The 71,139-nt window shown below is 49.2% G+C and overlaps 3 protein-coding genes and 1 long non-coding RNA gene across 4 annotated transcripts; 2 read left to right on the top strand and 2 right to left on the bottom strand.

Annotated features, from left to right (window-relative positions):
- Positions 1 to 1,557: 1,557 nt before the first annotated feature.
- Positions 1,558 to 9,269, top strand: LOC122374130. Its single transcript, XM_043352709.1, has 2 exons — positions 1,558 to 2,583; positions 9,231 to 9,269. Exons 1-2 carry the CDS (start codon positions 1,558 to 1,560, stop codon positions 9,267 to 9,269), a joined length of 1,065 nt encoding a protein of 354 aa, XP_043208644.1.
- Positions 9,270 to 32,077: 22,808 nt separating this feature from the next.
- On the bottom strand, positions 32,078 to 58,767 carry LOC122374129. The gene is made up of 3 exons (XM_043352708.1): positions 57,967 to 58,767; positions 32,787 to 33,201; positions 32,078 to 32,094 (listed from the first exon to the last, which is right to left on the bottom strand). The coding sequence occupies exons 1-3, from the start codon at positions 58,699 to 58,701 to the stop codon at positions 32,078 to 32,080; spliced, it is 1,167 nt and encodes a 388-aa protein (XP_043208643.1). The 5' UTR covers positions 58,702 to 58,767.
- On the bottom strand, positions 42,598 to 53,704 carry LOC122374131. Its single transcript, XM_043352711.1, has 3 exons — positions 53,377 to 53,704; positions 43,824 to 43,949; positions 42,598 to 42,974 (listed from the first exon to the last, which is right to left on the bottom strand). Exons 1-3 carry the CDS (start codon positions 53,596 to 53,598, stop codon positions 42,822 to 42,824), a joined length of 501 nt encoding a protein of 166 aa, XP_043208646.1. The 5' UTR covers positions 53,599 to 53,704; the 3' UTR covers positions 42,598 to 42,821.
- A 5,293-nt stretch (positions 58,768 to 64,060) lies between the features above and the next one.
- Positions 64,061 to 64,847, top strand: LOC122374132. The gene is made up of 3 exons (XR_006255162.1): positions 64,061 to 64,137; positions 64,422 to 64,515; positions 64,807 to 64,847. It is a non-coding gene; the product is annotated as an uncharacterized LOC122374132 (long non-coding RNA).
- Positions 64,848 to 71,139: the final 6,292 nt, after the last annotated feature.

Genomic DNA, 71,139 nt, shown 5'->3' with positions numbered 1-71,139 from the left:
TCGGTTCATTGGCATCCCTCGACTCCGATACCGGCTCGGAGTCAGAGTCTGTTAAAATTATCTCTACCTACCTCCCTTTTTATTTAAAGGTAAACAACCAAAGTTTGGATACAAAACAAGTTTCACCGAAGTTTCCAGGCCTATCTCTCGACTCTCGTCGATGACGATTTTAGGAACCACTCTTTCCCATGATCCATCGGTGGATGGTAGCCAGAGAAACGTGGACGAGCGGCGACTGAAAACGTATTGGGTAGTTTGTGACAGAGATCCCAACCGCAGCAGATATTTTTTTACATGCCCTGTGACACGAAATCCAGCCATGAATAAGCACGAGTTCAGAAGAGTATGTTATTATGTACCAAGTGGGAGGTAAATGTTAGACGGAATCCCTAGGTGTATTGCAAAATAATTGCATAACTTAATGAATATTATATTTTGCCGCATTTCGGTCGCAGTTTTCAGAGATTTTTTGCATGACCGGATGTAACTTTTATTGAGCCTGCTATTCTAAGTACACATCCCAACTCCACGTATCGGCCTCAGCGACAGCATCCCAGCCGCCGGTCATAATACCAGCTGGATTTCAGTGGTCAGTGCATGTCACGTCACGGGCCGAAGCCCTGCGGCTGCACCAGGCTGATACCTAGCTGTCCGTCCACTTCACACTTCAAAGGACAAAGTTCTTCTTGCGCTGTGTCTTGCTGAACACTTCTAGCACGGCGTCACTCGTGACTGCGGGGCACTGCCGGTACACCTGCAGCATACAGATCGCCTCCAGCCTGTCCTCCGTCATAGTTGCCCTGATGGAGCTGGCCGCCAGAGACACGCGGCTGAAGAAGCGTTCTGGTTCAGCTGTGGTCACTGGCAGCGCAGCCAGGATCTCGAGCAGCTTGCAGATGTTCGGCATCAGCTCATGAGAGCAGGCGTCCAGCGCCTCCACGGCAGATCTTGGTCGATCCAGGGCGGGCTTGTTGGTCCACATTGTGCGCCACAGCTCGTGTTCAGCCTTGACTACCTGTGGCGGGTCGAGAAAGTCGCTGTAGCGCAGCAGAGCGGACTCTACTTCCTCCCACGGCTTCATGTATGCCGGAAGAAGGTCTCGGAGTTTAAACGATGTCTGCTGTCGCTCTTCGAAGCGCTGCTCCAGCTGCTGCAGGGTGCTGCTAAGTAGCGGCAGGAAGCAGTATACCCGTGAAGAGGCGCCCAACATCAGGTCAGTGACACCGTACATGATCTGAAATATGGGCGCCCAGGATCCGTTCATTGGCGCTACGTGATCTGAAATATTGGCGCCCAGTGGCCCTGACAAGAGGCACCCAGGATCAGTATGTACAGTGACACCACACGATTGGAAATATCGGTGCGGAGCGTACTGAAACGACGTTATTCGACTGATTTTTGCATCCTAGTCCTAGTATGCGGCACTCCGATGAGTTGCGAATTGAAAATTGGCGCCACTGCGCCTTCGGCGCAGTGGCGCCAGTTTTCCTTGGGTGGGGGCTGCCAGCCCCCGCAGCCCCCCCCCCCTGGATCCGCCACTGACTGCAAGTCCTGGAGATGCTACAGAACATGACGCATGCTGTCAACAGCTGCCGTCTCGTCTCCCTGGATGTGGAGGCGATGTTCCCGTCAATACCTACTCAGACAGCCATCTCACTGATTCGTACTCAGCTGCGAGACAACAGAGACGCCCTCTCCGACGTAACTTGTCTCAAGCCCGACGCAGTCGCTGACCTGCTGAACATCTCTATCCAGAACTGCCATGCGGTCATTCAAGACGGTGACAAGGAGCGATGGTTCAGGCAGACTACCGGCCTAGCCATGGGCAAAAGCTACTCTCCGGTGGTCGCTGACCTGTACATGGGTCACTGGGAGGCTGATCTGGAGCTCCTGGCGGCCAACTGTGGTGGCAGGGTCCATGCTTTCTGCCGATACGCGGACGACTACCTGGTCTTGTTCGAGGGCAGTGACGACATCCTCAGCACGTGGGTCAACCAGCTGAACAGCAAGGACTCCAGCATCAATGTCACCACTGACTTGGAAGTAAACCGACAGCTACCGTATCTTGACATCTGCATCACTAGAAGAGACGACAAGTTCTGCACCAAGGTCTACAGGAAGTCCTGCAACACCAACCAAGTGCCTGCCTTCAGCTCCTACACCGAGACCCGCTACCTGAGAGCGGCCATTCGATCTGACTGCACTCGAGCGATCCGATACTGTTCGTCCATGAGAGACCGCCAGCAGGAGCTTGACTTCATCCGCCAGAAGTTTCATCATCATGGCTACCCACGATCATTCATCGACTCGGCCATTCAGAAGACTCGGACCGATCTCAGACTGAAGGCAAGGGCCCTACCAGCGCCACCTAGCGCGAACTCACACCCGGCGCCTGTCCGAGTCTCTGTTCCGTTTGCCGGCCCCCTGTTCTACCAACTCAAACGGGAGGCCAGCAAGATCGGGATCCAGCTCGTCTCCAAGCCTTCAGTCACCATCGGCTCGCTGCTCTGCAGCAAGGCTAAGCACCATCTGCCTAAGCTACAACAGAGCAACGTCATCTATCGGATCGAGTGCTCCTGCCAAGTGGACGGTGACCCAATGGTCTATATCGGCGAGACAGATCGTGAGCTGGGCACGAGACTCCGAGAACACCGGGAGAGCTGGACTGGAGCAGTCCGCTCGAGAGCCAATACATCGGCCTTCAGTACCCATAGAGACTGCTCACCTGCTTTCGATGCCATCAAGATCTTGAATCGAGCCAGTCATCACCAGATGCGACTTCTCCTGGAATCGGCCTATATTCGGACTGTTGGTCGGCGTGAAGCCGTCCTGGTGTCGCCGAATGACGCAAACGTGAACAGGAACTCGGGTGCCCTGCTGCATGACCGCTGGCTGCCGATAATCCGCCGTTTTTGTCAGTAGTGTTTACGTCTAGTTCGGCCTTTGTATGTATTTATATTTGTACTCGTCCTTTTACAGTTTTTGCACTCAGTTTTGTATAGTCTTTGTTCCCTTTTCTACTCAGTCTTTATCACCATAGGTATCCTGTTTCCCCCCCCCCCCTTATTGTACTTTTATACGTGCCATTTATGCATTTTAGCACCCCATTTTAATTCATTTTAGCAGCTAGTGTATCATGATTGTTCTCACGTGTTTTTTATTCTCTTTAATGCATAATTCGAATAGTATGTGATCGCTCTGCCGCGCAGCTCCCGAACCTCTTCGATACCCGACTCGATTCGACCCGTTATTGATTCGCTGACGACGATATGTATAATACATATTGAAAGCGCTCCGACCCATTCGATCTCCTTGTGGAGTAAGTCCTAGTATTTCATCAATTTACATTCAAGTTGTGAGGCCTCCAGGAGATAGTACTATGCAGATCATATAAGCTTCATCCCCCAGTGAAAGGTCCCCTGGTACGAAAGGTGGTGCGACGTTGCGACATTTTGGGACCTTACAGAGGTTCACTTTTGACGTCATTGGTCAACGGTCTGACCTTAACCTTCGCACTTGTAGGAGGGTGTCGAACAGAACCCCCTCTCAGTTTTTCGAAAATAACTCGCGCAAAAAGCGGCTGTTCGCGACGAAACTTTCAGTACCCTCGAGTTAATCAATATTACGCCTACCCTTAACATTTTTATGACCCTGACCCTTTGACTTGTGACCTGTTTTCTGAGACCATGTTGGGCCGGAATCGCGATTTAGCGTATTTCGTCTCACAATATGAGTGTTTATTGTCTTTTTTGTGGCTTTAAGCGATCAAACATGTGAAAGGATGTTGATCCCATGGATTCTAGTGGGTGTTAAGGTCACGTGAAGGTCAGTCAGGTCACTGACCTTTGATGACCTTAGTTCACTGCTTCGAGTTCTACATGTTTCTAGGGTAGATTTTGGAGTTGATTTCGCATTTAGAAACCGTTTGAACATTTACGAAGTAGTTTTGGTTCCCTCGTAACATGTGACCTGACCTGACCTGACCCGACCTGGACTAAATGCACGAAAACATCATCTGTGATAAAAAATAGTTTGAAATTCATGATCAGCACCCCGCAAAGCCTTATAACAGCCTCACTGTAAAAAGCTCTAACAGGTCCCGATTTTCCCGACTTTTGAGTACATATTGACCTATCAACAAATGACCTAGGACCTTAAAATTGGGTATCAACGGCCTCCTCTCGTCACGGGCAACACGCTCTTTTTCCGCGAACCTCTAGCTCGATCAGGGGCCGAACGGCAAAGGGGTCCAACGGACCCCCTCCCCTTTACGCTAGACGCTGGCAAAACACCTAACCAAAGGTTAGGTGTTTTGCCAAAGGCCGCCTAACCAAGGGTAACTCACCATCCAATGCTCAGATGCCTTCTCACGATATCATAACCCAGATGTTTCAACACATCAAGGGAATATGTAGCACAGTTAGGGAACTTGTTGAACAGGTCAAAGTTCTGGCATCCACAACTCCTCCACAAACCCTCCTGACTCCAATGATCTCAGTCACTCAGCCTTCTAAGTTCTAACAACCAACAACCGCAACAGCCCGCAGCTGACTACCGCACAATCGTTCATGAGGAACTTAAGGAGATGAAGGAACGGGACAAGCGTAAGGAATCAGTGATCATCAAAGGCCTTTCTGCTTCATCTTCAAGTGAGCTGACTGCCAAATTTGAACAGCTTTCAGATCAGGTCATGGGTGCCAAAGTGATTCTATCAGATGTGTCTCCCATCTCAGGTCATCCCAATCTTTATCGAGCTAAGATAAAAGATGCAAATCTCAGAAAGCTGGTACTTGAGAAAGCAAAAATGCTGAGAAGCTCTGATTTTAGCTCAGTCTATATTTCTAGAGATCTCACCTACGCACAGAGGACTGAACTATTTGCACGCAGGAAGGCTAAGCAGACGGAGGCTCAAAATGCTCAAAAGGTTCCTGTGAGAAACTCTGGCGGAGGAAACCTTCCCCAAGCACACTCCACGGAGAGTGCTCCGCAACCTACCCCCCAGGGAAACTAGTTAGCGCCACTGACTACGTGACTACCCTTAATAGTACCAAAATCCTAAGGATCATGTCCACCAATGTCAATGGCCTTGCTCCCAAGTTGAATATTCTGAAAGACAATGTTGGAATCCATCTGTGGGACATCATATGCGTCACCGAAACCCATCTCCTCGCTCACCTTCCTAGCTCCATTGTAGATATTCCCAATTATTCCCTGATCAGGCATGATGCCAGTGGCCATGTGTACAAACATGGTGTATGCAGTTACATTCACAACAGCTTGATGGTTGATTCTGTGACTCAACCTCTTCCAAATGTACTCTCTTTTCGTCTTACATCCTTTGATGTTTTTATACTGATCGTTTACAGAGCCCCCTCTAATTCCTCTGATGCTAATGAATCATTGAACTCATTCATACTATAGACTTCTGCAGTGGCAAAGAGGTTATCGTTGCCGGAGACTTCAACCTGCCTAACATTGACTGGAGTCGTTCAAACCCTTCCTGTACTCCCCTTGAAAGAATGTTCCTCGACACATTCACAGCTGTTGGTCTTCACCAATGGATTATAGAGCCCACCTTTCCCAGGTCTGGGAATGTCCTTGATTTGCTTCTCACTTCAGAGTCTGACAGAGTAGGCTCTCTCAACGTATCTGCTCCACTGCCTGGTTGCGATCACTGTTTGATATCATTTGATTACATCTTCGATATATCTCCAGATGGGACTCTTTTTTCTGGTCCGTCAACCTTGTCAAGGGATTGGAACAAGGGACACTACCACTCCGCAGCCCGCAATCTAAACGATGTTGACTGGGATGTTGAGCTTGCTTATTTAAATGCTAATCAATCTTTTGAACGATTTTCAGCCATCTTACACAGTGTTACAGTGGAATGCATCCCTCTCAAACCCCATAGAAAAGGAAGGCCTCCTTGGTCAACTAGGCCTCCTGCTAGCCTTCTCAACCAAAGACACGAGGCATGGTCCCATTACAAGACAGTGAGGGGGCGTCTGGGTCGAAAGTCCACAGAGGCCCGTTCCTGCTACTCCACCTTTGCCAGTATTAACCAGCGATGCCGTGCCCATGCTGTTAATGCCCAAGCCAAATATGAAGAAGACCTTCTCCGTAAATCCCATGAACAGCCTAAACTATTCCACTCTTACCTTAGGCATGAGAAGGTTGGCCGTCCTTCGGTTGGACCGCTGCAGCTGTCATCGGGCCAACTGAGTGATGATCCCTCCTGCATGGCTGAGATTTTTGCTGAGTCTTTCTCATCCGTGTATAGCCGCTCTATCCCATCCGAACCAAGCCCACACCAACAATTTCACGAATCCTCACTTGAACACATTGCTATTTCCCGTGAAGATGTGTTAAAGAGTCTTCTCGAGCTTGATGGAAACTCAGCCATGGGACCTGATGACATTCACCCTCTCTTATTGAAGAAGTGTGCTGATCAGTTGGCTCAACCTTTGATGACCATTTTCAACAGATCCCTCCGAGAAGGTACCTTACCAGATAGCTGGAAGAGGTCTCTTGTTGTTCCCTTGTTTAAGAAAGGTGTACGGTCTGACCCTCTCAACTACCGACCGATAAGTCTTACCTCTGTGCCGTGCAAACTGATGGAGCGCTTAATTTGTAAATCACTTGTTCCCTATCTGGAGTCAAATGAGATTATCAGTCCTCACCAGTTCGGGTTCAGGTCTGGAAGGTCTACAATGGACCAACTGCTACTGGTCTATGATGACGTGTCAAGACGGACAGATGAGGGTGCGGTAACGGATGTTGTTCTCTTCAATTTTAGTAAAGCGTTTGATGTAGTTGTTCATGAATTGCTTATAGATAAACTGATAAGCCTAAATATCAATGGAAATCTTTTGAAATGGATAATTTCATTCCTCACAAGCAGGTTCATGAGGGTATGTGTCAAGGGCAAATCAAGCAGTTCCAGACCTGTACTCAGTGGTGTGCCCCAGGGGTCTGTGCTGGGCCCGATCCTTTTCCTTATTTATTGAATAGCATTGCATCCGATCTTAAATGCGACTACAAAATCTTTGCAGATGATCTGAAAATATACAGCAGCTTTGAGCACAAACGTGACTCGGCACCGGGCTCCCCTATGTACCACTCCGTTCAACATGATATCGACGTTTTGCTGAGGACTGCCACATCGTGGGGTTTGCACATGAACGCCAAAAAATGTGTGGTCCTACGCTTTGCTAGACCTTGTCCTAACATTAGCCAGCCATCCTACATCCTGAATGGTGCTCCGATAACTCCAGCAAGCAAGGCCTCTGACTTGGGCGTCCTTGTTGATGTCACCATGAAGTTTCATGACCACATCCGAAATGTAGCCCATAAGGCGGGTGGCCTAGCTGAAAGCCTACTTAAGTCCACAGTGTGTCGCTCTCCTCAATTTATGCTGTCCCTTCTCACAACCCACATCCGACCAATCATGGAGTACTGTTCTTGCATTTGGAATACTGGGTATGTACAAGACCTTCGACTTCTTGAACGGGTTCAGCGGAGATGGACGAGACACATTGATGGAATGACTGGACTTAACTATGGTGAAAGGTTAGCTGCATTGGACCTCTATTCGGTACAGGGTAGACTGCTGCGGGCCGACCTGATCCAGTACTGGAAAATCCTAAATAACCACTCCTGTATCAATCCTAATGACCTTTTCCAGAGGCCCTATCGCAGCGGCACCAGGGGTCACGGATGTAAGATATTTCCCCCAGCCACCAGAACTGACACTCGCAAGCGCTTTTTTTCTGTTCGCTGTATTCGCATATGGAATGAGCTGCCTGCAGAGGCAGCATGCGCGACTAATATTAATAGCCTAAAACGCATTCTCGATACATGTATTCGTAGCAAACTGTTCGATTATGTAGATTAACTTATATGAAAATGCGAACTGTGTTGTGGTAATGATAACTGTATAGGTAGGTATCGTCTTACAACTTGTTTTTCTTATATGATGTAGGTCTATCTTGTACGACTATGTTTCGCGAGGCGCAATTTCCGGTCCATTATTAAATGTTATTATTTCTTGTCTGTCACCATTTGGACTGGCGCGTCTCTTTCATTTAGGGTTCCTTACATCCACCTAGCTTGACCCCTTCCTATCCGGACAAGCGAGGCAAAGAGGAACCCAACGAGGTAAAAATAAGAAAAAACACCAATATAAGCGATGGTTAGCCCTCGCCGGCACAGGCCATTTTGCGTCCTTCGACGGCACAAGGGGGGGGGGGGGTTGGTACGACCCCCCCTCGCGTTTGGCCCCTGATAGAGCTAGAGCTTCGCGGAAAAACGAGCATGTTGCCCGTCACGAGAGGAAGCCGATGATACCCAATTTTAAGGTCCTAGGTCATCAAGTGACCTTCCAGGTCAGGTCAATGACCCGAAAACCGGGAAAATCGGGACCTGTTAGAAAGTCGTAAAGTGTGACTGCTTTGTGGTTTTCCGGGGTGCTGATCACGAATATCGTGTCAGTTTTGATCAGAGATGATGTCTTTAAGCATTTAGACCAGGTCGGGTCAGGTCAGGTCAGGTCAACCGGTAGGGGTTGTGACGGGTATTCGTAATACTTGTCAACCGCCTCTGGCAGCTTCGTAACATGTTGAAGGCACCAAAATTACTTCGTAAATGTTCAAATGGTTGCTAAATTCGAATTCAGCTCCAAAAACTAGCCTAAAAACATGTAAAACTCGAAAAAGTGAACCGACGCCACCCGAGGTCACCAAAGGTCAATGACATGATCTGACCTTCAGGTGACCTTGAAACCCACCCTAATGTATGAGAGCAACATCAAATCACATGTTTGAACGCTTGAAACCACGAAAAGCTTGCAAACGCGCGGCTAATGCCAGCCGACATACGCCGAATCGCGATTCCGGCCAAACATGGTCTCGGAAAAAAGGTTGGTCACAGGTCACAGGTCATTTGGGTCAGGGTCATGAAATTTTAACCCGCGCCGGGCCGGGGGGTGTTTGAACACCCCCCCCCCCCCTGCGGTTTTTCGCAGATATCTCAAAAACGGCGGCGCAGAGCGCCGCCGTTTTTGGCATACCTGTTCGTGCATCTTTTCTGCACATGTTGTGAAAATTTCAGACCCAGGTCACCTTAGGTCAGGTCACCAGGTCACGCCAAGTGACCTCACCTCAGAAAAAATAAGAATGCTCGTCATAGCTACACCGAAGAATGATGCTTAATCCCCATTTCCACTCCAACAGGGCTTGAGAGTCCAGGCATTCCTGTGGGGCACGGGCTAACAATGACTAGCTCATAATCATTGTGGCCATGAACATCTACTGCCATTGATTAACACCGGTTTCGCTGCGCTGAGCGGTGGCCGTCCCGTTTGTTGGATTCTACAGCTGGCTGGCGGAAAGCGTTACCGGTCGCCCGTCCACCGCCCGCGGGCCGGACCGAGCGGTCCCTTCTTCTTCTTCTTCTTTGTGGGTTAGGGCGCGCAGCCGTTAGGCCCTAGCGTCCAACTTCTTCGTTTCTTGCATTCAACTGTCCGATCTTCCACGATGTAGTGTCGGGGTTGGTAGGTACTAAGCGGTAACTAAGCAGGGTTGTGGGTAGCCGGAAAAGGAAAAAACCTAGGGAAGGACAAATGCCAGGGGAGGAAATTGCCGGGGAAGGATTAAGCCAGAAGGAACAGACCTGAGTAGCAGTGTTAGTGTCAGTTTGATTGGGCAGCAATCTACAAAATGATGAAAGAAAGATCAATACTCTTCTAGTACGTAACTGGGCGGAGCAAGGGGTCACGCGATACAGGGGCGGAACTGGTTGCCCTCCCGCTCGCCGAGCGACCAACGACTAATACCCTGGAGAACCGTACATCAATTTTGGACAATTTGTGAAATTTTTGACCCCAGGTCATGTCAGGTCAGGTCACCAGGTCAAGTTTACTGACCAAACCTAAAAAAGTTTGCAATCATGTCCAGCCTGCAGTGTTGGTCAGAAAGGTTTTAAACTTGGTGGATTGCATGATGTTATAGGCGCCTATAATTTGTATATCTCGGATTTTTCATATCCGTGACCTAAGGTCAGGCCAGTGGCGTGACCTTACCATTATAAGTCAATGGAGAAAAATGAAAATGCCTCTAAATCCGTGTGTACGCATAGGAACAGTCCAAATATTTCAGAATTACAATGATTTGGACCACCCGTGACGACCAAGGTGTCTTTTTTGCTGATAGCCTCTAGAAAGGTCATCCGAGGTCATTTGAGGCTACAAACAGCTTTTTGCCAGTACCTAACTCTCGAATGGAAAGACATAGAACGCTGGGGATGGTCTCATTGTGTTTGTCTTGCCGAGACGCATCGACTGATATGCAACATGACCTTTTCCGGTCAGGTCATGACCTTGACCTGAGGTCAAATTTTCAAGTTGACCTTTCAAGGTCAAATTATAATTCATTTGATGCGTCTTGGCAAGAGGAACATGATTCTGGTAATAGAAATGTCTTGGCTTTTTTTTTAGTCAAAAGTTATTGTCGAAAAACACTTTTCGTAAAAACAGCTATTTTGGAGTATTTGCCCTCTGGAGGCTAAACCGTTGACCTGAGGTCAATTTTGATGATAACCTTATCGAAAGAAGAGTTTAAAAGCTATCAATTGCTATTCCATGCGTTTTTCTAGCTATCATAGTTCCTGAGATAAATTCATGTTTTCTGAAAAATATAATGACATTTGACAAATTTTAACCTTTGATGGCCTTCAGTGACCCCAATATTGCTCTAAGATGAAAAATGACCGAAATACTTTCAAACGTACGCATTAAGAGCTATCGACTGCTTTTTACCGCGTCTTTCTAGCCCTCTATAGTTTTTGAGTTAGAGGTGGGTGGTAGCATATGCCACCCCCCCCCCCCACTAGGGCGAAGTTGACTGAGATCGCCACTGGGGCGCGGGTTAAGGGGGTTCCTAATTAGGCACCTCACCCTACGGACGAGGGTTAAATAGGTGCAGTGCATGACGCTGAGCCATGCAGCGTTAACTCCGACTCCGGAGTCGGAGTCGGTAAGATTTTGGCGACTCCGACTCCGGGCAGAACTGTCGACTCTGACCGACTCCAACTCCGACTCCGACTCCGCAGCCCTGTTTCGACCCAATAAAAGGTTTTAGTTTAGCGGGAAGAGCTGTCACGCTTACAGTTTTGAAGATAACGAAAGATATTTAAGATAAAAAAGATGTAAAATAAACAGCGCTACAAAACTGCTAACTCTAATTTCTAAACAAAAATTGATTTTAACCATCAAAACTATAGAAGTATAACTAGGGCGTATTTTAACATGTTAACTAGGTCGGCAATGGCTGACCCAGTCACGAAGAATGCCGACCCATTGACAGCCGTTTGCCGACCCAGTTGCCACCCCTTCTAGGATGCAGCCAGGGACGTAGCCAAGGGGGGGCGGAGGGGGCGCCCGCCCCTCCCTTGGGGTTTTCAGGAGGCCCCCCGAAAGGATTCAGGCCAACGTGGGCCGAAGGCCCACGTTGGCCTGAATCCTTTCGGCCTGAATCCAACGTGGGCCGAAGGCCCACGTTGGCCAAAATCACGTCGGAGGCGAACGAAATTCACGCGGGAATCTAAAAAATGACGTCAGAACAATCAGGGCCCTCTGACCAGCCTGACAAGTGACAGCTAGGGCCCTTCTCATCTCCTGTGAATAACCACTAGTGTCTGTGTCTGACCGCTAGGGCCCCTCTGACTCCTCAGTAGACAGGAGGCCCTCTGTGGGTAGGAGGCCCTCTGTAGAGAGGAGGCCCCCTTAGAGAGGAGACCCCCTGTAGAGAGGAGGTCCTCTGCAAAAAGGAGGCCCTCTGTAAAAAAGAGGCCCTCTGTAAAAAAGGAGGCCCTCTGTAGAGAGCAGGCCCTCTGTAAAGAAGAAACCGTCTGAAATCAGAAGGCCCTTTGAAGAGAGGAGGCCCTCTGTAGAGAGGAGATCGTCTGAAGAGAGGAGGCCCTCTGTAGAGGAGGATTCCCTCAGTAGAAAGGAGGTCCTCTGTGGGAAGGAGGCCCTCTGTAGAGTGAAGGCCCTCTGAAGAGAGGAGGCCCTTTGCAGAGATGAGGTCCTCTGTATAGAGGAGGTCCTGTGTAGAGACGAGACTCTGAAGAGAGGAGGCCCTACATAGATAGGAAGCCCTCTGTAGAGAGGAGGTCCCTGTGGGCAGGAGGCCCCCGGTAGTCAAAGACAGCGTCGTATATTAAGTACATAGAGTGGAGGCCCACTGTGAGCAAATTACCTTCTGGCTTCTGGTCTCTGCTACTCTCTATAGAGAGTTATCAGTTCTCACTATAGTGAAAACTGAGAACTCAGGAAACTGTACAGAATAGACTCCCAACCGCGTCGCCGCCCACTGTAGGAAGGGACAGGGGAGGAGGTCCTCTGTAAACAGAAGGCCCTATTCTATGTAGACAAATTATTTGTATAAATGCGCTCAGAGAAATCATGCCGCGTGCCGTCAGCGGTTTTCCCGTCAACGGTTTTACCTGCAGTGGCCGCAAAAACTGCCTAAATGGCCGATATTTTCGGAAACCAGTTTTCGGCGATAACTTTCGTCTCAAAATTTGCACGAACTTCCCTTTACCAGCATCGTGTTCCTCTCGTCCAGACGTGTGGAATGAACTATGAATTGACCTTGAAAGGTCAACTTGAAAATTTGGCCTCAGGTCAAGGTCATGACCTGACCAATAAGGGCTAAGATCCATATCAGTCCATCCGTATCGTCGAGCCAAACACAACTAAGGTGTATTCATCGCTCTAGCATACCTCTATCAAAAGTTATTCGCGAAAAACAGTCAGATACCATTCGTGACCTGAGATGACCTCAGGGTTATAGAAAGGGTCACGGGTGCCATTTTCATGTTCAATGTGTCAAAGATACTAGTAATTCAGTGTTTTAGAGTGTTTATAATGACTTCCGTCTAAAAAGGCGACTTTCAATTTAAGGTCGCAAAATTGACCTGACCTTATGTCATCGATATCAAAATTCCAAGACATACATTTTTTTGCATTTTGTCGCTCTTGTGCATTTGCATCTCTGAAAGTTTCAAAGCGTTTGGTCACTCCGTGTACCTTTGGCAGACATTAAAACTTTTTATGTAGTGAGGTCATTTGACCTGACCTGGTGACCTGACCTTAAGTGACCAGGGTCTGAAATTTTCACAATATGTGTAGAAATGATGTAGAATAAAGTGTGCCGCGTCGCCGTTTTTTAGATATTCACGGAAAACTGCAGGGGGGTGTTTAACACCCCCCGGCAGGGCGCGGGTTAATGCATGAACACAGCAGCCCATTTCTGTAATATATACCTGTGGCTGTGTTGGTATTTTTACGATGGATGCAATTACCCAAACCATTTAATAGACCGTGGTGATATTCCCATAGCCATGCTTCGCACAACTCATAATAATTTATTTGACCGGGAACTTAATATACCTATACCTATCCATCGATTGTTTGTTTCATCTACGGCGTAAATGAAGCAAACCACCTGGACCTAGGAAAATTTACTAACGAAACCATGTGTTACTTACAGCAAGTAAACGTGGCATAATTCACACAGAAAGAATTGATAACCGTATAGTTTCAATCTTGCAGACGTCAGTAAGGTCAGAATCGTGACAAGCCTATTGGAAAATATAGGTAATGAACTGTGTCCTGCTTCGAGAAAACGAGTCAAAACCACCCAATTCTTTCTGAATTACGTCAGATTATCTGATCTGTAAGCACCCAGGTGGCATTTACTGACAGGAGCACCGGGAAGGATCATCTGAGGTGAGGTGAGGTCATCAACAGTTTTTAGCCAATAAATCGCGACATGATGGGGCTAAATAGTTGTTAGTGTACCAAACCGTTCGCCTGGTCATGACGCGTCGATTGGTACCCAGCGTGACTTTCCTAGGTTAGATTTTGAAGTTGACCTATCTATGTAGGTCGTTATAAACTATGTTATTTGTTATGACCTCTGGCGACCTCAATATTGACCTGACCCAAAAAAAAGTTGTTTACAAAAGTTGTAAGTCGTTCAACGAACTATCAAACGCCCTTGCCGTTTGTCGCTACGATTCGTGCTTTTCGAGTTCTGACGGGGGCCAGAAAAGGCCCCCGCCCGATTCAGAGTCTTTCAGAGCCCGCCCGGAATACGGTTAAGCGCTTGAACGATATATGATAATACACCAAGTGTTACTCTGACCGTCATCCAGTATCCTCCCATTCCTCGCAGATCCTCCCCCTCCTGCTGCGGTCCGGCCGCCGCCGGCGCCCGAGTTTTTTTTTTTGCCCGTTATCATGCCACTCGGAGACTTGTGATATGCGTATGTTTCTTACCGCTGCAGCCTGCAGCGGTAAGAATAAAGAAACATACCAGTGCGCTTGCCATATGAAAGCTGAACAAAAGTAAATGCATTATGTTGTATATGTAATTGTGTAGGCATGAGACCCTCTGTAGAAAGGAGGCCCCTTTAGGGAGGAGGCCCCCTGTAGAAAGGAGGCCCCCGGGATTCCTCCGCCCCTCCCTTGGCCAAATCCTAGCTACGTGCCTGGATGCAGCACGCACATGCAGGCTACTGTTAACGCCAGACTCCTTGAGACCCTAATTTTTCGCGATTATTCTTTAATGCGTGGAAGAATTTCAACCAAACTCAGGACATGGCTGCTTCAAGACCTGCCGAAACTTTTACAATTTAGATATTTTGTCGCTATTTCTTTATTTCAGGCACTTCTCATTGACTCGTAATGTTATATTTCGAGCAAGATTTTCAGCCGGTGTGTAGGGGCTATCACCAGTCAGTCTGTGATACGTTATGACGTCACAGCTAAGCCCCGCCTCTGTGGTCTTGGCCAGGGGCTTAACTTTTTTTTTTTTTTGTTGGGGGGCACTGCTGTTAGGGGCGCCTTTTTAAGAGCATTAGGGCGCCTCCCCGTGTCTTTCTACGAATTAGTCCTAATTCAGTTTACGGCAACATTTTTACGTTTACCAAACACATTGTATTTTGTGCCGTTGTCTTTTGGCACGTTGTGTTGCAGCATTTTGCTTCCGCAGTGGCGCGCCGAAGGTGCGGAAATTTTTTGAAACCAAGCACATTTTGAAAGCAATTTGGGGGTCAGCAACCGCGGGCGAGTTGTGGAATTACCATAGTAGTCATAGGCGGCGGAACAGGGAGGGCACCGGGGCACCGTGCCCCTCTTTGATTTAGGCATTTTAACATTAGCCCTATGGCGTTGCATGGAAAGAATGGGACCAAAAGTCGGCAGTCCCCCCCCCCTTAACCCGCGCCGGGCCGGGGGGGGGGTGTTTGAACACCCCCTTGCGGTATTTCGCAGATATCTCAAAAACGGCGGCGCACACCTGTTCGTGCATCTTTTCCGCACATGTTATGAAAATTACAGACTCAGGTCGCCTTAGGTCAGGTCACCAGGTCACGCCAAGTGACCTCACCTCACAAAAAAATGCTGGTCATAGCTACACCGACTGAACGATTGCCTTGAAACTTTCAGCGATTGATTAGAGCAACATTATCTATAAGATGTATATCTCGGAATTTTGATATCAGTGACCTAAAGTCAGGTCAATTTTGCGGCCTCTCCATTATAAGTCAATGGGAGCAAATTGAAAAGCGTCTGTTTTGCACGAACGCTATTCTAGACACTCTCAAACATCGAGATGTAGGTAAAATTGGCACACTGAACCGGAAAATGGCAACTGTGAACCCTCGTTATGTCCCCGAGGTCATCTCAGGTCACGAACAGAATCTGACAGTTTTTTCGCTAATAACTTCTGATAGAGGCGTGCTAGAGCGCTGAAAACGCCTTAGATGTGTTCGACTCGACGTTGCGGATCGACTGATATGCAACATGACCTTTTCCGGTCAGGTCATGACATTGCCCTGAGGTCAAATTTTCAAGTTGACCTTCAAGGTCAAATTATAGTTCATTCGACGCGTCTCGACGAGAGGAACACGATGCTGGCAAAAGTAATGTCATGGCTCTTTTTGGTCAAAAGTTATTGCCGAAAAGCGTTTTTAATAAAAACGGCTATTTTTGGAGTTTTTGCCCTCTGGAGGCTAAACTGTTGACCTGAGGTAAAATCTGAGAACACCTCTCAGAAAGGTCTGTAAAAGGGCTATCGAATGCGCTCTTCTGCGGCGCTGTAGCTCTATCGGTTCCCGAGATAACCGTTGGCAGTTTCCAAAATGTTGAAATAATCAACATTTTACCTTTGGTGACCTCTGGTGACCTGACCTTTGACCTGACCCAAAACATGACCGAAGTGTTTTCGTCTTTATTTTGGACGTTCTTTCGATTACCGCTTACCACGTGTCGCTACCTGGCCCAGGAGCCGAGTTAGAAGGGAGGGTGTTCAGACACCCCCCTGCCCGGCGCGGAATCTCGGAGCACCGGCCCGGCGCGGGTTAATTGAAGGTGTTCCGCCGCTACTGATAGTAGTGACGCCCTATTACACTCTAACGAACATGGTAGTCCGTAGTGCTTCTAAAAAGGATGAACAGATGGAATGAAATGACCCGAAAAATGAGAAAGCAGCCGATTAAAAAAAAACGAGATAAAAAACGATTATGCAGGACGTAAACGCGACAAGGTGCACGTTTATGAAACGTTGATAGCTCATATTTCATGTTTCCCATGATTTCCTGTAGATATGAACTATGACAAACGGTTGGTGAATGGTGACGAAAGTGTAGCGGGGTTTCGCCGTTGCGGGGCTAACCGGGCATTCGCTTCTCAGCAGGTGGGCTGGCTCGAGTGGGGGTGTTAAAATCGGCCTAGTCGGTGCGCTTCTACTCGTAAAAGCCCTTCTCGGTTCAGCCCCTCGCGAACTCGTCCCGACTCTGTCTTTACATTCTCCGGGGCGATCAATCATCGGAAACACATAGGCCAGGGTTAGGGAATGGGAGATAATGATAAATGATAATCAATTACCCTCGATCATATTGGTATAGAAAATCAACTCTATTTAACAAAAAGTCCCACTCTCAAACAACAGCGCCCTTCCTAGCTGAGGGCTATCTCCCACCGGATATACACAACAATCATACTTCCACTCGTGCATCCCTTCTCACTTCTGTCATACGTCCAGTTATACCTCATAATTATCAGAGTTAGCCGTCTCCGATCCCTCCCTCTTTGCCTAACTTCCCCGGTGGTGCTAAGGCGTGCGCAAGTCGTTATTGAGTCATTGGCCTTAAATTTCATTAACCGTTATCCCTTCATAACCACAATGCTCCGTACATCAGACAAACGCTTCATAATGCTCACGCTACACGAATAGATTATACGAACCACCACAGATTTCGGCACTCCGCCCTTGAATTTCGCGACTTATAGCGGGTCCAAGACCATGCCGAACTACCTACACACAAATAATAAACACACACGCACGCAGGTTGTTGAGCGAACAATGGACTTACAGCATGGGCCGGTAAACCTTTGCAACAACGTATGCAGCCCTTGTCTTACTGCCACTCACGTGTGGACCTACCTTCTGCTGCCAGTGGTCAGTCAGCATCTCTAACACACTCCAGCCCACGGTTCCGGAGCTAGAGCTCGCAGGGCACTCAGTAGCCCGGGCTTTCCGCGGCGGACGTATCTAAAATTTGAAAGCCGGGTTGGGTAACTAAAGTCCGTCCGTGATACTAATGACCGCATCTCGCACCAGCCATAGTTCAGGGTTTCCGGGCCAACCCGGCGACCTAAAAAGGGTTAGCTCTCGTCGGCTAACTACTAGGGTTGACTATTAAGTAATGGAAGTGCCTTCAGCAATTTAACGTTATTGCACGTGCACATATTTTTTTGGTGTCATTTCATGCCCTGATGTTTTTTCTATCCAATGGTGAAGACCAGATGTCCTTTGTTACTTCTCGCTCCAAGCTATCGTCGTTTTCCCAAGAGACCACCCGAACCTGCGGCGCACCATGAAAAAGGAGTCTGGCAATGGCCAAAATCGCGCGCCAAGCGCCAGCGCGAGGTCATCAGAGCTTATTGGCTTATTGTTATGGCTACACAATGGACAATTGCTTTATTTTCATCAAAAAGATACACATAGGCACGATAAATGACAGCAAACACTACTCCACATATTCGCCTTCAAGCATCACACACCGTTCCAGCCTCGGCTTGACCCACTCCTGGAACGGCGCCGCCAGAAGACAGATTGGCGCTTTCTTTCTCAAACCGATGAAACCACCGGCATACCGTCTGTGGGGAGGCTGCGTCGCTCCATACACTTAAAAAAGAAGTTTTCTGAATTCTGATCTTGGTACACCTTTTCCCTACGACAAACTGAGCTCTAATGACCTTGCACTCTGCGCTGGCGCGCGGTTTTGGCCATTGCTTGCCAGGTGGTGCGCCACAGGTTCGGGTGGTCTCTTGGGAAAACGACGATAGCTTATAGCAAAAAGTAGCTAAGGACATGTGGTTTTCACCATTGGATAGAAAAAACATCGGCGCATGAAATGACACCCAAAAAATGTGTGCACGTGCAAAAACGTTTAATTGCTTAAGGCACTTCCATTACTTAATAGTCAACCCTAGTACAAAGACGACACGCGTCTTCCACGCACGCAGGTCCACTCGGGGACATCCTGCACTCAACACACATCGTCGACTACCAGCACATAGGTGTCCAAAGCCCTATCTATCCGTGGCTGGTAGTTAACCCTCGCACGACCGGGCCATTTCTCATAACACGAACGACCGGGGGGGTTGTTACGACCCCCCCCCCTGGCGTTTCGAAACGGAAGGTCGTAGAGCTTAGCGGAAAAAACCAACGGATTGCTCTCAACGAGATCTCGCGATTGGTGGTATATTTTTTGGTCCTAGGTCAACATTTGACCTACTTTTGACCGGTCAAAGGTCAAATTTTCGGAAAAATAGACTTTTTTCAACTTTCCGCGGCGATTGCGGCAAAACGGTTGGAGATATCGACTTGAAACCTTCACTATCGCGTTCCTTGATCAATTCTCTATCGTTTGGTATGTATTTCGTTTCCCTAGCTCTAAAAATGGCGCGTTGGGAGCCAGGCGCGTAACCACCACTGGGGACACTGGGGACCGGTCCCCAGTAATTTTTGGGTTACTGGGGACCGTCCCCAGTAAAACCGAGTACCGACGACTTCCTCAATTTGCTGAAATAGACAAATATTGTCTCTAGATCGACGTGAAGAGAGATATGTAGTCAATGGAATACAAAAGTATGGATATTTTGTCCAGCCCGCGCCGGGGTGGGTCTCTCAGCCAACTTCGCCATGGTGGGGGAGGACCTTTTTGGCCATACCAGATTATCTCATAAAGTAAGCAAGCTAGAAAGACGCAGTAAAAAGTAATGGATAGCTCGCTACAAGATCTTTTAGAGTCATAAAGATCATTTTTGATAAGGTCATCGCTGAGGTCACTGGAGGTCACCAAAGGTAAAATTTTCACCAGCTTTTGTTCCCGATTTTGACAACTTTTCACAAATCGGCGCATAAATCGGGAACCAATAGAGCTACAGCGCTGCGGGAAAGCGCATTCGATAGCTTTTTCAAAGGCCTTTCTGGCTGTTGATCTCAGATTTGAGCTAAGGTCAACGGTTTAGCCTCCAAAGGGCAAAAACTATCGGAATTTGGCGTTTTTGCGGAAAAGGCTTTGTATCATAACTTTTGACTTTAAGCTTGTATGACGCTGATTTTACCGGCATCGCGTTTGTCTCGTCGAGGCGCATCGAATGAATCTGAAAAGGTCAACTTGAAAATTTGAACTCAGGTCAAGGTCACGGGAAAGTTCATGTTGCATATCATTCGATTGGTATTGTTAAGCTGAACACTTCATGGTGTTTTCAGCGCTCTAGCATGTTTCTATCTAAAGTTATGGTAAAAAACTTTTAGAGACGTTTCATGACCTGAGATGACCTCAGTCCTCAGGGGCATAGAAGGGGTCACAGGTGCAATTTTCCGGCTCAGTGTGTCATGGTTAGGTACATACCTGTGTCTCGATGTTTGAAGGTGGGTTCGGCCAAAAGAAGAGCATTTTAATTTTTCCATTGACTTTTAATGGAGAGGTCGCAAAATTGACCTGAACTTAGGTCACCGATATGGAAATTTCGAGATAAATGGATTGTTCATACTGATTTCTTCATGCAAAAGCCCGAGTTTCAAACTTCTGGGATGTAAACTGTAGGAATGACAGAATCACAAAGTTTTTTAGAGGTATGGTTACTTTACTTGACCTGGTGTCCTGACCTTATGTGAGCTGGGCTCAAAATTTTCACATTACGATGCGAAATTGATGTATCATATGTTATACCAAGTTTCGCGGCGCTGAGTGCCGCGGTTTTCCTTACCCGCGCAAAAAACTGGCAGGTGTGGCCAAAAACGCTTCCCCCACTCCCCCCCCCCACTCGGGCGAAGGCTGATCTGATCTGAAATATATTTGGTCTTCGCGGCCCTCCATGTGGTCCCCAGTAACTTCAGCCTCGTGGTTACGCGCCTGTTGGGAGCGCCGGAAGTCGGCAAGGTCACAGTCGGCGGCAGAAATTCGAAAAATCAAAATTTAAATTTTTGAAATCTGATTGTATTTTTGGATTTGGGAGGTCCATTTGCTCCCTATAGAAGCTAATATTGCTGCATATTCCCATTGAGGTGACAAGAATTAGCAAAATAGTGGTTCGGGCGCTTTTCAAAAATAGTACCGGACGCTGTTCCTCTTGTGACGTCATAGCTCCGTGACCTGACCTGACCCGGTCAAGTTTCTTGCACCACACGATGGCCAATACTTGCCCCAACATGCATGGGAAGTTTCATGACGATCCATCAAACAATGTGGATAGCATCAGCAGAAAACCTCGGGACTTGGTGCACACTTCGTGAAAATCCGGCCGGAAGCTGTACCTCTTATGACGTCATAACTCCGTGACCTGACATGACCCGATCAAATTTTTTTCGGCAAAAGATGCGCAAAGGTTGCCCCAGAAGGTATTGAAAATTTCAGCCCGCTACGACAAGCCGTTTAGCGTGCACTTCGAAAAAACCTCAGGGGGGGGGGGTTGATACAACCCCCCCCCCCCTAGGCGTTCTAGGGTTAAGCTGTCGTCACAGACCTATTCGAAAGGACCAGAGCATGGCCGGAGCTACTCGACTGACTGCGGGTGGCCAGCACCGTCTGACTGCGATCACCCGACTCGAATGCTCGGTATCTAATGTTCACCCCCGTCTTGCGGCATTATACGTTCCTTCGCGGGGCATTACTCTTCCGGCGGCATACGATTCCCTCGCTAAGACGCCCGGGGTCCTAACCACCTCCGAAACTATCTATGTCGCTCTTCAAATGACGTCCCGCGCCGACCACTTGAGGGACCGATAGCGGGCCTACCTATCTTTTTGAAACCGGGCTGGGTAACTAAGGTCCATCCGTGATACTGATGACCGCATCTCGCTCCAGTCATAGTTCAGGGCTTCCGGGCCAGCCCGGCAGCCTAAAATCTGCCCAGCCTCCGAGGCTGTTAATCCGAGACGGAACACCGTCATCTCGCGGCGGTCCACCCGCCGATACACATCCCAGGCGACGGCCCACGTGACCTTAATTATCACCCAGGCCTACCCTGGGCCGGAACAATCGGGCCACTGGTCCCGTGTCCCGCTAGCCAGAGGTTAGACAGACTACAGCCCGTCGTCCCCTCCGAGCCAGGACACGAGGCTGACCGGGTAACATTTCTTGAAACCCTCCTCGGCGGTCTGTGCCCGACTCGCCTTCATCCTCACGTTTAATTTCGCGACTTATTGCACGCATCCAGGGCTTACTCAATCGAGGCCTCATATCTAGTGGGGTCTGTCCGAATTTAGCGTCATTCGGGAAACCCGATTTATCTATTTGTACAGTCTTCCTCCCTTTCACTCGCGTCTCATCTCCCTCCTAACCCATGGCCGCGCCGGTGGATTCTCCACGCACAGGGGCGTGACGTGCACCATCTATCTCCCCGGTTCCATCCATTGCAGTGTCCATGTAGAATACAATTACATATATTTGGTGTGCAACAGGGTCTAAGCGTGTTGCTTGTATGCGGGGCGTTGGTAAATTGATTAGTGGAGTGCCAGGAAATCCGCTGGCAAGGGCACTTGGGAGTCAACCGGAGAAGCTCCAGTATCGGTTGGGCTAGGGAGGTCCTGTATGTGTTGTGTATAATCGCTATCATTTGGACCGTGGGATAATTTAGGGAGGATGGAGTGCCAGGAAATCCACTGGCAAGGGCACTTAGGAGTCAACCGGAGAAGCTCCAGTATCGGTTAGGCTAGGGAGGTCCTGTATGTGTTGTGTGTAATCGCTATTGTTTGGACCGTGGGATAATTTGGGGAGGATGGAGTGCCAGGAAATCCAATGGCAAGGGCACTTAGGAGTCAACCGGAGAAGCTCCAGTATCGGTTAGGCTAGGGAGGTCCTGTGTGTATTGTGTGTAATCGCTATTGTTTGGACCGTGGGATAATTTGGGGAGGATGGAGTGCCAGGAAATCCACTGGCAAGGGCACTTAGGAGTCAACCGGAGAAGCTCCAGTATCGGCTAGGCTAGGGAGGTCCTGTGTGTGTTGTGTATAATCGCTATTGTTGGACCGTGGGATAATTTGGGGGAGGATGGAGTGCCAGGAAATCCACTGGCAAGGGCACTTAGGAGTCAACCGGAGGAGCTCCAGTATCGGTCAGGCTAGGGAGGTCCTGTGTGTATTGTGTGGAATCGCTATTGTTTGGACCGTGGGATAATTTGGGGAGGATGGAGTGCCAGGAAATCGACTGGCAAGGGCACTTAGGAGTCAACCGGAGAAGCTCCAGTATCGGTTTGGCTAGGGAGGTCCTGTGGGTGTTGTGTGTAATCGCTATTGTTGGACCGTGGGATGATTTGGGGAGGATGGAGTGCCAGGAAATCCACTGGCAAGGGCACTTAGGAGTCAACCGGAGAAGCTCCAGTATCGGTTAGGCTAGGGAGGTCCTGCATGTGTTGTGTATAATCGCTTTGTGCACTGTGTAAAATCAACAGATCAAGAGAACTGATCGTTGTTACGGAGCGAGCGAAGCGAGCGTAGTCTTTCCTTAGATTAACGGAAATTTCTGAGTATGAGCGGCCGGCCGGCCGGCCGGCCGTGGTCACGCTTTTGCGAGGCTTATATCTCAGCAACCACTTGACCGATTTACACGCGGTAATTTTTGTAGGGTAGCTTCATTCCTTCTACCAAGTATTGGACTATTCCCGATGCATGTGGGTGACCCCTTATGCACGTGCCACGTGCAAAACGAAGAGGTGTCACTTTTGTAATTGTTGCAATATCTCGGTAACTACTTGGCCGATTGCGCTGAAAGTTGGCATGCAGGTAGGCACCCACTAGGCACTGCATATACATGTGCCAGAGTTGGGGTGCTGCTGCACGTGCGCACGTGCAGGGGTCGTTTCCAGATCTCGAGAACGGCTGGACCGATTGCGCTCAAATTTGGTACACGGTTAGGGACCGGTTAGTAGGGTGCCGTGCACAAGTCAGTTGGGACCCATTTTGCACGTGCGCACGTGCAGGGTGCCGCTTCCAGATCACGAGAACGGCTGGGCCGATTGTGCCCAAATTTGGCACATCGCTAGAGACCAGTTAGTAGGGTGCCGTGCACAAGTCAGTTGGAGGTACCCCTCGCAATTTCGCACGTGCAAGGCCCACCCTCTCGCTCGCTCCGTTAGTCGCCCCAAAAGGCGTTATACTGGTAAATTACTCTGGCCAGACACCTTGGAAACGACCTCTTTCCTGACTGTGGGTTAGCATATGGCCTTTTATGCTCCATCCTCCGATCCCTGCCCCTTCAGCACTACTCACACTCGTATTTCAATATTTACAAGTCCCATTTATTTACATACTCCGACGCAACACCTTGAATTCCCTTGCACGTCAAATTTAAAGGAAAGATTCTGGGCCCAGGCCGCCCATCAACTGAGCCCCACAAGCCGCGCGGTGCGGTACACAGTCGCCCGTCCCTTTCCCGACTCCCCACGGTGCATAATCCCCTCCCTCCGTCCGCCTTAATCACCATGGGACGCCGGACGAGAGTCCACGCCGGCACGCGTCTTACGACAACAGACACTCGTACATTTTAAATAGCTGACAGAATCGAATTGTTCAATTAAACTACCTAAAAATGAATGGCCCGAAATATTGCGGGACGGCACAAAAAAAGAAGAGGAATATAATGTGGCTCACATAGCAGTAACGAGGGGGAAGTGATTATTCCAAGGATTTGGGGATTAGGTGCACGCCCGTGATCACCGTGACCTTACTTGAGATGGAGTCGCTGACATGATGGCCGTGTCCGTCCAGCGTCCGGCCCGGCGGCCAGAGCCGCCGCCGGCGCCGTGGTGTCCAGCCGTGGAGGTCTCGTGGGCTGTCCGCGATGCCAGACGAGAGACGTGAACCGAGAGAGTGCCAGCCCATAATCCGTCGTCCGAGAGAGAGCCAGAGCCTTCCAGTTCCGTTTCATCAACTTATACTTTTGATGACGTCATACTTCAGAGGGCCGGGCAGCATCTCCTTGTCCAATCTTCGTCCTCCATTCTCAGAAAGTGCGTTTGGCTCCGCCTTCAAACGTTCGTGATTTGCTGAAGTTCGGCACCCCCGGCCATGGCAGTCACACCCTTTCACGCAGCGGTCGGGTGGAATTCGCCGCCGGCGATCACGGCGTCTGGGGCGCCAGGTGGCGGGGCTGGCCCTCCGCTCCCCTTGTTTTTGAAGCCAGCTCCGGCCAGATGTCCTATATTTTGTCGTTGGCGACCGAGTTCTATTTCATCCTGTTTTCGTACAAACCGGGTCGGTCCCCGCTCCCCTTTCTTGTTTTGGTTCAAATCAGGGCCGGTCTGCACTCCCCTCTCCTTGTTCTTCTCTTCTGGCGGGGTGCCGAGCGTGGGACATTGTCTTGTTTTCCAAAGGTTAAACTGATAGGGGAGAGCGGGGCCAGTTGAACCACTTTTTATATATTGACATGCACAGCGAGATCTAGTTGTCATATCGAAAAATGCACTATGCCATGAAAAAATATGCTCTTTTGGCTTTATTTTAAGATATGTAAAATTACGTTTCAAACATATTTTGCTGCCAAACGCATGCTTATAAAACAGCTCTACGCCCGTTTCAAATGACCCCGATGCGAGGGTCAATTGAACCAGCCCATGGGGTCAATTGCACCTATCCTTAACAATGGGATGTTTTCCTCTTTAAGGCCACTTTCTTAAGGAGATATTTTGTCCGGTTCACTTTTCCCAATGCTACATTCAATAGGTCGTTGGAAAGCTAAAAGTGCAAAGTTCCTCATAATAGGTGACATAAAGTACATAGACTATGGTAAAATGGGCGGATGAGGAAAATGAGAAATATCTCAGGCTATAGTGTGCTTTCAAGCAAAAGGCTGGAGAAAAAGGGGTCCAAAATTGATCTCTATGAAACTACTATTTCAGTTTAAAAGCTCATTTCAAAGGTGGACTATTTCCTTTAATGTTTACAGCCCCTGAACAATAACCATTGCAAAGGTCACCGGGGTCCATTGAAACGGCCTGTGGCCCTGTTTCAACTGACCCTCAGAGAAGCGTTTCAATTGACCCCATCCGCTCCCGCCATCTCGCACGCGCCGTAAAGCACATGTCAAACGAGCTGGAGGGACTGCATCATGCTGAATGAAGGGCCAAATAAGGTGTTATTCCGGAGCCAGGAGTTCTTCTTTCAGCAAACAAAGGTATATGAGATATCACAAAATATTCATAAAAACGATTTCTCCCAAACGCCCCTCAAAAACACAAAAACAAGTGTCAAATCAAAATTACCGTCCGTTTGCCGCCCAAACGCCGTTGACAAAGGAAGTGGTCGAGCGCGGATGCGCAGTGGTGTCGGCAACGCCATATGTTGCATACTGTTGAAAATAAAGCCATGTTTCATCTGACCCCGTGTTTCAACTGGCCCCGCTCTCCCCTAAATGGTTCGAGACGGGCCGAATGGCGCGTTTCGGTATGCTATTTGTCGACTTCAAATCCGGGTTCTCATGAAGCGGGGTGGTCATCTATAGGGGACCCTGTTTGTCAAAGCCGGCTGCGGCGTTTCTGTGGGCGCCGGCTGGGACGGAGATCGGGTATCACAGCCGATTTAGCCGGCTGACCGTGTCTGTGTGGCGCTCGCAGATGGCTATGTTTCAGCTTGTGACACAGCTTGCAATTCCGCATGAAAGATGAAAAAATGTAGCGCATCTGCGTTACAAAAGGTCTAAATGTGCACGGGGTGTAAGATGACGTTATTGGTCGGTGCCTTCCCCAATCTTAAATCACGTGGGTGCCGGGTGTGGTACGTGGCACGCACGCTGAGAAAACGCGCATTTCCCCATTATTTTAACACGCGCAGTGGAAGGGTTGCGAGTACTACGCCCAGTGGAAGGGGGGCGGATGTCGCCCCCCTAAGATCTCAGCTCCCACTGGAGCTAGAAAGATGAAATTTGGAGGGTAGGTGGGGCCCATGGAGAACTCTGTTGTGTGTGAATTTCATGACCCTAGGTCAATATCTTCAAGGTCAAATGAGGTCAAATGTGGTCAAATCTGCCATATTAGCGACTTTTTTGCGTTTACACGCCGATAACTCAAAAAGTTACCGGCCGATTTTATTTTTTCTTTCACTATACGAAAGAAAAAACATTTGTGAGTATGTAAGGTGAATTTCTAGATAATCCAACAATAAATATGGCAGTTAGAAGCCTGCTAAGGGTAAGATGTCGCCGGCTGAAGCGGGATCGGCCGACGCGGGAAACGCGGCAATCACAATTTTGTGTTTACACACTCATAACTCGAATTGTTACCGGCCGATTTTCAAAATTCTTTGACCATATGATTGCCTGTACATTTCTCAGTCTTCTCACCGAATTTGACACGAATCTAATATAATCAGCGGTAAGGAGCGCGATGTAAAGACGGAATCGTCCCGCCCCGGCACAGTCTACAATTCAGGCGGCGCGTAACGGTTAGCGCCGGCAGCCGCGCCGCCGCGCCGCCGCACTATGGTTGGAAACGGCCTCACGGATGGCCGTGGGCAATTTCGGAATATATGTATATTTGGGGTGTCATTCTGTTGGAAATTGATGAAATGTTTTGAATTGGGCAGAAAAAATTATTTAGTTGCGCATTTAGTCTCCATTATTGTACGTGGAATCGGGAGTTTCTGACAGTGACTTTTTTGGTGCGCCGTCAAAGGTTTAAACAACCGCGCTGGTGATAGCATGTGGAGTACCTCCATGACGTTGTAAAACTGGATTATTATATATCAAAATAATCCTTATGTTGGCTATCGAGTGGAGTGACTCTTTTTCCCATGCGTGTTCAAAATCAGGAACGGCATTGCATTCTGTTTGCAGTGTCACCACAGCAATATTTGCAAAATTGCGTTTATGTTTCATTGGACATACAAAAAGTTCTCCATCGACCTCCATTGAGCTTTTTGGCAGAATAAATCGCTGTTCAATTCTGCGTAAGGGGAACGTAAAAGCAGACTGCGCACTTGTGCGCAAAATCGTCCGTGAAGCGTCATCTCCCGAGGCGTACCTACCCGTCGCTTCGTTAGCACCAGGTCGGCTCGTCAGTCTTGCAATCGCTTATCCTTATAAATGATGGTAAGAAGCAGGGTTGCGGAGTCGTGGTGGCGCCAAATCCGACTCCGACTACGACTCCGACTCCTGACTCGTTGCCATGACTCCGGCCGACTCTGTCTCCGACTCCGGACCCCTGCCAGTGTTTCGGAGTCGCGATGGAGCTGTTCCGATTCGGACCGACTCCGACTTCCACTGCGGGCTCCTGACCGACCCCGACTCCGACTCCGACTCCTGGCTCGTTGCCACGACTCTGGGCGACTCTGACTCCGACTCCGACTCCGACTCCGACTCTGACTTCGACTCCGCACCCCTCGTAAGAAGTAACTGCTCGCCCCTGCACCTGGAGTATGAATATCGTGCAAACGTGTATGGATATCCTGGAGTATGGATATGGATATCCACTGACAGAACAGACATACAGACATGCTGTAAACTCCATTACACTGCCAATACCATGGCAAATCAAATGGCTATCTATGGTTTTTGATCATCGTTCTACAGTTTCCAAAATCTTGAACTGAATGTTGGCAATTTCTCGTGACTACTTCACGACCATGACGCATGCATTTCTGAAATTGATCTTTTTTCAACCAGCCACGTACTCGTATGATAAAATGAATGTCACCATCGTGTTCTACGCCCAAAAGTACCCATAAAACATGTGTCATGCATGGGCTGCGGATAGGTACCAGTTTTAATTTTCGGGGTTATGTGCTTACCTGATTGACCTGACTTTGACCCTGGCCAGTGGCCTATGCTTGACTGACCCCTACATTGATCTGACACTCTTTTAGCGTTTATATGAAGGGTTGTGACAGTTGTGACAGTTGTGACAGATTGTTTAGGACCAACTGATGACTGAATTTATTTAGGACCAACTGATGACGATATAATCGAAACGCGAAACGCGAGGCACCGATTGCGAGGTTCTAAATCTAAAGTCCATGCTACTGAAAGCCCGATTTCAAGTGTTTGACCTGACCTTGACCCGACCTGTGACCTCGAAATTCAGCTTTAAAGTATTCATGTGAATCGTCTCGTCGCGTTCTTCTTTCGTTTGCCGCGCCTCGTGCGTTTCGCTGCGCCTATTTGTTCGCGAGTTATCGGCTGGGGGCGTTGAACGCCCCCCCCCCCCCCCCCGGCAAACGGCGGATGGGGAAATACCCCAGCAACTGCCGGGTTAATCTGACGCATGTTTTGTCATTTGATCGTCATTTTATTTCTTACTTTTTTGCCTAATCTAAAAAAAAAATCATAAATACTCTTTCTCCAAATTTGTGACCCTTTATGACCAATAGTAAGACACTGTGCGTCACTACGTTGATATTTCTCGCCCTAAAGCATAACAACAATATCCATTCAGTAATAGCAGTATTCAAAACATGTTCAAAATGCCTCACGATATCGATAACATAACGAAAGACATAAGCGACTTATGACATACTTGCAATGATGACGTCACACACGCGTGACGTGACGTGACCTCGTCATTTCTGAGTTACTGTATGATGCACGAAAGACACTGGTATACCTATGCAAAGTTTCATCGCAGTCGGTCTACGCATTAACAAGTTATGGGCAAAACATTTTTTCGCGTTGACCCCCGGCCATCCGTGAGGCCGTTTCCAACCATAGTGCGCCGCGGCGGCAGGATGTTTGACTTTACACCGCTATTACTAGAAAAGTTGTGAACCGATTTTCTTATTTCTTGCACGAGAAGATCCGCAATTCAATTCTGGACAGGTAGCCGAAATTTCACATTAATATTATGTTTGCGGCGCGAGTTATTGGCGAAAAACAGGAGGGGTGGGCGAAATCCGCCCCCCCCCCTTCCACTGCGCGTGTTAACAGAGGAGATTTTCTGTGAGAAATAAATGACCAAATTCTGAAAAGGAGGCGGCGGAGGGTGCTTCCCCGGGTCATTATTTACCGACCGGGTATCCCATCGGAGCAGAACAAAACCGGAGGTTTCAGAATTGGACGGGCTATAGAATCATGCTGAGACTTTGATGAGTAGGTGGAGCACCATGCGCCGTCAGGCGCGTAACCACGAGGCTGAAGTTACTGGGGACCACATGGAGGGCCGCGAAGACCAAATATATTTCAGATCAGATCAGCCTTCGCCCGAGTGGGGGGGGGGAGTGGGGGAAGCGTTTTTGGCCACACCTGCCAGTTTTTTGCGCGGGTAAGGAAAACCGCGGCACTCAGCGCCGCGAAACTTGGTATAGCATATGATACATCAATTTCGCATCGTAATGTGAAAATTTTGAGCCCAGCTCACATAAGGTCAGGACACCAGGTCAAGTAAAGTAACCATACCTCTAAAAAACTTTGTGATTCTGTCATTCCTACAGTTTACATCCCAGAAGTTTGAAACTCGGGCTTTTGCATGAAGAAATCAGTATGAACAATCCATTTATCTCGAAATTTCCATATCGGTGACCTAAGTTCAGGTCAATTTTGCGACCTCTCCATTAAAAGTCAATGGAAAAATTAAAATGCTCTTCTTTTGGCCGAACCCACCTTCAAACATCGAGACACAGGTATGTACCTAACCATGACACACTGAGCCGGAAAATTGCACCTGTGACCCCTTCTATGCCCCTGAGGACTGAGGTCATCTCAGGTCATGAAACGTCTCTAAAAGTTTTTTACCATAACTTTAGATAGAAACATGCTAGAGCGCTGAAAACACCATGAAGTGTTCAGCTTAACAATACCAATCGAATGATATGCAACATGAACTTTCCCGTGACCTTGACCTGAGTTCAAATTTTCAAGTTGACCTTTTCAGATTCATTCGATGCGCCTCGACGAGACAAACGCGATGCCGGTAAAATCAGCGTCATACAAGCTTAAAGTCAAAAGTTATGATACAAAGCCTTTTCCGCAAAAACGCCAAATTCCGATAGTTTTTGCCCTTTGGAGGCTAAACCGTTGACCTTAGCTCAAATCTGAGATCAACAGCCAGAAAGGCCTTTGAAAAAGCTATCGAATGCGCTTTCCCGCAGCGCTGTAGCTCTATTGGTTCCCGATTTATGCGCCGATTTGTGAAAAGTTGTCAAAATCGGGAACAAAAGCTGGTGAAAATTTTACCTTTGGTGACCTCCAGTGACCTCAGCGATGACCTTATCAAAAATGATCTTTATGACTCTAAAAGATCTTGTAGCGAGCTATCCATTACTTTTTACTGCGTCTTTCTAGCTTGCTTACTTTATGAGATAATCTGGTATGGCCAAAAAGGTCCTCCCCCACCATGGCGAAGTTGGCTGAGAGACCCACCCCGGCGCGGGCTGGACAAAATATCCATACTTTTGTATTCCATTGACTACATATCTCTCTTCACGTCGATCTAGAGACAATATTTGTCTATTTCAGCAAATTGAGGAAGTCGTCGGTACTCGGTTTTACTGGGGACGGTCCCCAGTAACCCAAAAATTACTGGGGACCGGTCCCCAGTGTCCCCAGTGGTGGTTACGCGCCTGTGCGCCGTTCTAAAACACAGAAATGTCACTATGCACTTCCGAGAGGGGTGTGCCAAATCTTGCTCGAGAGTTCCCTCTGGGAGGGACCAATGGTACGTCCGTCAGGATGCGCCGTTCTGGGAACAGCAATGACAAGGTATTGGAGAGTGGGCGCTTCAACTGCCTCATGGGGCACGTTAATTAACTGTTGAGGCGCCACCCTGACGGGCGCGGGGCACCGCGCCTAACATAAGAAACGACATTAGACACTAGTGTAGTTAAAGATGTTAGTATAGGTCATGGAGACTAGGCAAAGGGGTTACCTAATATCTATTATAGTCGAGATTGGCTCGAGAGGCGCTTTTATTGACCGATGAGGCTCTCCAACTAGCTAAGTGTGCCGTTTTACCGCAAAGATAATAACACATTTCCCGGAGGGACGATTTCAAAGACTGTAGCTGGGCGCATTAATAAATAGTGGGGCGCCACTCAGCGCCAAGGGCGGCGGCGCCGCTCTTCACCACATATGTAAATGTCATTACGCACTGAAGAAGGGCGTCAAAAGAGCCTCGAGGGGCGCTGTTCTAGCACCGAAATAGGGGCGCCGTTCTAGCTGCAGCGATGGCATTAGGTATTGACCGCATTGACCAGAGGAGCGGTTCATGTGGCTAAAGGCGCGCCGATAAACTGGTGGGGCGCCAGTCTAGGGCTGATAATCCCGGGACTTTTTGGCAATCCCGGGATTTTAGAAATGCAATCCCGGGATATCCCGGGATCCCGGGATTGAGCAGTTTTTATTTTAACCTGTCTACAAAGCAGAATTTTCTTGCAATATCGTATGTATATGGCGCATCCTTACCATCATAAACACAATACCAGGCATACACCTTCACCCCGAACAAATATAAGAGCATGAATGACATTGATCATTGTATTTCTTGTTTATATTTCGAGTCAGGATACAGTAGACGTGCCTACGGATTGTGGTCGTCTGACCAGCAGCATGTCCTGGTCACATTCACTTGTTACGGTAGTAGCACTTGAGGAAGCAAAGTGCATCAACGACTTCGTCGCCGAGACTCGACCGCACTTTTGTGACGATATTCCCGACAGTGGAAAACACTCGTTCCGATTCAACGCTCGTAGGAACTATGCCCTTCAGCCAGTTGTAGGACAGCGCTACCATGCCTGTCCTTCCTGAGATAGGTAAATTTTCCAATTCTTTCCTTATGGCCTTCGTCATCATCAGAGAAGATTGCGAAAAGTTAATCCCAGACGGGCATGAACTGGTGCCTTGCTCTGGAGCTCTAACCTCATCTAGAGCTTGTTGAAGCATCGACTGAAGAGACGGCGCTGCTTCAGGATCATCAGCGTCCATCACTTCTGTATCTACACCTACTTCGGTATCATGCATCTGTTCTCCCAATCTTTCCATCATGTGGACAACTAAGTCCTGTGCTTCCTTGCGAGAGGCACTAGGAAAAATATCTTTCCAGTCTCTGTCTGCCGACATTTTGTTATGGAGCGATTGTAGGACTTTAGCCGCACGTGACTGTCTCTGTCGGATGCGCTGTTTCAACGCATCAGACAGTTTACATGCAATCGCGCAGTCCTCCTTGTCAAGCGCGCTTAACATAAACTTTAGAGCAGCTTCAGCCTCCAATAGTCCACTTTGTCTCCTGCATAGCGCTTCTGCTCCGAGTTTCATGATTCTCAGGCAGCGAATGAGCGCAGGTATGGCGGCGTATTCATAATCATCGATCATTTTCATACGTTTGTCTCCTATGTCAATGAGTGCTTTGTGGACAGCTGCTTTGAGGTTATCCAATCGTTCTAGCATGTCATACAAACTATTCCATCGGGTTTTACAGTCTAGCACTAGCATCAGTTCCTGCCCACGCTCCTCTCTGACGTATTTCTGAAGGACTTCATTTCGTACGGGCGATTTTCTAAACCAGCGGACAATGTTTCTAATGCTTTTAACGACTGGAGAGAGCGAACTATGTAGTTCGTGGTGACCAGTAGCACCAGTAGTGTTTTCTTCCACGTTGTCGTCCTCATCCTCGTCATCACCGTCGGATTCATCTGACGAGTTCACCTGCAAGGCGACAATATCCTTACCTTATTAATCTATATAAGATGTACTATTGAGCGCAGAATCCGCGCTCATACCGGGACCGAAGCGGGACAGGTCTGGTGTATCAGAGAGTGTACCGATAGTGTGCTGCGGAACAGTATCCCATCCAGGCGGCTGCTGTCTGGTGAACTTGGGTCAGCCGCCGCACGGAAGGCAACCGCCCCGGCCTCCCTCCCCGAGTGGGGGAGGGAGGCCGGAGAAGGGGAGCGATTCATGCAGTGGCAGCCCGCGCGGAGTTAGTGCGTCAGTGTCTACTGTGTATATTGGGATTATTTCTCCAGCAAAGTTTTGGGTTTGCTTGAAGTCCACTGATCACGGTGGCTGTTTGCAGGGAGCGGGCCCGGGCGGTGTCAGCAGATAGCTGTTCCCCTACACAGGCAGGCCACAGACATGGTGAAACGGTGTATTACTGTAATATGGCCGACCAGCCGGGGAAAGACCCCTTTCTGTAGGAATGCGATTAAAGAGGCTTCTGTGTTTTAACCCTATTAGTGGCAGGCTCCTGGCTACCCCCTATTAGTGGCAGGGGGGGCTGTTTACGACCCCCCCCCCCTTGATATCTCGAGATCTAACTGGCCGATTTTCAAAATTCAAACGGCATTCGATTTCGCTCAACGTGATCTACATTTCTAAAAAATAAAAATTAAAAAATGTCAAAAGTGGGGGGGGGGGTAGAGGGGGTAAAAACGGGCAAATTGCAGATGCATTTTAGACTGTTTATCACGGCCAGGTTTCTGAACCAATCTTAACGCAACTTTTGCCGATCGATAGAGAATGAACCAGGAATTCACATGGATCCTAAAAATATGCATTTTCAAAAATCATAGGCGGATACAGATAATTGAGATTGGGGGTACACAAAAAGTATAGTACATAAGGTTTTTGTTGGTACTGTTTCTAAAAAGGGTGGCAATGGTCTTGTTGTGTTACAATTTTCTTATGAGAAAACGACTACAATTGTATTAGTCATGCATAGGCGGTGTCAGGGCACCTATGTTGGGAGGTAAAACATAACCCCCCTTTTTGGACGCCTGGATCCGCCTATTATAGCAAAAACGTGTCAAAAGAGGATGCACAATAACTTTGTATATGTTATCACATGATACCTTTCATTCAATGTTCGTAAAACTGGTGTATACAGTTATAATACATCAGCATCGTGATCTTCGCCCCAAATGACTCGCTTCACGAATAGGACCCCCCAATTCCCAGCGCTCTGGAGCCGCCTGTTCTGTCTGGTCGTTCCGGGCCGACCGCTGGTTCTCTCTCCGACCTGCACACACTGAGTTCTCTGAGCCAACTGTATTACACAGCCCTATACACTTACATATATATACAAGGCTATATACGCCTCGCGCCGCGCACGTTCTAGAATTCTGCCGGCCACTCGCGCTCGGTCCGTGACGTCGTGTGACGTCACAACTACGCGGCTGCGCCGTACGCTTCCCGCGCGGCGGCCATACACGTTAACACAACACCTCCCCTCTCAAGAACAAAACAACCTTCTCAGAACAGTCACCAATACACACATCACTCAAACACGAAACCTCCCCTCCCCTCACGAGTATGAGCACGTGCCCCACCGTACTTGCAAACGTTGGGGCCTGTAACGCCTGCGGGTGCTCCGACGGGAGGCCATGGAGGTCACAGGGCTGGTCTCGGCGATAGGGCGACCCTCAGCTGACGTCGGCTGGGACAGATCCTCCTGTCGCTGTCGGGGTGAGCCAGCAGACTGCCGCTGATGAGGCTGCCGTCGAGACCGCTCCTGAAGAGGTGGTGACCGCGGCTCTTGAGGATGGTGCTGTTGCCCTGGCTGTGGCGACGACCGCTGCCGGTTCGGCGGCTGTTGTGGCTGTCGTCGTTCCTGTTGCGACTGCGGCTGCTGTCGCTGCTGTTGTACTGGAGACTCTGGCAACGGCGTGTGTGACGTCGTCCGCTGTTCAGTGATGAGAGGCCGGACAGGACGGAGAAAACGGCGGTTTCTCCAGTACAGCCGTCCGCTCGGGAGCCGAACGAGGAAGCTCCTGAAGCTGCCGACTCCGCAGATGACGCCAGTCCGGTCCCAGAGTCCAGTGTGGGCGTCTCGTATCAGGACTTGCTGACCCATCCGGAGGCTGGGCAGAGACCTAGCGGTAGAGTCGTACCTCTCTGCCGTTTTCAGCTTCTCTTCTGTTGCACGCGCGTCGCACTCATCGGCGAGCAGCTGCCAGCGCCGGTCGAACGCGCGGTGGTGGGCAGGAACCGTAGAACGGAGCGGGTGCCCGAAGAGAACTTGAGAAGCTGATCGGCCGTCGGAACGAGGCGCGTTCCGAAGCTCGAGCAGGCCTTCTGCGAACGAATCGCAGTCCAGGCGTCCGTCTGCTGTGGTCTTCTTGATCAGGCGTTTCACAGCTTTCACCGCTGCCTCAGCGTGACCGTTCGCTTGCGGGTAGTGGGGTGACGAGATCTGGTGCTTTACACCCCACTTCTCCAGGAAGCGTCTGGTGAGACCGGCAGTGAACTGTGGTCCACCATCAGTTCGGAGGACGACTGGAACGCCGGTGTAGCTGAACATCTCGCGTAGAGCTGTGATGAGATTCTTGGCAGTGGCTTGGTGTGACATGTCACTCACACACGGCCATCCGGAGAGACGATCCACGTAGACCAGGTAGGTACGCCCGGCGTACTGGAAGAAATCGGCGGATGCTGCCTCGAACACACGAGCTGGTGTCTGTTCCTGCAGGATAGGCTCTTTCTGCTGTGCCGTCTGGTGTGTGCGACACGCTGCACAGGTCTTGATGACGTTGGTGACGTCCTGGTTGATACCAGGCCAGTACACTGTCTGCCTTGCTCTCGTCTTCGTGCGGACTTCGCCCTGGTGTGACGCATGCAGGCTCTGCAGCACGTTCTTGCGGAGCGATCTTGGGATGACGAGTCGATGACCACAGATGACGTGACCGTCATCAACAGATAGCCGGTCTCTGACACACCAGTACGGGCGGACCTGAGCGTCGGTGTCAGCCTTCTGGTCCGGAAACCCATTCATGATGACGTCCTTCAGGGCTTGAAGCTCAGGATCGCGTTCAGAAGCTGCCCGTATCGCTGTCAGTGTGACGTCTTCAAACGGTGAGGGTCTTCCTCCGTCTTCGCCCTCAGCTTCAGCCACAATCCGTGTGACCAGACTTCCAATTTGCAGCGTCACGTCTTCATCAGATGAGCTGGGTGGATCCACAGGATGCCTGGAGAGGGCATCTGGGACGTGGTGCTGTGCTCCCTTGCGCCAGGCGGCGGTGAAGTTGTACGGCGTCAGCAGTTCTCGGAGTCGCTGCAGACGAGGGTTCTCGATGTCTTGCAGAGACTTCTTGTTGAGGATGGGGACCAAAGGACGGTGGTCCGTCAGCACCTCGAAGCTCTGCATCCCCTTGAGGTAGGTGGAACACTTCTTCGCCGCCCATGTCAGCGCCAGCAGCTCCACTTCAATCGTAGCGTAGCGAGACTCCGTCTCACTCAGGAAGCGGGAGCCGCACTGAATGAGCTTCCAGTGGCCCTGATCATCCTGCTGACGAAGGCAGAAACCGAGGCCCTTCAGTCTGGCGGCGTCGGTCTCCAGCACAGTTCGTCGTGTGGGATCAAAGAATCCCAACACTGGTGGTGACACCAGGCGCTTCTTCACGTTGTTGAAGGCGGCGGTGTGCTCTTCAGACCAGACCCATGCATTCTTCGGACGAAGAAGCTGTCGAAGAGGCTCAGCAGCTGCAGAGATCTCCGGCGAAAACGCGCCGAGCTGGTGTACGAGACCCAGGAACGACCGAAGGTCCGTGATGCACTCCGGCTGTGGGAACTCTGCGATCGCCCTCGTCTTTTTCTGGTCTGGTTTGTAGCCGTCCGCACTGATCTCATATCCGCAGAACTCGACGTGATCGGCGCCGAAGACGAACTTGTCGCCGTTCAACGTGATGTCGTTGTCGTTGCATCGCTGCAGGATCTTCCAGACGTGCTTGATGTGCTCGTTGTAGTCGTTGTCCCAGGCCAGGACGTCGTCCACCACCTTGCATGTTCGTGGGATGTCACCCAGGACTTGATCTCCACGCTGGTTGTAGACGTCGCCGCTGGAGATGAGGCCCATCACGGCGCGTCGGTAGCGGTAACGCCCCCAGGGCGTCATGAACGTCGTCAGGTCCTGGTCTTCTCGTCTTATCGGGACTTGGTGATAGCCGGCTTTGCTGTCTATCTTCGTGAAGAAGCGAGCGCCGATTTCGATTGATGCAACGGCGTCGTGGGTCCCTCGAACAGGATGTGTCGGCCTCTTCACAAACTTGTTCAGCTTGGTGAAGTCCACTGTGAGTCTGCATCCAGAGACTGATCCGTCCGCCGACCTCTTGGGGACTGGAACCAGTGGATGACACCATTCAGTCGGATGGTAGACCGGCTCTATGATGCCCTTCTCTTGGAGGTCATCGAGCTGCTTCTTGACTTCCTCACGCCAGCAGAACGGGATGTTCCGAGCCGCAGAGATGGCAAACGGAACGGAATCTTCTGTGAGCTCGATCTTCATTTCACCGCCCGACATCTCTCGAAGAGTAGAAGAGTCGAAGACTTTGGGGAAAGCCTTCTTCATTTCCTCCAGATGTTCGCGCCGCTCAGCAGCAGTCGGCACGCCATGGACTGTGGCCGCCGGGCTGCGTGGGATCCAGACGGGTGGCTGCCTGGACTCAGCCGCCGACGGCCCTGGTGGGTTGCCGTCTTCCTGGGCGGCTTCATCTCCTTTTGTTTCCTCTCGATCTTTGGAGCGCCCAGACGCGGTTGACCTCGTAGCTGGCTGGCGTTCCACCGCGCAAATCTGCTGCGGGAACGTGCTGGGCAGAATCCCCAGGCAGATGCAGTCGTGCCATGACAGAAGTGGGCCGTTCAGCTGTCTCACAACTGCAACTTCGACCGCACGGGTCACTTCTCCGAGCTGAAGCTTGACGCTACAGGTGCCCATGCAGTCCATCTCCTTGCCGTCTGCTCCAATGAGTCTGCTAGCTGCAGGCTGCAACGGCTGGAGTCCCATCTTCCTGGCAAATCTGGCAGATATTGCTGAAGTCTCGGCTCCAGTGTCTGGCGTCCACGTCGTGTCTTCTACGCTGCCATCTTGTCGATGCAGTTGTAGCAGGACTCTGGGCGAGGAACGAGCTGCTACGCCTCGAACGTGGATGTCTGGCAGGCGCTGGGACCTGCTGGCCGGCATGGAGTTCGACTTGCGGAGACGGATAGATGAAACTCGCCGCCTTGATTGTGACCGCCCTCGGCTGCGGCACATCGATGAGAAGTGGTCCTTACTTCCACACTTGAAACAGGTGCGTCCAGAGGCGGGGCACTGCTGGCCCTCTCGATGGGCGGCGGCACCACAGCGCGAGCACCGATCTCGGCTGCCGGCGCGGTTGGTGGGAGCGGCTGCACCCTGAGGTCGGGTCACTGAGCTCGCTCGCCCACCACGGCCGCCCTGACGCCGTCTCTGATACTCAGACATCTTCTGGAGACAGGAGGGTGTGCCAGCGATGGCTGATCTGCTGTTGGCTGCATTCTCTGCAGCTCGGCAGATGTCGGCGGCTGACTGTAGTGTGAGATCAGCCGTTTCGAGCAGGCGCCGTCGAGCTTCTTCGCTGCGGACGCCCACGACGAGTCGATCTCGCAGACGTTCGTCGACGCAGGCTGCGCAGAAATCGCAGAACGCGGCGATTTCTTTCAGTGAGCAGAAGAAATCGTCGAACGATTCTCCCGGCTGCTGAACTCTGGAGTCAAAGTCTCGCCGGTCCAGAATGACATTTCGCTGTCGGCGTAGAAAATGCTGCATCGCGGTGATGATATCTTGAATTGAAGCGTCTTCGTGAAGAGGTATGCTGAACCGGACGATCCGTGACCAGTCATCATCCAGCAGGGCAAACAGTGCTGCACGCTGCTGAGGTGGTGGCATGCTGTCCAGTCCAACCAGAAGACTGTAACCTTCAAACTTCGAGCGCCAGACCTCAAATTCCCTCAGCGACGCTGATGAGCTGAGCTGCGGGGCGGGCGTCCCCGCGGCCGGCAGGCGCGGCCCGGCGCGTGACCTCTCGGGGTCACCGGCCGGCCCCTCGGCGCCCGCGGGCCCCCGTGCGCCAGCCGGCGCGGCAAGGTCGCGGTCAAGGTCACCGCGCCCCGGCGCGGCACCGGTCGCTGCGCGGACGGGGCAGGGCGGCGGCACGCCGCCACCGGCCACGACACTCGTGCGGGGATGGTCCGTGTCACTGGGCCCAGCATCCGATGAACGGCCGGAAACTGCTGAATGAGCTGCCGTGCCGTCATTTTGATCATCGGTGGGATAATGTCGCCCGCTCTGACTGCTCGTAACGCACAGTTGCTCCAGTAGAGCCACAACGCGATCCTCACGGCGCTGAGATGCCTCCAGCTGCTGGGAGATCGCCGTCACCAGCAGCTGAATGTCCGTGGGCTTCGATTCCGCGGCGTCTGGCTGTCCGGGAGCGTCTCCTTCCATTACGAAGTCTTGCTGATGCAGTGTAAAACTCAGGTAGAGATAATGCAGATAGAGAGCCGAACCGACCGCGCCATGTTCTGTCTGGTCGTTCCGGGCCGACCGCTGGTTCTCTCTCCGACCTGCACACACTGAGTTCTCTGAGCCAACTGTATTACACAGCCCTATACACTTACATATATATACAAGGCTATATACGCCTCGCGCCGCGCACGTTCTAGAATTCTGCCGGCCACTCGCGCTCGGTCCGTGACGTCGTGTGACGTCACAACTACGCGGCTGCGCCGTACGCTTCCCGCGCGGCGGCCATACACGTTAACACAACACCGCCCCTGGTAAAGGTATGAACTTGAAATTTTCAGGGAATGTGCCCAATTTAGTTTTAGGAAAAGTCAGAAAATTTCAGCATCGTAGCTTCAGCGGTTTCGGAGATATTCTCGAAAAACCTGAGGGGTGGATAAAAACAACCCCCCCCCCCTGCCACTAATAGGGTTAAGGTGTGCCGTTACGTAGTTTCGGATCGTCCTTAAATTTCTCGCCCTCTTTGCTCTCACCGCAACGTTTTATAGAAAAACTCCTGATGTTTTTGGCCTTGCTCCTTGCTCTTAACCTTGCTCTTCCAGACCATGAGGCATGAGCACACTTTTTATTAACTTTAAATGGAAGTTTGCCATGTTTCTCAAAAATGCACGGGTAAAACCTGGTGTTAGCCGGTTTTTCCGCCAACCTGCGACTCTGGGCGCCCTCGGAGCCGGTCCCGTGGATCCCCTGGTCACGTGATGGCGCGACCCCAGCCGAACGGTCTCGCCTGGTCACACGGACCGCTCAGCCAATCAGAAGCCAGGGCCAAGGCCGCCCGGCCGGCGTGGGACTGGGCGGCGCGCGCGCGGGCCACTTGGTCGGCGAACGGCGACACTCAATGCACTCTGCCAGCTAAGCTAAGAAACAGCTAAGAAACATGACCTTGCCATGTTTCTCAAAAATGTTCATCTCACCTTAAAAAAAAATTAGTTCCTATCAAATAAGTATCGGAAGCACAAATCTCACCGGAAGTCTGAGGCGAACTATAAGCGAAAATGCCACAACTTCCCTATGGCCACCGCCATTCTGTCTGAACTAGACTTTTTGTTTCTCCAAACTACATGTATATGGTAACATAACATGTATGTGGTAACATAACGTATGTTACATATATATGGTATATGGTAACATATACCATATACACATATACCTACATATATATATATACCATATACATATACCTACATGTATATGGTAACATAACGTCAATGTGACATAACAATTCACATTTATTGGGCATGCGTCACGAATGCGTGCACCTCGGTATTACCGTTATGAAAGTTGCCCGAATCGGCGCTTAAGAACTTTGCAATTTGAAAATTTAACCCTCGCCCGTGGACGGCATTTCGCCATCCTTTCTAGTGGAGGGTGGGTGGGTGGGGGGGGGGGGGGGGGTTACGACCCCTTCTGCCGTTTCGAAACGCGTCGTCGTAGAGCTTAGCGGAAAAACACCGTATTGCTCTCGACGAGAGCTCGCGATTGCGCATATTACTTTTGACCATAGGTAAATATTTGACCTAGGTTTGGCAGGTTAAAGATCAAAGTTCGGGAAAATCGGCATTTTTAACTTTGCGCGCCGGTAGCGTCGCCGCTATGGCAGATATGGTCATGGAATTTTCACCATCGTATTTCTGGATGAATTTGGTGCATTTTGGTGTAAAGTTTGTCACATTTTACGCGATAACTTCCGGGGCAGAGCGCCCGGAAGCCGGCGGGGTCGCGTTCGCGCCCCGGGTGGTCGAAAATGCCGTCTGACAGTTGGGGTCGGAAATGTGATCTAACCTGTCGGCGACTTCTCCTTGACCCTGAGACGCTCATTAAACCGTGATTAAACCAAGTGCCCCAGCTTTATTTGGCCGTCAGATTCGAATTCAGGGCCAAAAATTACCGCCGGAAAGTCAAACTTCAAGAGGTCACCAGAGGTCACTGACCTGAACTAGACCTGACCTGACCTTGACCCTACATAGGTCAATGGAGGGTATGTCAGTGCCATGTCAGTCACTTTTGACCCAAACAATGCCAAAGTGTAACCGATATCATCGAAAAACTACGATTTCGTGCAAAATCGGCCTGACCTTGTTACCTTTGTGACGTCATAGCTCTGTTACCTGACCTGAACCGGTCATTTTTTCGCCAAAAGTTGCGCAAAGGATGGTCCATAAGGTAGCCGGAAAGCTGGCGCCACTACGTGCCGCCTTTTTTCGCTATTCGTGAAAAACCTCAGGAGGGTGCGGCCCTTTCAACGGGCGACAATTAAAATAAATATCACATAGTGCACCAATCTTCCTTTTCATCTTTTGCACAACCGTTTTAGGAATCCTCAATGCAAAAGATGTCGAAGCCGGAACCGTAGTCGGTCGGAGTGAACAGTTTTATTAGTAGTCGGAGTCATTCAAAATTTGTCGAAGCCCTGGGTGCTGATTAAACTCTCGCTGTCAATGAATTAGAGTTGACTAATTCATTGTTAGAGGAAATGACTGCAATAGAGGAATGACTGCATGCTAGTAGCACCTACGTCTAAAACGAAGCTTAACAGTTTTTTTTCAAATAATAAAACAAGACATGCCAGGAGTGTCAGCTATATATTTCTTCAAGTGAAGTCCTGGGGTATGTCGGATAAAAGGTTGAGTGATCAAGTCTATTCTCACTGTCACTGCACATAATCCAGCGATGCTATATACAAGTGCTGCTGATCATAGCACTCCTAGCTCGCACTAATAGTTGAGACGTTTCAAGTCCCCTGAATATCACATCACGAAAGAAAAAAATCAGGCATCAGCCTCTTGTCACTGAGTCACATTTGTACTAATATACATCTTGCACACTAATCACATGTAGGTAACATAAGTAAAATTTATAAACAAAACACTGTTCTTTAACATTAGATGACAAACAAACAGAACGGTTTAGTAGGTGTGACCGCCCGCTGCCTCGGAGCACTGCTCCAGCCGCTGCCTCATCGAGGCCACCATGGGCTCCGGAAGTAGCCGGGGCGGCGGCGGAGCTCCTCTCATTTCGCCAAGACGGCGGCCCAGAGCTCGTCCTGGTTGAGCTGCCGGGCCGGCTGGCGCAGCTCCTCCTCCAGCTCATGAACCACTAGAGACCACACATTTTCGATAGGGTTCAGGTCTGGGCTTATTGAGGGCCAGGGGATGGCACGAACCTGCGAACAAAACCATGTTTGTTACTCACTGTAACGTGATATAGGTTGACACATCGGTCATGACTATGAAGCTGTATGGTGCAACGAATAACACCTGTTGGAAAGTGTTTGATCATTACTGAGCAATTTTGTAAGGCATCTTAAGAACTTTTTAAATAATTGTTTAAGTTATCTCGATAAGTTTATAACAGGCGGGGACGAGGCGACCAGGGGCAAAGCGGCCTCCCGCACATAGCCGTAGGCCTCGCCTCCTCTAATTGGGATGCATTGCTGTTGGGGTGAAAATGAATAAACAGATAAATAAATAAACAGCATCTCAAGATTTTTTTTAAATAATGCCATCAGGTCACCGGTCACCTAGCTAAATCATACCACAACTTAAAGCCGCCCCACACTGGACCTCGCATGCGGGCTTTGAGTTTGCAGGTTTTGAGTTTGCGGGCATAATACTAACTCATAGAGTAATTAGACCGTACCCTCATGGTCACTTCATGAATGCTGTGAAGCCGGTACACCTTCAGAAAACTACATATAGTCGCAATAGCAGCATGAACGAACCAAAATTCGACTCCAACGAAAAACCCGCAAACCTCGTAGAGCTTGCAGACCTCGCAGCGAGGAAAATCGAAAGTTGACTCAAAATCAACTTTTGGAATGCGATGCAAGGTAGCTCGGAAGCTAAAAACATGCAGACTCGCTTGTTAGATAGTAGTGTGAATCGCTCAGCTAGATTGCATTATTTGATTTTGAAGAAACCCGAAAACCCAAAAACTCGCAACCCGCATGCGAGGTCCAGTGTGGGGCACCCTTTAGAGTTAGCAGCCATGATAGGTTTATGATGCCACTTACTGAGTCTGCGTGGTCTTCGAACCACTGCTTGACTGCCCTCGCTGTGTGGATAGGGGCGTTGTCTTGCATTAGAGTCCAGGGTCGCTCCTCGTCGGGGCGCATTTCCTCCACGGAGGGCAAAAACGCCTGCCGGAGTAGTGAAGACATATTTAACAACAATGAAAAATGCACATGTTCACAAGGGTATACAGTCAACTCAACCAGTGACAACTTAACCAACGTGGTTTGTGACAATGGAGCCAATGCGTTCAGCACACTGGTTGAGTTGTCACTGGTTGTCACTGGTTGTCACTGGTTGAGTTGTCACTGGTTGAGTTGTCACTGGTTGAGTTGTCACTGGTTGAGTTGTCACTGGTTGAGTTGTCACTGGTTGAGTTGTCAATGGTTGAGTTGTCACGGGTTCAGTTGTCACTGGTTCAGATGTCACTGGTTGAGTTGTCACTGATTGAAATGTCACTGGTTGAGTAGTTGTCACTGGTTTGACCTGCTTGAAATGCCACTGGTGGAATTGACATGGAACCGTTTGCAAGAGTGCGGGGAAGACGGCGTGCTGGGCAAAAACGATATCTACCTGGATATGACTTGTGCAATCGGACGTTTACTGGCATTTGACCTGTTACACAAAGACCATAAAACGTTTATCTTAGGTTTTGTCTCTTAGACACCCAGAGGGCAGGAAACCGCCAACCATTGTTCAGTTGGTTCGATTTTTTATGTGCTCTGATTTTGTCTCGCAAACTTTACAAGCATTCAACATGAACATAAAATGTTTGAGCTGTGGCTCTGGCGACATTAAGCGAGATAAAAAAATTACTCGCTATTATTATCAATCCTATCTTGAAGTAAATAGTTTGACACTTTTCTAATTTGAAAATGTTTGAAAAAGGCCTGCGGTCGAAATAAATATTACATTCTGTCAAGTAAAGTATATATTTGTACAGCATTAGTTTTGGTAATTATCGAGGAAAAAAGGTCATGTTTTTACATCTATATTACTATTTGAGGAGGGCGTAGTTTCTGTCTATTACGAAGGTCGCGACATGGTGCTACATAGCGCGGGTTACAGGTCACACCGTTGCACCTACCGCGCTGAAATTTGCGCAAGTTATAGAACAAGGATGGACAACGTGCCTTTGAGCGGTCTCGGCTCGATCGGATCGATAGCGAGCGCGTGGCGCGTGCCCAAAAAGTGCAAATTCGCGTCATAGACTTTACATGTATAAATCGGCTGGCAAAAACGGGCGAAAATGGCTAAATTTGCCCGACACGGGTCCGTTCCCCGTGCAATATCTCGGTAGCCGTGCGCCCGATCGGCACGGGGAAAACAGCATCGTGTAGAGAATCGAACGGGCAATCGAATAGTGTGCGGTGCAGGGGTGGCACGCGCCACGTGCAAGTGTGAGGGCAATTTCATTTCAAAAAGTGCCATTTCAAACGGATTTTGGATTTTATTTTATTTTCCCGTGACCATCAGACTGAGAGAGTTGAAACAACGTCAATTGCCAAGAGAAATGTACCGCCTCTCATGGAAAAATTGTGGACAGCTAATTGATCAAAAACAATGTGGAAAAATCGCTGAATTAAAATGGTATTTGTCCACAATGTGCCACTAAAAAGATACACGGGATTTGCTGCTTAACCTGATACGCTTGATAATTGAAAATGCTATCATTAGAAAGAGCATTCAATTCTCTCCAAGATCCAATCATCACGTTTGCATGACAAGCAACAGTATTCTTAAAAATATAAATGTTTTAAACCTCTGCAAAACGATTTTTAGCGAAAATTATCTACGCCTTTCATTTGTCTTAAAACTACGCACCTCAATTATAAAGCACATTTGACAGATTCTGAAGTGGAAAGCATGCTTATCAGACACGGGCACCTCGATGCGGTGGATATTTTTTCCACAAACCAAAACGTTTAGCCGTCAAAAAGCAATCGACCGAAATGGATAGATAACCCAACCGACACAAGAACAACCGAACACCCGCCGATCGAAAATATCCCTTTTCGCGTTGCGGAGCACGCGGGTCACCCTAGTCTAACTTACTATTCGAACAAAATCCGTCTGTGAGTCTGTCTGTGTGTCCGCACATCGTGTAGTGGGTTCAATTTGTTACGGCTACAGGGCAGACGGTATATCGTAGGGGGTTGAAATTTGCACACCTTCTAGGTGACAAAGCGGGTCAGCGCCTTTTCTAGGTTCCGACTCGCTGGGGTGCACGGTTCGCGCGTGGGGCGCGCTGGAAGAACGCCAATGAAATTTTGATCGGTTCGTAGATCTTCATTGAGAGCCGGGGTCGACAAACTTTGTGAGCTAAATGCATGCCGATCGGTGGCGGGTGCCTCGCATTGGCGGATGGGTAAGTTTTAATTTGAATAAAAAGTGGCGAAAAAATGTGTTGATTTTCGTTCAATGGAAGCAGTTTGTGATGCGAGTTTATAAATGCATCGTGTTTGCCGCAATGCGTAACATTGGTCACAGGGCGTCATTTTTGCCGCAAATCGCACAGTTTTGTCAAATATGGTCCGATATGGGTGCAATTTGGTGTCAAGATGCATGCTCAATCGCCGGGTGAAAATGCGCCGCGTTTGTCGCAATGCGCCACATACGCCACAAAGCGCCATTTCCCACAAATACGATTAAGCGTAATGGAATGGCACGAATAGGAGCAGGGCTGGGAACACTTTAAGTCTGATATTTTAGTACTGATTGGATCCAATTATTCCGTGACCTGACATGACCCAGTGATAGGTAGTGGTAGTTGTACGGGTAGTGGTAGTGGTAGTGGTAGGAGGTAGTGGTAGGAGGTAGTGGTAGAGCTGTAGGTGTAGTGGTAGTGGTAGTGGTAGGGGTAGTGGTAGTGGTAGTGGTAGGAGTAGTAGTAGGGGTAGGGGTAGTGGTAGGGGTAGTAGTAGGGGACAGGGGTAGTAGTAGGGGACAGGGGTAGTAGTAGGGGTAGTGGTAGGGTAGTGGTAGGGGAGGAGTATGGGTAGGAGTAGTGGTAGGGGTAGGGGTAGGGGTAGGGGTAGGGGTAGTGGTATAGGTAGTGGTAGGGGTAGTAGTAGGGGTAGTGGTAGGGTAGTGGTAGGGGTAGGAGTATGGGTAGGAGTAGTGGTAGGGGTAGGGGTAGGGGTAGTGGTAGGGGTAGGGGTAGGGGTAGGGGTAGGGGTAGGGGTAGTGGAAGGGGTAGTGGTAGGAGTAGGGGTAGTGGTGGAGACAAAAGCAGAACAGTGGCCCGGGCTGATCCCAGCGGACGAGAGGTGACCTTTGTGACCTGGCCTGACCCAAAGTGACCGGGGCTGACCCCTTTGACCCGTCTTGACCCCGTATCACCCAAATTTCATCCAACAACGCCCTCAGAACAGTTCTTTTTTAAATTCTCTTCACATTTCCGTCCATATCTATGCTTCTAGACGACACATCGACATGAATCAAACACCATTCGAAAGCAAATTGGCTGGTGCCGCAATTTTTCCTACCACGCAGCAAAGCAAGTGGCGCAGCCGCTTGTCTAACTTACTATTCTAACAGAATCCGTCTGTCTGTGAGTGTGTGTGTGTGTCCGCCACGCCGTGTAGTGGGTTCAATTTGTTACGGCTTCAGGGCAGACGGTACGACGTAGGGGGTTGAAATTTGCACACCTTCTAGGTGACAGAGCGGGTCAGCGCCTTTTCTAGGTTCCGACTCGCTGGGGTGCACGGTTGGCACGTGGCGCGCGCTGGAAGAACGCCAATGAAATTTTGATCGGTTCGTAGATCTTCATTGAGAGCCGGGGTCGACAAACTTTGTGGACTAAATGCATGCCGATCGGCGGCGGGTGCCTCGCATTGGCGGATGGGCAAGTTTTAATTTGAATAAAAAGTGGCGAGAGAATGTGTTGATTGTTGCTAAATGGGTGCAGTTTTTGATAGGTATTTACAAATGCACCGCGTTTGCCGCAATGCGTCACATTTGTCCCAAGGCTCCATCTTCGTCGCAAATCGCACAGTTTTGTCAAATATAGTCCGATATGGGTGCAATTTGGTGCCAAGATGCATGCTCAATCGCCGGGTGAAAATGCGCCGCGTTTGTCGCAATGCGCCACATATGCCACAAAGCGCCATTTCCGACAAATACGATTAAGCGTAATGGAATGGCACGAATAGGGGCAGGGCTGGGAACACTTTAAGTCTGATATTTTAGTACTGATTGGATCCAATTATTCTGTGACCTGACATGACCCGGCGGTGTTGGTAGGGGTAGTTGTACGGGTAGTGGTAGGGGTAGGGGTAGTGGTAGGGGTAGTGGTAGTGGTAGTGGTAGGGGTAGTGGTAGTGGTAGGGGTAGTGGTAGTAGTAGTGGTAGGGGTAGTAGTAGGGGTAGAAGTAGGCGTAGTGGTAGGGGTAGTAGTAGGGGTAGGGGTAGGGGTAGATGTAGTGGTAGGGGTAGGGGTGGGGGTAGTGGTAGGGGTAGTGGTAGGGGTAGTGGTAGGGGTAGTGGTAGGGGTAGTGGTAGGGGTAGTGGTAGGGGTAGGGGTAGTGGTGGAGGCAAAAGCAGAACAGTGGCCCGGGCTGATCCCAGCGGACGAGAGGTGACCTATGTGACCTGGCCTGACCCAAAGTGACCGGGGCTGACCCCTTTGACCCGTCTTGACCCCATATCACCCAAATTTCATCCAACAACGCCCTCAGTTCAGGGTGTTGCCAACAGTTCTTTTTAAATTCTCTTCACATTTCCGTCCATATCTATGCTTCTAGACGACACATCGACATGAATCAAACCAGGGGCGGATCCAGAAAATCTCCAAGGGAGGGGCCATTAGAAACCAGGAGGCCCCCCCCCATAATCCCACCTGTTGGAGGCCCCATCTTCCCACTTGTTGGGCCCCCCCCCCCCCCAAAAAAAAAACTGCGTCTATTGAGCTTATCTAGCTGTTCAGGCAACATCTCAACATCTGTGCAGGCTTGGAGGCCCTCTGTGCAGGTTAGGAGGCCCTGTAAAAGTGGTCATCTCTGTGAGTATAAGAGACCTCCAAGTTATGAAAAGCTTTACCAATCTTCTAACAAAGAAGTCTTCTCAGCTAGTCTTCTAAGAAATAACTAAGTGGGTAGGTTAAAAAAAAAAACTCATCGGATTTCGGCCACTTTATTTTCAGGAGGCCCCCTTTTGAGCTTTTTAACTTTTTAACTTTTTATTTTACTTTTGAAAAAAATCGGCCAAGGGGGGGGCCATGGCCCCCATGGCCCCCCCCCCTTGTATCCGCGCCTGAATCAAACACCATTCGAAAGCAAATTGGCTGGTGCCGCAATTTTTTCTACCACGCAGCAAAGCAAGTGGCGCAGCCGCTTGTCTAACTTACTATTCAAACAGAATCCGTCTGTGAGTCTGTCTGTGTGTCCGCACATCGTGTAGTGGGTTCAATTTGTTACGGCTACAGGGCAGACGGTACGACGTAGGGGGCTGAAAGTTGCACACCTTATAGGTGACAGAACGGGTCAGCGCCTTTTCTAGGTTCCGACTCGCTGGGGTGCACGGTTCGCGCGTGGGGCGCGCTGGAAGAACGCCAATGAAATTTTGATCGGTTCGTATATCTTCATTGAGAGCCGGGGTCGACAAACTTTGTGAGCTAAATGCATGCCGATCGGCGGCGGGTGCCTCGCATTGGCGGATAGGCAAGTTATTGATTTTAATAAATGGTGGCTAAAAATGTGTTGATTGTCGCTAAATGGGAACCGTTTGTAATAAGATTGTACAAATGAATCGCGTTTGCCGTAATGCGTCACATTGGTCACAGGGCGATATTTTTGCCGCAAATCGCACAGTTTTGTCAAATATGGTCCGATATGGGTGCAATTAGGTGCCAAGATGCATGGTAAATCGCCGGGTGAAAATGCGCCGCGTTTGTCGCAATGCGCCACATATGCCACAAAGCGCCATTTCCGACAAATACGATTAAGCGTAATGGAATGGCACGAATAGGGGCAGGGCTGGGAACACTTTAAGTCTGATATTTTAGTACTGATTGGATCCAATTATTATGTGACCTGACATGACCCGGCGGTGTTGGTAGGGGTAGGGGTAGGGGTAGGGGTAGGGGTAGTGGTAGGGGTAGGGGTAGTGGTAGGAGGGTAGTAGTAGGGGTAGTAGTAGTGGTAGGGGTAGTAGTAGGGGTAGTAGTAGGGGTAGTGGTAGGGGTAGTAGTAGGGGTAGTGGTAGGGGTAGTAGTAGGGGTAGTGGTAGGGGTAGTGGTAGGGGTAGTGGTAGGGGTAGGAGTATGGGTAGTAGTAGTGGTAGGGGTAGGGGTAGATGTAGGGGTAGATGTAGTGGTAGGGGTAGTGGTAGGGGTAGTGGTAGAGGTAGGGGTAGTGGTAGGGGTAGTGGTATAGGGGTAGGGGTAGGGGTAGTGGTGGAGGCAAAAGTAGAACAGTGGCCCGGGCTGATCCCATCGGACGAGAGGTGACCTATGTGACCTAGCCTGACCCAAGGTGACCGGGGCTAACCCCCTTGACCCGTCTTGACCCAGTATCACCCAAATTTCATCCAACAAAGCCCTCAGAACAGTTCTTTTTTAAATTCTCTTCACAGTTCCGTCCATATCTATGCTTCTAGACGACACATCGACTTGAATCGAACACCATTCGAAAGCAAATTGGCTGGTGCCGCAATTTTTCCTACCACGCAGCAAAGCAAGTGGCGCAGCCGCTTTTCTAACTTACTATTCAAACAGAATCCGTCTGTCTGTCTGTCTGTGAGTTTGTGTGTCCGCACATCGTGTAGTGGGTTCAATTTGTTACGGCTACAGGGCAGACGGTACGACGTAGGGGGCTGAACTTTGCACACCTTATAGGTGACAGAACGGGTCAGCGCCTTTTCTAGGTTCCGACTCGCTGGGGTGCACGGTTCGCGCGTGGGGCGCGCTGGAAGAACGCCAATGAAATTTTGATCGGTTCGTAGATCTTCATTGAGAGCCGGGGTCGACAAACTTTGTGAACTAAATGCATGCCGATCGGTGGCGGGTGCCTCGCATTGGCGGATGGGCAAGTTTTTAATTTGAATAAGAAGTGGCGAGAGAATGTGTTGATTTTCATTCAATGGGAACAGTTTATTATGCAAGTATAAAAATGCACCGAGTTTGCCGCAATGCGCCACAATTATCTCAGGGCGTCATTTTTGCCGCAAATCGCACAGTTTTGTCAAATATGGTCCGATATGGGTGCAACTTGGTGCAAAGATGCATGCTCAACCAACAGGTTCATGTGCGCCGCGTTTGCCGGAATGCGCAACAATCATCTCACGGCGTCATTTTTGCCGCAAATCGCACAGTTTTGACAAATATGGTCCGATATGGGTGCAATTTGGTGCAAAGATGCATGCTCAATCACCGGGTGAAAATGCACTACGTTTGCCGTAACACGCCACATTTGTCACAAAGCGCCATTTCCGACAAAATCGATATGAAAGGTAATGGAATGGCACGAACAAGAGCGGGGCTAGAAGATCTTTTAAATTCTGTTTTTTAAAAACATTTATTGGATCCAATTAGTATGTGACCTGACATGGCCCAGTGGTAGGTAGTGGTAGTGGTAGGGGTAGTGTTAGGGGTAGGAGGTAGGGGTAGGGGTAGGGGTAGGGGTAGGGGTAGTGGTAGGGGTAGGGGTAGTGGTAGGAGTAGTAGTAGGGGTAGGGGTAGTGGTAGGAGTAGTAGTAGGGGTAGGGGTAGTGGTAGGAGTAGTAGTAGGGGTAGGGGTAGGGGTAGGGGTAGGGGTAGTAGTAGTGGTAGGGGTAGTAGTAGGGGTAGTAGTAGGGGTAGTAGTAAGGGTAGTAGTAGGGGTAGTGGTAGGGGTAGTGGTAGGGGTAGGAGTATGGGTAGTAGTAATGGTAGGGGTAGGGGTAGTGGTAGTGGTAGATGCAGTGGTAGGGGTATGGGTAGGGGTACGGGTAGTGTTGGGGGCAGTGGTAGGGGTAGTGATAGGGGAAGGGGTAGTGGTGGAGGCAAAAGTTAAACAGTGGCCCGGGCTGATCCCATCGGACGAGAGGTGACCTTTGTGACCTGGCCTGACCCAAAGTGATCGGGGCTGACCCCTTTGACCCGTCTTGACCCCGTATCACCCAAATTTCATCCAACAACGCCCTCAGGACAGTTCTTTTTTAAAATTCTTTTCACATTTCCGTCCATATCTATGCTTCTAGACGACACATCGACATGAATCGAACACCATTCGAAAGCAAATTGGCTGGTGCCGCAATTTTTCCTACCACGCAGCAAAGCAAGTGGCGCAGCCGCTTGTCTATATTACTATTTGAGGAGGGTGCGTCTGTCCGTGACCGAGGTCCCGACTTGGTGGTGCTTTGCGTGGACTGCAGGCCAGACCGTTGCACCTAGCCCGGTGAAATTTGCACAACTCATAGATCAAGGATGCGCGACGTGCCTTTGAGGGGTCTCAGCTCGATCGGGTCGATAGGGAGCGCGTGGTGCGTGCTCAAAAAGTGCAAATTCGCGTCATAGACTTTACATGTATAAATCGGCGTGCGAAATCGGGCGAAAATGGCTAATTTTGGCCGACACGGGTCCAGTTCCCGTGCAATATCTTGGTGACCAGGGATCCGACCGGCACGGGGAAAACAGCATCGTGTACAGAATTGAACGGGCTATTGAATGGTGTGCAATGCAGAGGATAGCACGCGCCACGTGCACCGGAGAGGGCACTTTTATTTGAAAAATTGCGGTTTTTGAGGGATTTTGGAATTAATTTTATTTTTAGGTGACCGTTAAATGGAGCGAGTTGAATCAACGCCTATTTGCAAGAGAAAGGTACCGCCTCTCATATAAAAATTATGAAAAGCTGATTGATCCAAATCAAGGTGGTGCAAATCACAGGAGAAAATGGTGTTTGTCAATTTTGTGCCACTTTATTAATCACACGGGGTTTGCTGCATAACCTGATACCTTTGGCAATTGAATATGGTACCATTGGATAGAGCATTCAATTCTGTCCAATATTCACTCTTCATTTTTGCATAATTAGCAACAGTATCCTTAAAAATGTAAATGTTCCAAACCATTACATTGTCATTTTTAGCGAAATTCATCGATGGCCCTCAAAAGACTTCACGCCAGTTTTCGAATCATTCTAAAGTAGAACGCATGATAATACGACACGGGCACCTCGATGCGATGTATCTTTTTGTTTTCTTACAAAATGCTTGGCCGTCAAAAAGCAATCGAACGAAATGGATATTTACCAACCAAATCGACACAGACCAACCCACGGGTCAAAAAATCCCCCCTTAGCGTTGCGGAGCACGCGGGTAACCCTAGTTTTCTACTATTTAGGTATAAACATGTTCCTCGTACAAGCACTAACCTCAGTAAATAGTTTGACACGTTTAATCAATTAGACATGCTCTTTAATCGACATATTATCATTATATGCTGTCCCGATTAGTCATTATGGCCCGATATTATCATTATGCTGGCCCGATTAATCATCTGATACTACACTCTCGTCTTGACCTAGAAATGCAGAGACAACAGCAACAAATACCTAATAAAAGAAAAGTACGAACCTCCACCATGTGCCTGTCTTCCTCCTCCGTCGTCTTCCGTTTTCTTCCACACTTATCATAGCGCGCTTTCAAACCCCTTTCCCCTTCCTGCTCATAACGGTGTTTCCACCGTCTGGCAGTAGTTAGAGCTACACCGAGAATCTCTGCCGCCTGCTTGACAGAGTGACCTTGATCGAAAAGCAAGATGAGCCTGCCCTTGTCAAGATCACTGAGGTGTGCCATCACGCTCACGTTGACGTCTAGCCGCACACACTCCACGCGGGCTGCGGCCGCCTACTGCGGCTCTCCTTCCCCGGCTTTCCGCCCCACTCGGAACAGAAACAGCCAGGTCATGTCATTCCGTGACCCTCAAAGGATACTGTGTCGCATCACACTAATCGGTACACTCTCTGACACACCAGGCCTGCCCCGCCGTGGCCCAGCCTCGGTCCCGGTATGAGCGCGGATTCTGCGCTCAATAGTACATATATTAAGGGGTCATCCTGCTGTGTTGGCTCCTCGGATTATTTGTAGATGAAGATTTACGACCAGTGGCGTAGCCAGAGATCAGCGAAAGGGGGGGCCATGGTGCTCGAGGGGGCGACTTTTTCCCTTGAGAGGGGCGCCATTGTCAGCTAGTGACAGGGGTGTCAGGCTAAAATGTAACGTCATGTTCATGCATGATTTACTATAGGTGTTGCAAAATACATAAGAACCAGCTTTCGCTGATTTTCATAAAGTCCAATTAATGCAATTTGCAGCCTGGTGTTTTTTTTTATCAAAAAACCTTGATCTAGATGAATTTTTAGCATGATATAGGAAACGAGCTCAGGCTACGGACATTTTATTCTCAAAATACGCATCCATGCGAATTCGAAACGGTAAAATAACTATACGTTGATCGATAGGCAGAATCTTTATTCTTTGCAAAAAAAAAAAGAAAAATATACGGGCTCACTCACTGATCCGAAGTGACCTGTGGGCTGCAGCCTGTGGTCGACCGGGGTTGCCGTGTTTAGAATATCAGAGCGCACGTATGTAGGATACACGCTGCGACTTATTGCCTAAATTGGAATCAAGGAAAGACTTGAACAATTAAGACCATGAGATCCACCATGAGATCCCAACTCATTGTCATACCAGCAGCGACTGCAGTCAGAGGCGACCGAACGCTGACATACGTTCTGGATTTTTTCTCCACACATCCCCTTTACAATTCGATGTCTAGTGCGTGCAGCCCCTACTTCTGGACATGCATGACTGCCTCCAGTGACTGACTGCCACGCCTCCAGAGGGAAACAACTCCAAAAATAACAGTTTTTATTAAAATCGTTTTCTGCAATAGCTTTTGACTCAAGACAGTGACGACATTTATTTTGCCAGCATCGTATTCCTCTCGTCGAAACGCGTCGAATGAACTATACGTTGACCTTGAAACGTCATTTTGAAAATTTGACCTCAGGTCAAGATCATGACCTTGATGGACAGGGTCATGCTGCATATCACTCGATCCGTATCGTCGAGCTGAACACATCTGACGTGTTTTCACCGCTTTAGCAAGTCTCTATCAAAAGGTATAGCCAAAGAAATGCTGGTGACCGTTCATGACCTGAGATGACCTCAGGGGCACACAGAAGGGTCACAGGTGCATTTTATCGATTCAGTGTGTTATGTTTACCTATGTACCGATGTTTGAGAGGGTTTTGAACCACATTCGTCCAAAAGAGGCGCATTTCAATTTTCTCCAATTGACTTATACCTAATGGAGAAGTCGCAAAATTGACCTGACCTTAGGTCATGGATATCAAAAGTCCGAGATAAACATTTTATACATATTCTTAGTCTTATCAATCTCTGATAGTTTTAAAAGTGATCGTTCCGTCGGTGTGGCGTACGCTGGGGCGGCACCGCCCTGCTAGGCGGGGGCGGCATCACAATAATGGGGGGCAATGCGCTGGGGGCAGCACTTGCATTGAGGGGTGGCATTGTACGGTGAATGGGCGGCGTCGCATTGAGGGGCGGTATCGCAACGAGGGGTGGCACTATCGAGGCTGCCTTATAAGAAACGCTTGGCACATCCTAGCCCAGCTCGGCGCCGCCTGGCTGCTGCATCTTGAAAAGGGTCCTTGGTGTCGATGAGACAGCCCCATTGTAAAATAATTACCTACCTAGCGTCAGTGGTTTCGGCGGGGGGGGGGGGCGCTATCGATCTTGAATGGGGCGGGGCGACTCTGAAGTCTCCATTCAGATGGGCGTCAGTGACTACTGGAGGGCGCCAACGAACTCGGATAGGGCGAATGTGATCTTCAGAAGGGCACCGGGTGATCTAGAGGGGTGTAATGCTTAGATGGGGTCACTGCTGCCTTCAGTAGGGCGTCGGACGCTCTGAAGGGGCGCCATTGATCTCGGATGATTCGACTGTTATTTTCAGAGGGGCACCAGTGGTTTCAGAGGGGCGCCATTGATTTAGGATGGGGCGACTGAAGTCCCGGTTCAGGTGGGCGCCAGTGGCTGTTGAGGGGCGCCAGCGACCTTGGATTGATGGGGCGACTGTGATCTTTAGAGGGGCGTTGAGGGGCGCCATTGGGCATGGATGGGGCCGCTGTTGCCTTCAGCAGGACGCCGGACAGTCTAGAGGGGCGCCTTGAAATTGGGTGGGGGGACTGTAGTCTCAAGGGGCGTTGTCTCGGATGGGGCGAATAAACTCTAGAAGGGCGCCATTGGTTTCAAAGGGTTGCCATCGATCTTAACCCTCGCACGACCAGGCCATTTCTCATAACACGAACGACCAGGGGGGGGGTTGTTACGACCCCCCCCCCCTGGCGTTTCGAAACGGAAGGTCGTAGAGCTTAGCGGAAAAAACTTACGGATTGCTCTCAACGAGATCTCGCGATTGGTGGTATATTTTTTGGTCCTAGGTCAACATTTGACCTACTTTTGACCGGTCAAAGGTCAAATTTTCGGAAAAATAGACTTTTTTCAACTTTCGGCGGCGATTGCGGCAAAACGGTGGGAGATATCGACTTGAAACCTTCACTTTCGTGTTCCTTGATCAATTCTCTATCGTTTGGTATGTATTTCGTTTCCCTAGCTCTAAAAATGGCGCGTTGGGAGCGCCGGAAGTCGGCAAGGTCACAGTCGGCGGCAGAAATTCGAAAAATCAAAATTTAAATTTTTGAAATCTGATTGTATTTTTGGATTTGGGAGGTCCATTTGCTCCCTATAGAAGCTAATATTGCTGCATATTCCCATTGAGGTGACAAGAATTAGCAAAATAGTGGTTCGGGCGCTTTTCAAAAATAGTACCGGACGCTGTTCCTCTTGTGACGTCATAGCTCCGTGACCTGACCTGACCCGGTCAAATTTCTTATACCATATGATAGCCAATACTTGCCCCAACATGCATGGGAAGTTTCATCACGATCCATCAACCGATGTCCGTACCACCGGCAGGAAACCTAGGGCGTTGGCACTCAGTTTATGAAAATCCGGCCGGAGGCTGTACCTCTTATGACGTCATAACTCCGTGACCTGACATGACCCGATCAATTTTTTTCGGCAAAAGATGCGCAAAGGTTGCCCCAGAGGGTATTGAAAATTTCAGCCCGCTACGACAAGCCGTTTAGCGTGCACTTCGAAAAAACCTCAGGGGGGTTGATACAACCCCCCCGAGGCGTTCTAGGGTTAAGATGGGGCAGCTGTGATCTCCGTTTAGATGGGCGCCGGTGACTTTTGAGGGGCGCCAGCGACCTCGGATGAGGACGACTGTGATCTTCAGAAGCGCACCGGGCGCTCTGGAGGGGCGTCATTGGGCTTGAATGGGGCGACTTTAGTCTCAAGCGGGACGACTTCAGTCTCGAGGGGGGGGGGCGCTAGTGACTCTCTTGAGGGCGCTATTGATCTCGGATAGAGCGACTGTGATCTTGAGAAGAATGCGGGTGCTTTAGAGGGGCGCCAGTGGTTTCAGGGGGCGCCATCGACCTTGGATGGGGCCGAATGGGGCAGCTATGAACTTCAGAGGGGTGCAATTAACCTTAAATGGGGCGACTGTTCCGTTCTGGTGGGTGCCAGCGGCTTTCAGGGGCGCCATCGACCCTGGGGGTTCGGAATACCTATTCTGGTTTCCGGAGGTGCGCCCTTAAACATTGGGGGGCTCAGGTCCTATTTGGGGGTGCCCTGGAGAACATTGGGGTGTCCAGGCACCCCTAAAGAGATATTGAGTTCGATCCCTGCCTGCACATCGCTTTTTAATTCATGCTCCCTCTGTAAAACGGCATCAGCCTAGTCGGCGCTAAGTGGGGCGCCATCTGGGCGGCTGGGCGGAAAGGGGGGGGGGCCATGGCCCCCATGGCCCCCCCTGTCTACGCCACTGTTTACGACTCTTTATGCTTTAAGGAGAGTAATTGCGCGATGCGGATGAAACTGAGCTCGATGCTCTTAAGCCTTGTTCTCTGGGTGAAATGTTGTTTGTTCTTTGACTCTTATGAAGTGAAATCGCACAGTAAATGATACGAACTTTGGTGCACAATTTTCTACCATTTCGTCACTGTTATTCTATTTTCACGCTAGGTGCCTATATCAGATGTATGCATAATTGTATACTAAGCTCACCTGGTTAGGTCCACCACCACCACGGTCGTCATCTGCTTGTTCAGAGGTCTGCCCGGCGTCACCCGAGTACAGAGCGTCGACAACGGCGAGGTGAACACCGTGTGCGAAGCAGAGTTGGTGCTCACATGGCAGTGACTTCCCGAATTTCACCATCACCGAAGCTCCGTCGGTTGTGACGCAGGTGACGTGCTTACTGAGTTCAAGGCCAAATTCTGCCAGCTTGCCCTGCAGAAGATCCAGACATTTCTCTGCTGGCATCGATCCGTGACAACGCGCGACACCGAGACCCCACATGTTACCTTCGCAGTGGACAGTCACGCTCATATAGCGACGGTTTTTCAGGGACGTATACTCGTCGATCGTAAGTGAGAACCGTTTGCCATTTGACAATTCTTCGGCCAGCTTCGCCTTCACGTCACACTTCAGGCGAGCACAGTGTTTGAGGACACGCCGGCGGATCGTGTTGTGATGGGTTGGAAGGTTTTTATATCCTTTAGCAGCCAAAAGTCCGCGTAGGTCCGGTGAGGTACAGAAAACTGTAAAAGGTATCCCATCTCTCGCGCACATTCTAGCTAGGATAGCATCCAGGTCGTCGTCCGTTTTGGAAACATAGTAGCAATCTAAGGTCTTCATTCCTTTTAGATGCGGTGCCGTGGTTTTAGCGCTCTCACCTTGACCTTCGCCGGACACGTTTTGCGGCGTCTCTCCGGATCGGGATGGTCCAGCAACACTCATACCACCATGCTTGCTCCTGAGGTGGACGTGAAGTCCTTTGGTGGAACCTCCAGATATTTTCAGTACCTTTTTTACAAAGACGACACTTTGCTGTGTGGCCATCTTGACTTCTTAGATAATGTTCCCACACCGCACTGCCTTTAAATTCAGCAAAATCCGACATTTTGGCAAAGTTAGCTATAGCTTATCACAAAGGCACGTAATTAATAATTATTCACTAACGGTAACCATGCCCAGGGCGCCCGGCCAGCCTCATGGATCGTCCAGCCACGGGGCACTGACAGTAACTGAGCCACCAGACGTGCTCCCACAGTCACACAGAGAAGACGGCCGACCTCTTCCCACTCGATGGACTCGAATTCGATAGTCGGCATAGTATGTCATCGTGCAAAATGATCTGTTAAACCGAGTACGCGAGGGACGTCGCGGGGAGCGAGAGATGAGCCGAGAGAGAGCTCGTCTCTCGCCACATTGTGAAGGCTGAGACGGTGTGAAACAATGGCAATTAGGTATATATGTAACCAATACTTGTGCATAACGACTTTGCGCGGCGTAAGTAAGATCTTTGGACATAAAACTGCACTGTAATGCGTTGTTACTCACTTACCTTTTTTTACATACCTACTATCAGCTACACTTTATGAACGATGTTTCTGTACGGAAAATATCGGGATCCCGAAATCCCGATGCTTCTAATCCCGAGATTCGGGATTAATACAATCCCGGGATCCCGGGATCCCGATCCCGGGATTATCAGCCCTAGGCGCCACCCTGTCCAACGAGAGGCGACGTCGTAGGGGAGAGTGGGGTAATTTGGCCGCTTTTTTTAGAAAACGATGTAACTAAAAATCGACAACACATTTCTGCATTTTCTCAACGCGGACAGGTGTGGCATACATTTTACTTTCTTGGACAGTAAACTTGAAATGATTAAGTAACTACTGATATTGAAATTGTGGCGGATTACAAAGGTCTGCAAAGCGGCCAAATTGCCCCACTAGCAGGGTTATTTGGCCGGGGGTGTGGGGCAATTTGGCCGGTGTTAGTTTGAGGCCATGATTTTTGTTATAGGCGAGTCAGCTTCACATTCAGCAATGACGCGTGTCCTACGACGCATTTGAAGCATTTTGGAGGTTGACTCACCCGTCACAGGGGTCGAAAATAGTCAAAATAGCGGCTCTAGATGCGATGACAGTTTTTTACGAATAACTTTTGAAGTAATCAAGTTAGGACAAAACAAAAAACACCATCGTAATTCTCTCGTCATTCCGCATCGAAACATGTATGTGTTGACCTCGAGAGGTCAAGGTCAAGATCAAGGTTGGCTTCAGGTCTCGTTACCTCAGGTCGCTTGACCTCAAGGTTACGTGAGTTCAAGGTCATCATGTATATCATTCGATGCGCCTTGACGAGCTGAACACAATGAGACCATTTGCGCGGCTGTATCTTTTTTCTGTAAGTATTTATTAGCAAAAAAGCGTTAGGTAACCTTTGATGACGTCACATGCCCTTACAGCTGTCCAATAGGAAATATGGCATCAAGGTAGTCAAAGTTGGTCATGAATTATGTCTTTTATGGTATAATTAACCATGACAACTCGGCCGTCCCAGCATAGTGACTCTGAGCGCACCGGCCAAGTTGCCCCGCTAGTCCCGGCCAAATAACCCCACATTGCCATTCTGAAATTTTTTGTCTATAAAGTCGTCTTGGCTGTACAGAACTAGATGAAATTGCTCTTGGAGCCGCTGAACACCCTCAAAAATGGCGCTATAATGTTTTAATTCGTTTACAGCCCAAATACTACATGTTAGGGGAAGTTGGGGCAATGCCGGAGTTGGGGCAAAGCCGAAATTCGAGATATTTCGAAAACCGTAAGACATGGATGCCACCTGTCAGTGATGCTCTGAAGCTTAAGTGACTACAATTATCGCATGTTTGTTACGAGTCGTCATTCGGAATACGTCGACTGTGAGGGCGCCAAGAGCGTTTTCAAGGTACGTTTCCCTTGTACTACATGCGCCTTTGAAGCTGCATTTCTTACTCATTATGCTACCGTTTGTCTGGCCAATTCGGTCAAGTAATCTTTAGCATGTCTTTGCATAAGTGTGCTGCCTATTTGAAATTTATACAGCACGTTGAAAAGTTATGGGCCTGCAAATGAAAGTATGGCAGGCTGGGGTAATGCCGAAAACGTGCGATTACGCACGTGTTAAAAGCACGCTACGTGGACTTTACTGCTGTAGAATAGCAACGCGTATTTTTAGTCACACAAATTACACTTTCAACCGACACAACGGCCTGTTACCTATAAGGAATGATTTACCTGGCATGTTCTTATTATATCACACAATTATAACTTCCAGTGTGCACCGCCTCCTCAAGCTCTTAAAACGCGTGTCAGCTTTGATCAATTCTGGATAAAGTTTGAGATAAAGTGGCAAAACATCAATGTCGGCATTCTCCGTAGATCATTTCTCCCATTTTCGGCTTTCCCCGCAGTCCGGGGCAACGCCGAAAAAGTCACTTCTTTGATATTTTTAGTTTGTGCGCTTAACGGTATGCGAATTCATCAAATGCGCCTGGTATGTTTGAAAGGCAAAAGACTGGCCTCTCGAATGACGCCAACAAGAATAGCTTATGTTGTCTACCTTGCGTGCTACGGGCGTCAGAAAAAAAGTCTTCGGCGTTCCCCCAACTTCCCCTATACAAATTTTTAAACGGAAGTAAAAGTTACCATTTTCTAACGTAATTCACCTTTCATTAATTTTGAATAAAACTAAGAGGGGGAAAGTTTTGATATTTGTTCTCGAGTTAATTCTGCCGATGACAAATGAATAGAGACTAAAGTTATTTCATTCACTTTTATCAGCTTTCGTACAGGTGGGGGCGGCCAATTTACACCACCGGCCAAATTACCCCACTCTCCCCTACTTTGCAAAAGAAATGATATAAGTCAGAAGGGCGCTAACTTTGGCTTGCAGAGTGCTTGTATGAGCCGTTGAGGCGCTAGCCTTATAGCTAAGTGTGCCCTTTTAGCAGCAGGGATGCCATAACACATTATAGTGTGTTATATGGCATCCAGGCCCCTCTAGGTATACGTAGAGGGGCGATGGTTATGACTCGAGTAGCGCTCTTAAAATCGGTAGGCGCCTCACTGTGCGAGTGCCACATACATTTCATTACTCAGTGCAGAGGGGCACCAAAACTGGCACGAGGGCGCCTTCAGGAGCCAATCGGCAGCCTGCGGACTGGGGGCGCTATTCTAGCAAGGATGATGGCATAAGGTACTTGTCAGAGGGGCACTTCAACTACCTCAATGGTCGCATTGATACACGGAAGGGCGCCACTCTGTGGTGCGAGGGTCGCCATTATTAGCAAAAGGGATGATTTAAGACGTAAGTGTAGTCAGAGGGGCACCAACTTTGGCTTGAGGGGCGCATGTTAACGAATGGGGCACGCTACTTAGCTAAGTATTTATTTGCCGCAAACGGCATACCGTCCCTCAAAAACTTTACACAAACGACCTACCCTTTTTGCATGGAGGCGCCCCATTAAGCCTCATAGGTGCCCCTCTTTCGCATGTAACGGCCCATATGGCTAACAGAGGCGCCCCTATAGACCTCACCGGCGCCCCTTTTTCCCATTGAGGCGCTCCTTTGAGGTCCTCTTTCTAAAATGGGCCTCAAAGGCATCCCTATTTGGCATACATGATGCAGTCGCCCCTCTTTCGTATGGGGGCGCCACTATGGCCTTCCTTGGCGCCCCTTTTGCACGTGGTCGCCCCTATACTATCATAGGTCTAAGAGGCACCCCTAAGGGCCTCAGAGACCAATAGGGTGCCCCTCTTTCGCATGCAGGCGCCCCTATTGCCATCACAGGCGCCCCTCTTTTGCATTGAGGCACCCCTATGGAGTTCATAGGCGCCCCTCTCTCGCATGTAGGCGCTCCATGGCCTCAGAGGTCCCAAGCTCATAGGCCATGGCGCCCCCCCCCCCCTGAGGGATGGCGCTCCTATTGCAGTTTTTTTTTTCTCACCACGATCTGTTGAGCGTGGTTACGACCCTGGCCCGTGAGGGCGCCTTTTGGGCCAAGGGGCGCCCACCAAAGTTGGGGGGGGGGGGGCAAACGGGATGTTGGGGTGGCAGAATTTCAAGTTGGGGGGCACCTGCCCCCCCCCCCCCAAAAGTATACAAAGTTACGCCCCTGGTCTTGGCCTGCGGCGGTTTCGGGCCGACGCGCGGTACTCGCGCTGTGGCGGGGAGCGGGGACGGTCGAGCGGTGCCGAAAGCCGGCGGTGTTGTGCGTAGCGTCTTGTCTGACAGTGCCCAAAGAGCGACATGATGACTGAGGAGCCATAAATGCTCAATGCGCATTGCTTGTACAATGCTGATAGGTTCGCTGACGGCTGATATTTGTTTTATTTTTCATAAGCTGCAAATGACGGGCAGATGGCATATACCTGACATAAGGTTAGGAAATATTCACCTGTAGGTATTTAAAGCCTATGGCGTTGCAGATAACTAATGTGATAATGGGATTTCGGATGTCATCAAGTAGTTGCTGATTTGTACATCGCTATGCAACCATCGAACAACGTAATAATTAATTAATTACCTTCGCTTCACATCATAAGGCTCGCTCGTATTTCAAACATACATATATCCTACATCGAGCATCGTATTTGTTAGGAATCTTTAACGTTTGTTCGAAGCATGTGTGAATAGTAGGTTGAGGAGTGATGGCCTCTTGGTCCTATATACGAGAGTCAACAAGAGCTTAACATTTACTTGACCGTCTGCTGCAATTGATACATAGCACGTGAAGCGTCAGCGAAATGCATAGTCCTTTACAGATGGCAGGGGTGTCGTTTGTACAGAGGTCGCTGATGGGCACGGGTCAATGCCGCAGCCGTGGGCGGAGCCTAATGTCATATGACGTAGGAAGGCCTCTATCCAGTATGGAAAAACAGTTAACATTACGAGTCAACGACAAGTGCCACAGACATTTAAGTGACAACAAAACGTATTTGAAGAAAAAGTTTCGGCAGGTCTTGAAACAGCTATTTCCTAAATATGGTTGAAATTCTTCCGCGCATTAAAAAACAATCGCGAAAAATTAGGGTTTCAAGGGGTCTGGCGTTAACAGTAGGCGCCGTCATTCATAGTGATGCTGCTGGCCTCCGAAATGATAATGCCGCCTCTTAAAGTGAAGCAGCCGTCTATAGAAAGTGTTGGCGCCGCCTCGTCGGCGCACCGGCGCTCTCGTGTTTCTGTAAAGCGGCAGCTCTACTCAGAACCGGCTGAAGGCCGAACCTTGTGAAGGTCACAGCCGCTGCGCGGCGCTCGGCCGGCTCACGTGGGGGACGAATGCAGACGAATGGCCGGTTCGTCAGTGGTCTGTGCCTTTGTGTTTGTTTTTATGTAGAATATCAACGGGTGAGTGATATTTCGATACAGGTATTGGTTTGTATGTAGCTTGTAAGTGTGTCATTTCGATATGTGTTGATTATTAAGCAGCTTCACATGATAAAAGGAAATGGCGATGCTGCGAAGGCAATCTGGCGCTGCGCCAAATTTGTGGATAGTTTTTTGTTGAGCTTGTCAATCGACCACAAACGCATATTGAGCGATAATTCTGATAGTTGTGTGTTATTTATTCGATTACGATATGGTATATCGGTACAGTTGTGATATATTTTCCTCTTTTGTGTGCATTTCAGCGTTGTGCTAATGGCGCTTATACGAGGTCGAAGTTGGTGCGACCAAGAACCCGTTTTGCACGCTGAGACTTCGCATGGGAGGCAAAACTTGTCGGTATGAACTGAACTGGGGATTTAGACTGTCATTATCTGTAAGAAATTGTATACAATCATCACTTGTCACTGCGACTGAAAGTGTTTGCATTTTTGTATTTAAAGGTGTTCCGAGATAAGATACGAAAGTTACCTAGTAAACAATATATTTGAAACGCGTCAGATAAGATATAAACAAAGGGAAATTGTATTTGTATGATAAGTAACGATTCATGATAGAAATATTGTAGGACGTCATGAATGTGGTGTTGACATGACCGAAACTGAGATGGTTTCTTTTGTTTGTGTGCAGTTACGGCACCACGGCAGTAAATACAGCCCGTTCGACGACAACAAACTCTCTGCAAACGGCGTGCGAACAGAAAGTGATGATCCAGCAACTCAATGTGACAGTGCCGCCCCTAAATCTGTTAGTAGACCCACTCAATGTAATGGTGCCGCCCTTCTAAGCATCTGAGGAGCCCCTCAATGTGATGATACCGCCCCTCAAGAAGATGATGCCGCCCCTTTCAGTATCGGTGGCGCCCCTCAATGTGATGGTGCCGCCCTCAAAGTGCCGGTGGCGCCCCTGAATGTGATGGTGCTGCTCGCAAACGAGTCGGTGGCGCCCCTCAAAATGATGCTGCCGCCCCTTAAAGTGCTGGCGCCGCCCCTTAAAGTGTCAGTGACGCCCTTCGAAGTGTCAGAGGAACCCACCAATATAATGGTGCCGCCCCTCTGGGCATCCACATAGCCCCTCATTGTGATGGAGCCGCCCCATCAAGCAGATGATGCCGCCCCTCAAGAAGATGATGCCGCCCCTGAATCTGATGGTGCTGCCCGTCAACAAGTTGGTGGCGCCCCTCAAAATGATGCTGCTGTCCCTTAAAGTGTTAGTGCCGCCCCTTATAGTGTCAGTGACGCCCTTCGAAGTGTCAGAGGAACCCACCAATATAATGGTGCCGCCCCTCTAGGTATCCACATAGCCCCTCATTGTCAGGGGCGTAACTTTGTATACTTTTGGGGAGGCAGGTGCCCCCCCCCCAACTTGAAATTTTGCCACCCCAACATTCCGTTTGCCCCCCCCCCCAACCTTGGTGGGCGCCCCCAGGCCCGAAAGGCGCCCTCACGGGCCAGCGGCGTCATAGGAGCGCGTGCGCCATCTTTCAAGGGGCGCCATCGCCTATGGAAATGGGATGCGTGAGAGGGGAACCTCTGAGGCCTTGGGGGCGCCTGCATGCGAAAGAGGGGCGCCCATGAAGTCCTCAGGGGCGCCTCAATGCAAAACACGGGCGCCTGCATGCGAAAGAGGGGCACCTTATTGGCCTCTGAGGCCCTTCGGGGTGCCTCTGAGGTCTATAGTATAGGGGGCGCCCACATGAAAAAGGGGCGCCCATTAAGGCCATAATGGCGCCCCAATACGAAAGAGGGGAGACTGCATGCCAAATGGGGGCGCCTCCGAGGCCCATAGAAAGAGGAGCTCCAGTTGAAGCCCAAAGGGGCGCCTCAATGGGAATTAGAGACGCCTGTGAGGTCTATAGGGGCGCCTCTGATGCCCATGTCGAGAGAGTCGTCAGTCGTTTGTGTAACGTTCCTCAGGGATGGTGCGCCGCTTGCGGCAAGTAAAAACTTAGCTAAATAGCGTGCCCCATTGGTTAAAAAGCGCCCCTCGAGCCAAAGTGGTACCCCTCTGACAACACGCACGTCTTATGTCATCTGTTTTGCTAATAACTAATGCCCCCGCACGCAGAGCGGCGCCCCATCCGTTTATCAATGTGCCCCTTCAGGTGGATGAAGCGCCCCTCTGGCCAATACCTTATTGGTCATATGATATATACCTTATACCTTATATCATATGATACTTGTTTAGTATCCATGACAGGTTGGATGATGATGTAAATAATAAACCAAATTATTACAAATGCATTCAAATATATTCAAAAAGACACACAAAGCTTTCGGTTCATGGAACCTTGATCACTGTGCAAATGAGTATAACAATCGCTGTAACCGTCTAAAAATTCTTTGAAATTAATCAGCCGCGTGTTTTCTTCTTCTGGTCGCCAATGGCAGCAAAATCGGTGGTCGTCAATGGCAGCAAAATCGGTGGTAGACCAGCAGAGGGTTTCTGAGGTTCTGAGGGTTTGGTGTTTGTTTAATTTTTTTTTCAAATAAACAAACATAAACAAACTGTTTACGAACAAATGTGTTCGCGAACAAGTGACGTCATCGGTCAAATTTTGGTAAACAAACAACGAACAGTTCGCGAACGTTCATGAACTGTTCGCGAACACGGTAAAGAGGGGTAGATAAGACCCCTCCTTAGCCATTTCACTCCTAATTGAGTTAAAACCTTGCGGAAAAAACCAGCGTGTGCGTCTTTACGAACCACAGCGATTGGTATCCGATTTCAAGGTCTTACACCAACCGGTGACCCCTGAAGTCAGGTCAAATGTCATGAAGTAAGGGTTTGGTTTTTGGTAAATAACTTCACCAAAAATGGTAGCAGAGCCGCGATTGTGGCACCATCGTGATCTTCGTTGCCAGGCGCGTCGACTGATATACTTTTTGTTTTGATTAGGCCTTTTTAGGATGTTGACCTCAGGTCAAGGTCAGGTCAAAGCCACTCGGGTCACGAAGCTGCATGGAGTATGTCATGCTGCACATCATTCGATGTTGCAGTTCTTTCTGAGTCAATTGATGGCTCAACCGATTCGCTACCTCAATTTGATCGGAAGTTATTAGCGAAAAGCTCCTACTGCACCAAACAACCTTAGTGGCGTCTTATATGACGTCATGCAAGGTCTTAAATGCACAATTTAAGCCTCAGCGTTGCAAGAATAATTATAAATCACGATTCACGTACTTGAGATATCACTGGTGCATTTTTCACATGTAAAACATGCCTGCAGTCATGTCTGCACCGTATGATAACAATTGCTCGAAAGATATCAGAAAGGATGACTTGTTCATGAACATTCATGAACGTTCACGAACTGTTCGTGAACAGAGAATCGTTGGTGAACATGTGACTTTGAATGCCAAAATTGTCATTCGAAACGGGACTGAAACCATCGAAAGACGTAGAACCAATTTTTGTCAGGGGCTCAGATCGCGTTATGTCGCCAAATGGCAGTGGTATGTCCTGTCCCTGAAAGTGCCGTTTCTGTCTCGAGATTTGACGGGGGTCATCTCTCAGTTGTGCTAATTTTCAGCTGCCCTTCTCACTGATGTGTTTGGTGTCACTGTCATTGTCCTTTACATAATGCTTGCGAGCCATTTTATTGTTGTAGCCTATCGGTACTTGGCAGTGTTTTGCTGGTCACATAAGCAATGAGACTGAGCAGCGCCATCACACGAGACTGGACATGGGACGAGACTTTACTGCTACTTCGCACTTTGCTCGCCTCGCTCGCTTGATAATAAATTTATTTTATTTACCGGTAAAACCTGTACCGAATACCTGTACCTGCGCCTATACCTGATCCTAATCGAAAACCTGGTATTCTTGATATCCACAGAGTTGAATTCCCGAGCTGGCTCTCATCGTTTTCACTCAGTTTGGCAAGCGAAGAAAATGAGCTTAGAGCGCGTGCTCTCTGCTCGGCGCCGGCCTCGGCCAGCCTGGGGCAGAGATGCACGCGCTGACGCCGCACCCGTGGTCCGATTGCGCCCATCTTTTGATACGATGGTCCGCCCCACCCAAAGTTTGTAGTCACCAAATTTCACGTCGATACGCGGCGCCGTGCCGGCGCAAGAAGACACATGAGGCTGACAGACGCAGAGACAACTTGAAATTTATTAAAGGTCCCACATAAAGGTTTATAACTACTTTCATAATAATCGTTCCAATCCTTGCAAAGATATGTGAATTGTGAGCGAAGCCATTTAAACACTCCTGATTTGGCATTTGAGAGAGATCCACGCGTCGGGACGGTTACCCGGATACATCAAAACAGTCATTCAGTTTTTAAAATGATAGGGCTATCTGATGCTCCAGACCTCTGGGCTCTGATGAATCGGCCAAGCGGTTGCCAAAATATATGGCTGGAAAAGGGTAAACGAAATACGGTTTTAATTTGAATGTGACCTTTTTTAATTTGAATGTGACCTTACGTGACCTTACCTTACGTTAATATTTTTTTGCGGCCGTGGTCACGCTTTTGCGAGGCTTATATCTCAGCAACCACTTGACCGATTTACACGCGGTAATTTTTGTAGGGTAGCTTCATTCCTTCTACCAAGTATTGGACTATTCCCGATGCATGTGGGTGACCCCTTATGCACGTGCCACGTGCAAAACGAAGAGGTGTCAGTTTTGTAATTGTTGCAATATCTCTGTAACTACTTGGCCGATTGCGCTGAAAGTTGGCATGTAGGTAGGCACCCACTAGGCACTGCATATACATGTGCCAGAGTTGGGGTGCTGCTGCACGTGCGCACGTGCAGGGGTCGCTTCCAGATCTCGGGAACGGCTGGACCGATTGCGCTCAAATTTGGTACACGGTTAGGGACCGGTTAGTAGGGTGCCGTGCGCAAGTCAGTTGGGACCCATATTGCACGTGCGCACGTGCAGGGTGCCGCTTCCAGATCTCGAGAACGGCTGGGCCGATTGTGCCCAAATTTGGCACATCGCTAGAGACCAGTTAGTAGGGTGCCGTGCACAAGTCAGTTGGAGGTACCCCCTCGCAATTTCGCACGTGCAAGGCCCACCCTCTCGCTCGCTCCGTTAGTCGCCCCAAAAGGCGTTATACTGGCCGGCATTATGCCGGCTTTTATACTGGCATAGTTATACAAGCCATGAGTTTCATAATAATCGTTCCAATCCTTGCAAAGATATGTGACTTGTGAGCGAAGCCATTTAAACACTCCTGATTTGGCATTTGAGAGAGATCCACGCGTCGGGACGGTTACCCGGATACATCAAAACAGTCATTCAGTTTTTAAAATGATAGGGCTATCTGATGCTCCAGACCTCTGGGCTCTGATGAATCGGCCAAGCGGTTGCCAAAATATATGGCTGGAAAAGGGTAAACGAAATACGGTTTTAATTTGAATGTGACCTTTTTTAATTTGAATGTGACCTTTTTTAAATCGAATGTGAGCATTTTTAATTTGAGTGTGATCTTTTTTAATTTGTATGTGACCTTTTTTAATTTGAGCGTGATCTTTTTTGATTTGAGTGTGACCTTTTTTAATTTGAATTTGACCTTTTTTAATTTGAGTGTGACTTATTTTAAGTTGAGTGTAAAAAGGTGTAGCTCAAGAAGGGAAAGAAAGAGGAAAAGAGAGAAATGAAAATGAGGTGATGCTGAAGCTTGCAATGTGTGGCGGTTGATGCCAACTGTCGTTTCCGACTGCAGGGGTGAGGGGTGCCAAATCCAGGGTGGGCCTCGAATATCATGCGAGGAAGCCCGCAAATTTTGGGTTTTCGCCTTTTTTCGCCTTTGGTACGGCACGTGATTAGTTTTCACTTTCATAAAGGTGTTGGATAAACGCTCCTGTTCCAGTGATTGAGTGCTTTGCGTATAGGTTACCTTTTTGGGATCATATTTCAGCTTTTCAGGCGTCACATTTTGTCATTTTTATTATGGGAAACCCCATAGACTTATTAGTGAACCTCCCCGGTCGCTAATCGGGAGGAGTTCCCTATTAGCGTTTTTTTTTTGCAATAGTTTGCCAAAATGCTCACTACAAATAATTTAGTGGATATTAGGGCAGAAAAATGAATAGATTTTAATAGAAAAATGAACGATCTCTCCGAAAATCAAGCCAGTGATACAGTGGCACCCATAGAGCGTGAGCAATGACTGCTCAAATTAACCTTCGCCCCAGTGGGGGGGGGGGGGGGCATATGTTACCACCCTGTCGCTTTTTTTGTGTGTGTGGATAAAAAACCGCGGCGCGTAGCGCCGCGCCGCTTGAAGTAGCTTTTTGTAGGTACGGTTCTCCAGTAAAAGTCTTGTTGGTTTTGCTTTTTTGGATAATCTGGTCCTATATAATGTTCAAATGCAAAAGTATGAACCCGAGTTATGTGTATGCACATTTACCACGAGACTGTAAAATTGCATCCTTGTATGTCAAATACTTTCCGAGATATTCACCAAAAACTTCATTTTCTGCCGTTTTCGGTATTCTGGCCGCAATCTGCCTGGGATCGCCTATGACATCATCAGTAGATACATCTAACGAGAGGAACGCGGAAACACAGAATCATGAATGAATCGAGCGCATAGTAAACGGTGTATGAAAGGGAGACTCGGCAGAGGCTATCCGGGTGGCCGGCGGGCGGGAAGTCTCGGCTCTAGGTTTTGGAGCTGTGCAGTCAGGAAGGGAGGGGAGGATAGCGCTAGCCCGACTGACTAGTATCTCGGCTGATTCGTGTGGGGTGGAAGGGAGCACAGAACGGGATGGTGGTTAGTGGTGGATGGTGGGATGGTGGTTAGGTTAGTGCGTACTGCGTAGAACGTAGCTGAACATGCAATGTTACAAACAACATGCAGCATAATGTGCGGGATTATGCCAGAACTGATACAAAAAGGGAATTAATTATTTTTCGGGCGAGGGAGTGGATGGGTGCCGTGACACAGCATGACGAAGACGATGCTGCCGAAATCGGGATGCTTTTTTGCCCCCAGTCTTTTAC

The sequence above is a fragment of the Amphibalanus amphitrite genome, unplaced genomic scaffold (genome assembly GCF_019059575.1).
Source record: "Amphibalanus amphitrite isolate SeventyFive unplaced genomic scaffold, NRLGWU_Aamphi_draft 001609F_arrow, whole genome shotgun sequence".
Classification (NCBI taxonomy): Eukaryota; Metazoa; Arthropoda; class Thecostraca; order Balanomorpha; family Balanidae; genus Amphibalanus; species Amphibalanus amphitrite.
The sequence above is the reverse complement of the archived record's forward strand: the minus strand, read 5'-3'. Positions and strand labels throughout refer to the sequence as shown.

Excerpts from the sequence above, each read along its gene's own strand:
- LOC122374130 (XM_043352709.1), top strand. The coding sequence starts at position 1,558 with ATGCTACAGAACATGACGCATGCTGTCAACAGCTGCCGTCTCGTCTCC. Across the intron at positions 2,584-9,230 it reads GGATCGAGTGCTCCTGCCAA|GGCTTGAGAGTCCAGGCATT; the intron begins GTGGACGGTGAC and ends CCACTCCAACAG.
- LOC122374129 (XM_043352708.1), bottom strand. The coding sequence starts at position 58,701 with ATGAGTGTTGCTGGACCATCCCGATCCGGAGAGACGCCGCAAAACGTG. Across the intron at positions 33,202-57,966 it reads GTGGTGGTGGACCTAACCAG|GTGAACTCGTCAGATGAATC; the intron begins GTGAGCTTAGTA and ends GTCGCCTTGCAG.
- LOC122374131 (XM_043352711.1), bottom strand. The coding sequence starts at position 53,598 with ATGGCACACCTCAGTGATCTTGACAAGGGCAGGCTCATCTTGCTTTTC. Across the intron at positions 43,950-53,376 it reads AAGACAGGCACATGGTGGAG|GCGTTTTTGCCCTCCGTGGA; the intron begins GTTCGTACTTTT and ends CTACTCCGGCAG. Across the intron at positions 42,975-43,823 it reads TCGAAGACCACGCAGACTCA|GTTCGTGCCATCCCCTGGCC; the intron begins GTAAGTGGCATC and ends TTTTGTTCGCAG.